This window comes from Osmerus eperlanus, chromosome 19, assembly GCF_963692335.1.
Source record: "Osmerus eperlanus chromosome 19, fOsmEpe2.1, whole genome shotgun sequence".
Classification (NCBI taxonomy): Eukaryota; Metazoa; Chordata; class Actinopteri; order Osmeriformes; family Osmeridae; genus Osmerus; species Osmerus eperlanus.
The window spans coordinates 4,953,822-5,025,910 of record NC_085036.1 but is presented as its reverse complement, the minus strand read 5'-3'; the positions used below and the strand labels follow the sequence as shown (position 1 = coordinate 5,025,910).

At 40.8% G+C, this 72,089-nt stretch overlaps 2 protein-coding genes across 2 annotated transcripts; both read left to right on the top strand.

The window, feature by feature from the left end:
* Positions 1-35,968: 35,968 nt before the first annotated feature.
* Positions 35,969-40,806, top strand: LOC134039293 (piggyBac transposable element-derived protein 4-like). Its single transcript, XM_062485065.1, has 2 exons — positions 35,969-37,942; positions 40,457-40,806. Exons 1-2 carry the CDS (start codon positions 36,499-36,501, stop codon positions 40,774-40,776), a joined length of 1,764 nt encoding a protein of 587 aa, XP_062341049.1. The 5' UTR covers positions 35,969-36,498; the 3' UTR covers positions 40,777-40,806.
* An 18,472-nt stretch (positions 40,807-59,278) lies between these two features.
* sim2 (SIM bHLH transcription factor 2) lies at positions 59,279-71,292 on the top strand. The gene is made up of 11 exons (XM_062486224.1): positions 59,279-59,453; positions 61,877-61,959; positions 62,752-62,841; positions 65,685-65,793; positions 66,245-66,330; positions 67,256-67,455; positions 67,606-67,712; positions 68,480-68,627; positions 68,768-68,933; positions 69,032-69,416; positions 70,472-71,292. The coding sequence occupies exons 1-11, from the start codon at positions 59,279-59,281 to the stop codon at positions 71,290-71,292; spliced, it is 2,370 nt and encodes a 789-aa protein (XP_062342208.1).
* Positions 71,293-72,089: the final 797 nt, after the last annotated feature.

Below are 72,089 nucleotides of genomic sequence, written 5' to 3'. Positions count from 1 at the left end.
TAAATAAATGGTCTTATTGGGTAGTTTTGATAATGATTGTAAAGGAATACATTGGCATTAAATAAAATAAGATCAGTTTGACGTAATTCAATACATAATACATTTATATTGGTTTCACTCAAAAAGACGCATCATGACAGTCAATTTTCCTGCGGTGATTCTAGCATTAAACCATCGCGTAATCAAGACTGTAACAAGTCATTTTAAAACTACAAATTGTATGAAATGATACGTCAAAACATACTTTAAGATGTTTTTGTTTAATTTAGACATTTGTAAGTTGATAAAACAAGGCTTAGAGAGCAGTTTCCCTTACGGAGATACGGCTCCGCCTAGCTAATTGCTATGCAAATTCCTCTCCCGGCACCATTTTTAAAGCCCATGATTCAACGGTAGGGGGAGCTTCGCTACTTACTGTGCTCTTGTTGACAGCAGAAGTCCAACTGATGTCAATTTGATTTGGCTGGAAGCTATGGAAGCAAATCGTTACCAAAATTCAAATGCAAATGCATTTCCAGAAATGCATTTGCATTTTAAGAATGTGGCTGCATTATTTGACTCATAAATGAAATTAGTAATCAATCATCCTATTTGCATTTTAATTTTCTTCTTCAAGAGTGCTCAATCTTTCACTTAATTAAAATGAAAAAGAAATAGACATTTGAGATTTAATTTTCAAAACATGCCCCAGCAAATAGATACCAAAATTCAATTTGAAATGTAAAATTTGAAAATTAAAATGCATTTCCAGAAATGCATTTTCATTTTAAGAATGTGGCTGCAAAATCCTGACCACAATTCAAATTCAAATGCATTTCCAGAAATGCATTTTCATTTTCAAGAACGTGGCTGCAAAATCATGACCACAATTCAAATTCAAATGCATTTCCAGAAATGCATTTTCATTTTAAGAACGTGGCTGCAAAATCGTGACCACAATTCAAATTCAAATGCATTTCCAGAAATGCATTTTCATTTTAAGAACGTGGCTGTAAAATCGTTACCACAATTCAAATTCAAATGCATTTGCAGAAATGCAAAATGAACGAAAAAGCATTCTGAGCGGCGCAGCAGAGTGACGTCAGTAGCCGCTCTTCTTCAGCTCCCTGCTGACTGAGCTACCCATCTTGTTCGGTAGGGAGCGGTGTGCACATCTGCATTGCAATTACATTGCAAATGTGCCGGGAAATTGATTGAATTGCCGGGTCTTTAGAGGACGCATCACAGACTGAGCAACTTGATGTCAAACAATGACTAAAACAGTGGCAGAGCTACCATTAATGTGTAAATCTGTGACGGCAGAGTATGCAGCCAAGCTCTCTATGACTTGTTCTACTCGGTCACGGGCATCAGACTCAGATATATTATTAGATTATAACTGTTCAGCTAATTCTAACAGTGTTTGCACAATTTGAGGGAGCGCCATGGTCTGTGATGCGTCCTCTAAAGCAGCGGTCCCCAAACTTTTTTGCGCCACGGACCGCTTTCATGTAAGACATATTTTCACGGACCGGCAGAACGGACTGGAAGGAAAGATAGGCCCTGGACAGCTGCGCTGCTAATGCATGTACATTCTGGGTTTGATCCTAGTTAATGACTTCCACACCTAATGCGAGCGCGCGGAGCGCGCGAGAAAAATAGTTTCGCTGATTTGAGCGAAAAATAGTTTTTGGAGTTTTATGTAAAATAAACAGCCGTTTTTTCAATTGACCCATCTTTAAGTTTCTTAGCCTGGTTTTCCATCGTTATATTGTTACTATCTAGCTTTCGATGTGTCAGTCCCACTGTTGTGTGTGACTATAAGCTACGACAGTGACACCCGAAGTGCGTTCCTTATATCCAGTTCAGGCCTATTCCATAATTTTGTTTGATTGCTGTCACGGCAGAAAATCCCGCTTGATGTTGGAAATGGAAGCAGGGTTTTCAGTGCTTTAGTGGCGATCTCAGGATAGCCTTCATCCAAAACACTGATAGAGTTGTTGTCTCAAACAGGCTTCATTGAGTGGTAACGATCACTTGTCATGTGTCAAGAGTAAGAGACGCGCATGATACCGTTCAATAAAGCCCACAAACTTGCTAAAAAATGAGTAAACACACGTCTTTGCAGAGCTTTTTTGCTCAGGGGAAAAGGCCCGCGGAGAAGGAGAGAATCAGGTCATTTTTCAAAATAAAACCTCTTTCAGACTCTGATAATCTGATAATCAATTAAAAGGAAATAATGTTATTAATTCTTTTTTGTGCGGCCCGGTACGAAATGACCCACGGACCGGGCACCGGGAACGCTGCTAAAGACCCGGCAATTCAATCAATTTCTCGGCACATTTGCAATGTAATGCAGATGTGCACACCGCTCCCTACCGAACAAGATGGGTAGCTCGGTCAGCAGGGAGCTGAAGAAGAGCGGCTACTGACGTCACTCTGCTGCGCCGCTCAGAATGCTTTTTCGTTCATTTTGCATTTCTGCAAATGCATTTGAATTTGAATTGTGGTCAGGATTTTACAGCCACGTTCTTAAAATGAAAATGCATTTCTGGAAATGCATTTGAATTTGAATTGTGGTCACGATTTTGCAGCCACGTTCTTAAAATGAAAATGCATTTCTGGAAATGCATTTGAATTTGAATTGTGGTCACGATTTTGCAGCCACGTTCTTGAAAATGAAAATGCATTTCTGGAAATGCATTTGAATTGTGGTCAGGATTTTGCAGCCACATTCTTAAAATGAAAATGCATTTCTGGAAATGCATTTTAATTTTCAAATTTTACATTTCAAATTGAATTTTGGTATCTATTTGCTGGGGCATGTTTTGAAAATTAAATCTCAAATGTCTATTTCTTTTTCATTTTAATTAAGTGAAAGATTGAGCACTCTTGAAGAAGAAAATTAAAATGCAAATAGGATGATTGATTACTAATTTCATTTATGAGTCAAATAATGCAGCCACATTCTTAAAATGCAAATGCATTTCTGGAAATGCATTTGCATTTGAATTTTGGTAACGATTTGCTTCCATAGTAAGCGGGAGAAAATTAACTTTGTAACAGTATCGATTACACATTTTGCCAGGAAGTATTTTTTATTGGCTGGCGTGTTTTATGTGACGTGTACGGAACACCGTGATTAAAAGTTGTGTACGGAACACTGTGAGTCTACAGTACTTACAGTACTTCCTCAGTAAAGTGAACACACTAAGAAACCAAATGCTGCCTGTGAGTGGTGGGCTGTCCAAAGCTATAATAAAAATCATATTATGTGTGGTAAGGATTGTGTGTTTGATTTCAAGCCAATCAGTGTTGATTTTATGGTTAAGTGTGATAAACCTTGTGGGTTTCATATTATTGACGGCAAACTGCTTCAGTTATCAGCTAAATCAATTGCTAAGCCTGTAGTCCATATTTTTAATTTATGTTTTAAGGAATGTGCTTATCCTGATTTGTGGAAAATTACAAAGGTTACTCCTTTGTCAAAAAACAGTAGGGAGCCTTTGACAGGTCCAAATAGTAGGCCTATCAGCATCTTACTTGTCTTGAGTAAACTTTTGGAGGGAATTATATTTAAGTAGATCCAGCAATATCTTGCAGAAAACAACATTAACTCAGATCTACAGCATGCATACAAAGCAGGTTACTCTACACTGCACTGACATGTCTTACTGACGAGTGCTTCAAACAGATTGACATAAAGTCAGTTGTTGGGGTGGTGCTCTTGGATTTCAGCGCAGCCTTTGACATCATAGATCATGAGCTACTACTCAAGAAACTATCGGCGTATGGATTCAAAGATTCTGCTATTGATTTATTGAAGTGTTATTTAGTGAACAAGCAACAATGTGTTATGTGCAATGGCTCCCTTCCAAATATTGAGACACTTCAGTGTGGAATTCCTCAGGGAAGCTGCCTAGGCCCCCTTCTCTATTCCATTTTTGTAAATGAAATTGTAAAAAATGCAGGAATGGGGATTTATGCGTATGACACAACTATGTATGTATCGTCAGAGAGCATTGAACATGTTAATGAGGTGCTTCAACTAGAATTAAAGCTGGTTTCTGAATGGATCATGGAAAATAAGCTGAAGCCAGAAGTTGAATGTCTTAAAAACTAAATGCATGGTAATAGGTTCTATATATGCTCTCAGGACAGATCAGAAATTAAGCCTCTCTTTAAAGGGTGCTACTATGGAACAGGTTAAAGAAGTCAAACTGTTGGGTGTCATTATTGACGAAACACTGTCATGGTCCACTCAGATTAATAATACAATGGTGAGAATGATTAATGGTATCTATGCCATTAGAAGGAGTGCTCATCTGCTAACTAACACAACAATTAGACTAGTCACACAATCTCTAGTTCTTTCAAATCTGGACTACTGTTATCTGGTCTAGTGCATCAAAGGAAAAACTTACTAAACTTCAGCTTACATTTACATTTAGTCATTTATCAGACGCTCTTATCCAGAGCGACTTACAGTAAATACAGGGACATTCTCCCCGAGGCAAGTAGGGTGAAGTGCCATGCCCAAGAACACAGCTTGCTCAGAACAGAGCAGCAAGACTAGCACTTCACTGCTCTGTCAGGAGTAGCGTGGATGCTATGCATGCCAGGCTGTCATGGATGAGGGTGAATGAAAGACTGGCATGCATCCTTATTCTGTTTTTAAATAATGTGTATCCCTCACAGAAACCCGTCAGTTTGTCATTACAGCTATCACATGGAAATGAGAGAAATGGTTATAATACTAGACAGGCACTAAGTGGTCACTTTACTTTTCCTTTACCCAGAACCAATGCACTAAAGAAAACAGTAATGAACAGAGCTATTGCATACTGAATGTGCTCCGCTCATATTTGACTCTAACAAGAAATAAATGTGATTTCAAAAGGAAACTTAAGGCAGCAATGATCAGAAAGGAAATTAGAGTAGATTAGGTTATTATTAGGGTTCCTCCCGTAGGAGGGAATTTGGCCCAATGATACACCAGGTCACTCACTACTCCCAGACCGCTAATGGCCCATGTACGCCCATAGGTGGCACTATAAGCCACGCCCAAAGTCTACGTGATTTCCCCAGCGCCCCATTATTCCAAAATGCCTGAAAATTGGTATACATGCCTTATTTCTCATGGGGAACAAAAAGCCTCAAGAACCCATAAGGCCCGCCATGATAGATTTTGCTGTACTGTCCAAATTTGGTACAACCTTCAAAACCCTTCTCCTCATGAACCATATATCCAATTGACTTGAAATTTGTTACAGATTTGTAGAATACATGTCTTTCTATAGGGTGAAATTGAATAAGGAATGCAATACAAAATGGCTGAAATAAGTGTATTTATGTAAATGTACACATTGCCACAATATCTTTGTGTTAATAAATCAAATATAATTTTGACTGATGGTTTTTCAAACCTTTGTGCCTTCAAGATGACATCATTCTGAAGTACCATACGCAATTTCACCTTGATATGTCAATATATGATTGAATTCAATTGAATTGCTCCACAGCGCGCATGCTCCAAATTCTGAGACTCATCCTGCCCCTTGACACTAGGGTGACCACCTGTCGCGCTTTGCATTGTGTCGCACAGCATTTTCACCCCTTGTCCCGCACGTCCCATATTGAAAATGCTGTGCGATACAGCGCAAAGCGGGACAGGTGGTCACCCTACTTGACACACGCGCGAGCTTGGCAAGACGCACACACATCCTTTCTGGAAATTGTGTGCTGACCCACCCTCTGTTTTTAGCTCCTGTTTCATTTTGCTTCCAATCGCAGCTCGCCGTTACGAATATAAATTATTTTTCGGCGGCCATTGTTGTTTTCAACTGAAATCGCCTGATAGTGTTGGAGGCGTATTTTTACACATTTTAAGCTAGAATCAATGATTGCTTTCGTGAAAGTACACTACTCTTGAATTATGGTGAAGGTTTTAGCACTTTTAGACCTTTAGATCGTGAGTCTGAAGTGACGGAAAACCGAACTCAAAAAGTAGCTACTGTAGCTCTAGCTTTTTTCCTCTGTGTTTTTAATTAGTGAGTAATTTTGCATCTCAGCGAATTGTTCATCAAAAAGGTCGAGGAGGGCAACCTTTAGGAGAAAAAGCAATTCCCCACAGACCTGTCGGCTCAGAATTTTGATTTGGGGCGTGAAAGTCTTTGTAATAAGCCTATGCGCCAGGGAGACCGCATAGGCTTACGGTGCGTTTACACTGCAGCGACGCGATGCGAGCGACAACATGTTTTCCATTCATTTTCAATGGAGCCAGGCGAATCGCTTGCGTGGTGCATTGTGGGTAGCGACGTGACGCGATCGAGTTGAGATTTTCTTTATGCAAATGAGGAGCGATTTTCGCTAGCGATGGCCAATGGCAGTGTTTTCTTGTTTCTTGTAACGTAGCAACCATGGTAAACATTTCTAGCTTTCAGTTTTTAAAATGGAGGAGAAACTAATCGCCTGTGTGGCTGCATATCCAGTCCTGTACGATACGTCTCTGTATTTGTACAAAGACATTAATAAAAAGAATGAGGCCAGGCGCAGGTTCGCCGACGTTGTCGGTGCTCCTGGTGTTTTTTTTGTACTTTGTACTCTCGAACAAAGTTACGTTCCAGGGAGTTCCAACCGGGCTACTACTATAAGCCCGGCTGGAACTCCCTGGTCTTATCGACAGATTAGCAGAGACTTTGAGTACTATAATAAAACGTTTTTACACATGTCAACGTGTATGTCTATTAAACAGTATTTTGTATATGTAACCAATAAACAGAATTTACTCGGGTTGTGATAGCAGTTTACTATCAATCCAGTTTTATTTAACATTTGCTGAACTGAAATGCGTCTTACTTGATCACAATGTAGGTCAGGAACATCATAAAACAGTAAACCTTAAAATCACATGGAAATGTGATTATATCAATTAGAAAAAAAAAAAATATATATATTTCCCCTTTTTAGGCAGTTAACCAAATACTTAAATGTCTGAACAACACCCTGTTATTTAGTACAAAAATACCTGAAGGAATGTTACTCGTCTTCTTTAATTAAATGTCTCTTTCTCAGTCCATGAAAACAAAATGGATACCGAACGGTCTTCTTATAGAACATAGAACAAATCTTGAAGTGTCCTTATATTGTCTTTAGCAACAAAAAAATTAACAAAATAAAGTAACGTGCTGGCCAGCAATAATATTATAGAGCTCTATATGTGTGTGGTGGTTTAGTAGTTTTGCCTGCAATCCTCAGGATATTCAGAAGATGACGACGGCTCTTCACGAGCTCACGAGCCACAGGAAAGCACTCAGGAAACAGCGGCAGCGTCTCGTCAATGTTCATTCACTCGGCGGAGTTCCTTGTGTGGAAGGGTGCGCCTAGGCACAACAACCAGTTCGAAAAGTTGCGGGTCAGTCAACTAAATGACACACAGAGATGTGATTTCCCAACAATACATATCATTTATTATATATTAAGTGGAAAAGGGAACAATATTAAAAGATGCACTGTTATCAGTTAAAAGAGCCGGGGCTAAACATCCATGGTCTGAGTTAGTTTCCGCGCCAAAAGAAAATACATGCAAACACGTTAATTGGAGAATCCAACCCCCCCAAAAAAATCACACCATAAGAAAAAAACAGAAATTTCACACAAATAAAACCACAAAAATAATCAAACTTGGGTGCAACTACACAGCAAATGTTAAGGGCGGAAAAACTCCGTAAGACCAAAGAGGTCCTCCCGATGTAGACCAGGGATAACCCCTCAAAGTTGGTCAGTGCATCACATCAATGGAAAAAAACAAAACACAAATCAAATCAAATACACGCTACTCAGGACAGCCCCGGTATCGGTCCCCAGCTAGTCCAGCTAGACTAGTCAGAACTAGCCTCGTCCCCCCACGATAATAGGCCAGTAGTAAAATTGACGGAGCAGGGAACAAACGCAGCAAATCAGCAGCCGACGTTTCTGCAAATGAAGCGAATAAGTTACCCCATGGCACTACTATATAATGGACCTACCCGCCAGCAGCGGTAACATACCCGCAGAGCAGTCCACCCTCCTTCACCCGGTCCCAGATAAGTTTGGAAATGGATGGAGATCCAAGTCAAGTCTCTGACGACTTCAACAGCCCAACACGTTTTACACTGTTGTAAAATGGTCACGCTTCACACCTGGCTGTTTAAATGGGCTTGGCTGATATGGGCGGGGCTACCAATTACGGCTAGAATGATATGGTTGGAGCTAGTAATTAAAATAGCTCCCTCTATCACAATTTACCCCTAGATTTTCAATCATCGTCCCGATGATTCAACCTAAAGCCATGGTCTAAAATGGCCATCGATGGTCTGGCCAGGACAGGAGGGTCGCAGGTCCTCCAATCCTGGAGATGAGCTAATGGTACGAATGATCATATGTCTTGGCAGGTGGTGTAGATTTGAATGCTGTCCTGCACTAGCCCTGGTGGTCCGTTGTTGCATTACAGCCTGATTAAGTGACGGGTCTCCCACAGGTACTGGGCCCCCTATGTTCGTAGTACTAGGCCTATCTGTCCTCACCCGGGATATATCTATAGAACTACCAGACAGGTCATGTCTTGACCTCATGGGAAGGGGGGATTCTGCCTCACGAGGGCCAGTGTCGGACATACATATAGGATGTACAGATGGTTGTAACAAATCATACTGTGGGTCCATGACAGTAGAGGGTTCTGCTCTGGCAGGACCAAATCCAGGTTTTACGATTACTAGTGCTGAGATATCTTCGAACTCCCTTTCAAGACCCAACTCTCCCAACCCTGGGTCTGGCAGAGCCTTTTGTGAAATTGGATTGGGGACCAGTTTTAACTGGGACCTGTGTACGTGCTTCACTACGATGGGTGTAGACGGGTTAGTTATGGTATATACCCTACCATCACCACTAGGAGTCTTGAGAACCTTATAAGCAATGGTGGACCAATGATTTTGGATCTTATGGCGACCACGGACTGTGTGGTCATGCATGTACACCAAACTACCTTCGCTCATCCCTAACAGACTGATCATACTTCGCCTTGCGGAGTTCAGCCGCCCTAGCCAGCCTAGCTCCCATAATACCTGTTGGTGTCCTACCACCCAATCCACCACCTGACCGCCCCTGGGCTCATCCACCCTTGCCAACAAAAAGTCCACAGGAAGCCTCGGCACCTGCCCAAACATCAAAAAATGCGGAGCTTCTCCGGTAACAGTATGACACGTGGTGTTGTATGCAAAAACTACTTGGGCAAGGTGCTGCGTCCAGGATCTCTTTTGTTCCGGAGGCAACGTTCGGAGGAGATCATGAAGCGTCCGGTTAAAACGTTCACATTGGCCGTTCCCCTGTGGATGGTACGGGGTTGTGGGAGTCTTTTGTACCCCATAAATTTGGCAAAGCTGAGCTATTAAGGCACTCTCAAAGTTCCGTCCCTGATCTGAATGGATTCGGGCTGGCACCCCAAACCTATAAAACCACTCATGAACCAAGATGTTGGCAACAGTGGTAGCTTTTTGATCACGAGTGGGCACAACCTGGGTATACTTTGAGAATACATCCGTCATAACCAGGATATTCTCCTGACCATCACTAGACTGCTCTAAAATGGTGAAATCAATAGCCAGGATTTGGTTTGGGTTTGAAGCCAGCAGATGTGCCATAGGGGCACGAGCAGGAGGCCGAGTAGACTTGGCAATCACACACTGGCTACAATTCTGGCAGCGCCGCTCGATGTCAACACTCATTCCGGGCCAAAAGCCTCGCCTACGAATCAGTTCGTAGGTCCGATCCCTGCCTGGATGACCCTGGTCATTGTGCAACTGCTGAAAAACCACCTCCTGCAAGGCCTCTGGGAGTACTAGCTGATCTACTTCCTCCCCATCCCCTGGCAACTTAATGTGGCGATAAAGCACCCCCTCTTCCAGGGAAAGTCTTCCCCACTGACGTAATAATTCTAAGCATGCTTTAGGCATTGTCTGGCATTCCATTTTAGTAGGGTAACGCTGTTGTGAGAAGAACCGGAGAACCTTACCAATGACTGGATCCCTTTCCTGCAGCTGGCCAAGGTCTACCTTAGTGGTGGAAGGGAACACTGCAACCGTGTGCTGCGTTGCTTCAACTAGTCTGAAACTTTCTAAATGCTCAACAAGGGCTGCTGGCAAAGCCGACCCCTCGTCTCGCTCTAAGCTCGGGACTGTGGTATATTGCCTGGACAGAGAGTCAGCATTACCATTAGCGCGGCCTGGACGGTAGCGGATCTCAAAATCGAACACTGCCAATTGTGAAGCCCAACGTTGCGCCAAGTTCACTGAGTTCAAGTAACTCAGTGGATTGTTATCAGTGTAGACAATACATTTCTGCCCCAACAGGTAGTCTCTGAATTTATCAGTTAGTGCCCATTTTAATCCCAGCAGTTCTAACTTCATGGAACTATAATTTTGCATGTTTCTCTCGGTGGGCCTAAGGCCTCGACTAGCATATGCCACTGGCCTGCGTTTACCATCACTCTTGGCTGAGTACTGCCCCAACCCCATATGGCTCGCATCGACTTCGAGCACAAACGGCCTGGAAAAATCAGCATAGGCCAAAACAGGTGCGGTCACCAGCCTCTCTTTCAACAGATGGAAATTCCGTTCACATTCTTCACCCCAACCATGTTCAAGTGGCTCCCTAGAACCTCGCTTTCTCTTGGTCCCGCATGTTTTGGCTACAAGATGATGTAATGGGGCAGCGAGCCTAGCAAAGCCCTCAACAAAGCGCCTATAATAGCTTGCAAATCGTAAAAAGGATCGCAGCTCTGTGACATTGGTAGGACGCCTCCACTCAGATACTGCACTGATTTTGGCTGGATCTGTGGATATCCCATCCTTGGACACAACGTGCCCCAAATAGCTCACCTGCTGTTTTAAGAAGCAACACTTTTCAAGTTTAGCTTTAAGGCCCTCTTGTTGCAGTCGAGTGAGCACCATTTCCAGTCTCTCCACCTGTTGGTCAATAGTGGACGAAAAGACAATAATATCATCCAAATACAGCAGTAATGTTTGGAACCGCTGGTCACCAAACATACGCTCCATAAGACGTTGAAATGTACCTGGGGCATTGCATAAGCCAAAGGGCATACGATTGAATTCAAACAATCCAAACGGAGTACAAACGCAGTCTTGTTCTTATCTCCCTCTGCTACCGGAACCTGGTTATACCCACTTGCGAGGTCCAACGTGGAAAACCACTTGGCCCCACACAGGGCATCCAGTGACTCCTCGATGCGTGGTAGAGGGAAAGCATCCTTCCTGGTCTTACTATTTAAGTGCCGATAATCAACACACAAACGGATCTGGCCATCCTTCTTCCTCACAATCACTATGGGAGAAGCATAAGGGCTACTGCCCTCCCTTATTACCTGTCTCTGCATGAGCTGGTGGATATGTTGTTTCACAGCCTCGTAATCTGTAGGAGGTATGCGGCGATACCGCTGGCGTATGGGTACATTGTCCAATAAAGGAATCTCATGGGTTATGAGCCTTGTACAGCCCAAATCACCCTCTTCCGCTGAAAACACAGACTTATGTTTGTACAACAACATCCTCACCTGGGCCTGCTCAGGGAGTGAAAGCTGGGACAAGTCTATGTCTGCGATCATCTTCCCTACCCGATCAACACCCACTATCTGGGAGGAGCAAACCGCTTGAGCGCCAACCTGTTCTTCAGCTGGCATTGCAACAACCCCATCTGGCCATTCTACTGCCTGGACTGGACATAATGTCCCAACCACGACATGTGGTTGTACCAGTGCATCTTGCTCCCCCACATTAACTATGGATACATGGGCAACACCCTTGACCACAGGGACCAGTGACACTGAGGCCAGTAGACCTGCCGGTAGCAAACTCTGCTCCTTTAGTGGCTCAAACAACATCATAGAGTTAGCCCCAACTAATAAAGACCAGGTTACGGCTACAAAACGCAAGGAATCAGCAGGAACCCGCACTGCTGTCCTATTTCCAACCTTTGCTTGTCTTTCCACAACCCCGGTGGCCTCATCCCCCACCTGTTGGCAATATTGTAGGGCACCTTGCCATGCGGGAGTGGCCTGTACACTTTGAAGATCAAATAATTTGCTACCATGTTGGTGGAAAAGATCCTGGTAGCATTCCTGAATGACATTCATCCCCAACAACCCAGGAAGTCTACTGTCTGAGGCCTGGTTAGGCAGATCCTTGACAATCAACACCCCTTTATTACAGATTGTTTTTCCAAGGACAAAAAAATCTAACTCTAGATATCCCACATATGGAATTTCTAGTCCGTTGGCAGCACGGAGTGTTAACCATCCACAACTATGCAACTTTTCCTTGCCCCATGGCGCAAAATGTTGTCTAAAGAAACTCTCAGAAAGAGTAGTCACCATAGACCCAGTGTCTAATAAACATGGAACCTCAACCCCACCCATAATAATAGAAACAAAAGGGCAATTGCCTAATAATTTCAAAACAGCCTGGGTACTACTATTTTCTGAGGCCTGTGAGCCAAGCAATACCCCTCCTGAAGTGTGGCTCCTTAATTCAGGGGGGGAAAGTTTTCCGCCTGCCTACTCTGATCCTGTGACTGCCGTGGTATTGTTGTTCCTTGTTCTACTGACCGGTTGTACGCTCTTGTACAATCCCGCGCTATATGACCTGGTTGGTGGCAACGCCTACAGATAATTGGGTTATTAGGCCAGGGTCGACCGAGTGCCGGGTGTGACCGCAACTGTTGTAAACCCTGGGTAAGTTTATTAAGCTGCTCTTGTTGAACTTTGAGCATTTCTTTCAGTTCAGCCAATTCAATATTTTTAGCTGTTGGGGTGGAGGCCACCGTACCACCACCATGTACCTGATATTGGGTGGCAAAGGATGCTGGGACAGAATAGCTCCTTGCTCTCTGGTCAACTGAACTCATTCCCTCGTCCACCCACCTGATAGCCTTCCTCCGTACTTCCAGGAACGTGGACGTAGGACCGAGTCGCGTAAAACGCTTAAGTTCTCGGCGTAAGCCATGGTCAAACACATGCTCCACAAACTGGTCTCGCAGTAAGTCACCAGAGTTTGTCATACCGCCGGGGGCATGTTGTATGATTTGCTCCATCAGTGCTAGAAGGGCATGTGAGAAGTCTTGTAAGGACTCTCCTTCTCCTCTCTCCTTCTCCTTGTTTACAGGAGAAGAACTTCTCTTGAAGAGAAATATATGATCGAGAACACCCATACAATTCTGTTAAAATAGCAAAGACCTTGGTTGGGTCTTCTCGCTCACCCTGGGGTCGAAACCGAATTTCCCTCCTTGCAGAACCCCCTAGGTGATCTAGGATAAACAGGGCCTCCTCTACAGGTAATAGACGCCGGACCCTGAAACTGGCCTTAATATCCTCCATCCATTCAAAGATATCTTCTTCTTCCCCACCCCTAAAAGTAGCACAGCGCCTTTCTCTAGGGAGGTAAACTAGATGCTCTGCAGCTGCACTAGTACCTGCCTCTGGGTTGAGAGGAGTGTGGAGGCTCCTGCTACTGGTGGCCTGGGAGCCCCCAACGGTGCCAACCTGTTGCTGTAATTGTTCATTCTCAGTGTTCAATGTCTGTACCCGCCTACGCAACTCCTCTAATTCAGTTTCCATGGTAAACAATGAAAAGAATGTTCACTTTCGAATTAGGTCACATCTGCCCAAGACCACAGGTCTTACCAAGACCACAGGTCTTACCCAGTCTTGTCAGCTGCCGCTTTGCTGCTTAGAACAGAACACCTACTCACACAATACAGATTCACTCAAGACTTATTGCACAAAAAAAAAATTACAGAGTAAATAATATACAAATAAACTCAGAACCCCTCTACAAAGTTAGGGAAAAACACATCTCTTTACAAACCCTACTCGCAGCGCCAAATGAAAATACATGCAAACACGTTAATTGGAGAATCCAACCCCAAAAAAATCACACCATGAGAAAAAAACAGAAATTTCACACAAATAAAACCACAAAAATAATCAAACTTGGGTGCAACTACACAGCAAATGTTAAGGGCGGAGAAACTCCGTAAGACCAAAGAGGTCCTCTCGATGTAGACCAGGGATAACCCCTCAAAGTTGGTCAGTGCATCACATCAATGGAAAAAAACAAAACACAAATCAAATCAAATACACGCTACTCAGGGCAGCCCCGGTATCGGTCCCCAGCTAGACTAGTCAGAACTAGCCTCGTCCCCCCACGATAATAGGCCAGTAGTAAAATTGACGGAGCAGGGAACAAACGCAGCAAATCAGCAGCCGACGTTTCTGCAAATGAAGCGAATAAGTTACCCCATGGCACTACTATATAATGGACCTACCCGCCAGCAGCGGTAACATACCCGCAGAGCAGTCCATCCTCCTTCACCCGGTCCCAGATAAGTTTGGAAATGGATGGAGATCCAAGTCAAGTCTCTGACGACTTCAACAGCCCAACACGTTTTACACTGTTGTAAAATGGTCACGCTTCACACCTGGCTGTTTAAATGGGCTTGGCTGATATGGGCGGGGCTACCAATTACGGCTAGAATGATATGGTTGGAGCTAGTAATTAAAATAGCTCCCTCTATCACACTTGCAAACGGTCTTCTTGTGGATAAACGTTGCCGACGGACTTCCGGATATTATCCAAAGAAAACCGAGTACTTTGTACGGTAAATATTTCACTTAAAAATACTTTTAACAAGTTAAACTCCAAAATTAAACAGCAGGAGAATCACAGCTGGACCACACGTTGCTTGCAGGCATTGAAGAGATCTACCCGCGAAAAACTTCGTCTCCAAGGTAACAATAACACACACCGTAAAACAGCAGTCGTAAAGCTGCCGCAACATAAAGTGGTCGTAACCCTTAAAGAGACACACACCAAAAACAGTGATAATACAGAAAAGCAGCTGACTGAAAATATATCTGGGTTACATATACAAGTTGTATTTTGATCGATGTTGCGAGTACGTAAACCCAAGTCTGCACACTTGGCCATGACAACTACAACAGTGACTTTAGAGAACTACAATTCTACATTAATCTGTTTGATACGCCCCCGCGCGTGGTGAACTGTGGGAAGGCGAGCGATGGCAAGCGATTCGCGTCGCTGCAGTGTAAACGCACTGTTAGGCGGCAGCCATGTTTTGGTTGCGTCATGTTCATAAGTTCACCATTTTACAGTTAGGTCTACACGAAAAAGGTCGAGGAGGGCAGCCTGTAGGAGATGTGGGAATTGTGCTTTTAGCCAGATGCTCCGATTATTTTTGTGATTTGTGGACTTGCAATTGGAGTGATACTGCGTCCCGGGGGAACATTGACGTTAGCCTCAGAGTCAGGCTCGGCTCGCCCACTGGCAGTATGTAAACAATTTTGTATTTCACTCAATTCTACTCCAAAAACGTCAGGGAGGACTGCTTTTTGTAGACAAGGGCCTGCTAAAGATAGCCAGTATATCTGATTTTTCAAGGCGAGCCTGTTTCATTTGTCATATGCCCTGAGAAAGCAACCTACGTTAGCCAGGCTAGTTTTGCCAATTTCAGCAAGTCAGGCTATTTAATATGGAGGACTAAAAGTGCCACAATGAATTAAATAAATACACCATTAAATAAATACACCATTAAATAATTACTTAAATGTGTCATGAATTAATTAAAATAGACATTAAATACATGAATGTGTTCTTAAATGTGTCATGAATTAATTAAAATACCAATTCATTTAATGTAAAATACATATATAATTATTTCACTATTTAAGTATTTCATGCTACATTTCATGCTACATTTCATGCTACATTTCACAACGAGTTGTGTTGCAGTGCTTCATTAATTGTGTTATCTGTCAAACTCGCCCATCAAAGTCAGTGGGTGGGGCTAGCGCGAATCTAGTCTGATCCATTGCGTTGGTCTGAAGTAGAGTGGCTGGATAGAGACGATGGAGGATCTTCATGAACTTTATAGGGAGTTGGTGAGAGACATTTTAGACTTAGCTGACGACGTGAAGCAGGACCTGCTGACCCAGAACATGTAGCGAGTAAAGCAGAGGAACTTCTTGAAGTTTGGAGTTATTTCCGCACTTTCTGACCAAGATAGTGACCACAGTGACTGCAAATTTAGACTCTGGTACCAGGGTGCATCAGCATCTTCCTCCATCAAATTTGCTGCTTCTCTCAGCAGCTCCGGGCAAGTTTTAGACATTTGGTCCTGCACCTCGCACGCTGTCTCAACATGGGGGCTAGCAGGACCGAGTCTTCCCCTCGATTAATATTAGCCGTAGCATTGCAAAGTGCGGAAATAACTCCAACTAGAGAGGGTACAATTTCTGGGGAAATTGTAGGGTGTGCTCGCTTGCGTCGGTTGCAGGTGGGTCCGTCCCCTTAAGTTTTTCCCATCTAGTGATATTTTCAAGCATTTAGCCTACTCAAGAACCCCCTTTGTAACAAGCTACTGTAACAACGTTGTCACCGGCAGTATTTCCGATGGAATCGCGATTCAAACAGTACCATCTGCTAACTGAAAATATGCCCCCAAAAACGTAAATAAGCTTTACATCTATTTAGGGAGAAATGGCTAATTCAAAAGAAGGCTAGCCAAACTTGACTGAGTGAGGGGATTGTTTTTAAGCGCCGGAAATGAGAATGTGTCTTTTGACATAAAGTTTAGGCTGTGGCACTGAAGCCAGCGACGCACCACACAAGCTTGAGTTTAAATACATTCTTTAATGTGACATTACTTACTGTACATGCAAGTCTTGATTTGCTTAAATGTACATGTAAGCTGCTAGTAGTAGTACACCACGGCACGATACAATACTCGCTGTGCAACTGAACATCAATCCATGCGTCGTTGCTAACGTGGTGACGTAGCTAGCACTGATTACCCCTTCGTTGACTAAAGGAACTTTTTGCCACAAAAACGTTGTAACCTCTTAAACCGTGCAACGGAACGTAAATAAAAATACAAGCAACGCAATCGAGACCAAGACATCATTTTGACACAGGCGTTGTCTATGTAGTCCAAATATTGACTGATCCTTAGGGGGGCAAAAATAAACAATAATATATATGTGAGAGAACAATGGTTGTGCTCGCCGAAGGCGTGAGCACACCCAATAACTTCAAGAAGTTCCTCTGCTTTACTCGCTACATGCTCTGGGTCAGCAGGTCCTGCTTCCACATCGTCAGCTAAGTCTAAAATGTCTCTCACCAACTCCCTAGAAAGTTCATGAAGATCCTCCATCGTCTCTATCCAGGCACTCTACTTCAGACCAACGCAATGGATCAGACTAGATTCGCGCTAGCCCCACCCACTGACGTTGATGGGCGAGTTTGACAGATAACACAATTAATGAAGCACTGCAACACAACTCGTTGTGAAATGTAGCATGAAATGTAGCATGAAATGTAGCATGAAATGTAGCATGAAATACTTAAATAGTGAAATAATTATATATGTATTTTACATTAAATGCATTGGTATTTTAATTAATTCATGACACATTTAAGAACACATTTATGTGTTTAATGTCTATTTTAATTAATTCATGACACATTTAAGTAATTATTTAATGGTGTATTTATGTATTTAACCCTCGTGCTGCCTTCGGGTCACATGACCCAAAGGTTCATAACGAACCATCGTTGTGTTTACCCAATTTTACCCAATACAAAAACAAATAAAAATAATTTTCTTTTAACCTTCGCAATGTGGGGGGTCTGAGACAGCCCAACGGTTAAAAGAAAATGCTTCACTTTGTTTTTGTATGCGGTAAAGTTGTCGCAATACGACGGTGGGTCACAATGACTGATGGGTCAGAATGACCCGAAGATAACACAAGGGTTAATACATTTAAGTGCCGTTAATAAAAACTGTTAACAACTTATTGCACAACTTTAAAACAACATTGTGTAACCTATGGAGGACTAAAAGTGCCACAATGAATTAAATAAATACACCATTAACCCTTGTGTTATCTTCGGGTCATTCTGACCCATCAGTCATTGTGACCCACCGTCGTATTGCGACAACTTTACCGCATACCAAAACAAAGTGAATCATTTTCTTTTAACCGTTGGGCTGTCTCAGACCCCCCACATTGCGATGGTTAAAAGAAAATTATTTTTATTGGTTTTTGTATTGGGTAAAATTGGGTAAACACAACGATGGTTCGTTATGAACCTTTGGGTCATGTGACCCGAAGGCAGCACGAGGGTTAACATATGAATACCAGAATATGGTTGACTGTGTCATGTTCACATACTCTGTATGTACAAATACATTTTTATAAATGCAGTGACACTGAGCCCAAGACACAGCTCCCTAAATTGACAAAAATAATGTTGTATCGTAACACCATATTCATGTTAAACAACAGACATCTTACTTCTCAGTAGGTGCTCATAAAGCTTCCTCATCTTGGAAAGGATTTCCAACACCTTCTGCTGGCTCAACATGATGGATCATGTCCCCAATGATCTGGTTCTTTCGATCTTGATGGGCCAGAAAAAGGATGGGCTTGCACCCCAAAGCATTTAGTTTTAAAACCTGCAAAAAAAACAATGGGGAAAATATATGCAGTCACAATCTGGTTTGACAAATTTGCATTACAGGAGATGATGGCACAGTAGGCTATATGACAGGTGTATAAGCCAAGTTAACAGCCCCAACGCAAGAGCTATAACATAACTTATTTGACAACTAATGATACATTAGGCTAATTGTTTACTTAGCTTTGCACATGTCAAAGGCTAAGAATTGTATCTGACATGTGTTCTCAGGAATTAACAGATCATGAACAAACATGTTTGATGCAATCCTAAAATAGTTGTTTTCAAACCTAAAGGCATATATTTTTTTAAAGCTTTACTTCAATGCAATCAGCGATTATTTTCATTATTGAACAATGATTTCATTTAGTGATTTGTCAAGCACATTCATTAGTTACCACTCTTCCATTGTGATTATTTGAAACATCTCTTTGTTTTACATCCTTGCAAACATGTTACCTTTGGGATTTAGATTTTTGTCAAACAAAACAAGCAATTTATCAACTTCAAGTAAGGCTTTGAGAAATCGTGATGGGCATTTGGTCACAATCTTTCAATGTATAATCGTCTCAATGATAGAAATCATGGATGGTGAAACAGCAGTGGGTAGTTTCACTTGCAGAAGAAGTTTGATTTTTTTTTTCCTTTGACAGGTTAATGTAGTAAATGTGGATGTTTTCAGCTTTTGAATTCTATTCTAAAATTAAGTTGAACTTTTTCAGGTAAGTCTTTTGCAAAAATGCCCTTACTTGCATATGTTAAGACACATGCAGACACATACAATACTACCCAGAACAACTACAGTCTGTTCTGCTGGCCACTAAATAAGTTTGTCCTGACCATCTGTCAATTTTTTTACTGTTTGAAGAGATTGATGTGCATTGTGGCAAACCTGGAGCTTGAGGACTATTTCCTTCTATTGAGAAATAACCTTTGATTAAGTATTTTGTTTTTTTTAGCTAATGGGGAGTCAGGTGGCTAAGCGGTTAGGGAATCGGGCTAAAAATTAGAAGGTTGCCGGTTCGATTCCTTCCCATGCAGATGACGTTGTGTCCTTGGGCAAGGCACTTCACCCTACTTGCCTCGGGGGACTGTCCCTGTACTTACTGTAAGTCGCTCTGGATAAGGGCGTCTGCTAAATGACTAAATGTAAATGTAAATAAATGCCTTTCTTAGGCTAAACCTGACCTTGGTTGTGCAGTTATCTTGAGGTCATACAAGGTCAAAACCAGAGTGAGCTCCCTGGTTACCACAGCATCTACATGGATTACCAGTAAACACGTTAATTAATTAACGTAACAAATACGTATTGTCTTGTCAGATAGCCAGCATTGCATCCATAAAGAAAACCCTTTGTAAGAAGTTGATTCTAACGATTGTCCCTAAAATCGAGACACAGCTCACGCACAGAGATTCCTGTCTTAAAAAAGTAATCAGAAGAAGAGTTGCAGTTTATTTATAGTTTGATCATTTATTTTGTTGTAATTATTTTATCTATTTTGTTTTAGAGTTTAGAGAGATGTGAAGTTTCATAACTTTTGACTGCTACTGTATACCTGCCTTGGTATCTTTGACGTAATGATGTACACGTGAACACAGACAACTGTGCTTATAATATACAGTTAGGTCCATAAATATTTGGACATTGACACAATTTTCATCATTTTGGCTCTGTATACCACCACAATGGATTTGAAATGAAACAACAGCTTTAAGTGCAGACTTTCAGCTTTAATTTCAGGGTATTTACATCCAAATCAGGTGAACGTTATGGCGTGGGCATGTATGGCTGCCAATGGAACTGGTTCCCTTGTATTTATCGATGATGTGACTGCTGACAAAAGCAGTAGGATGAATTCTGAAGTGTTTCTGGCAATATTATCTGCTCAGATTCAGCCAACTGCTTCAGAACTCATAGGACGGCGCTTCACAGTGCAGATGGACAATGACCCGAAGCATACTGCGAAAGCAACCAAAGAGTTTTTTAAGGCAAAGAAGTGGAATGTTCTGCAATGGCCAAGTCAATCACCTGACCTAAATCCAATTGAGCATGCATAGTAGGATGAATTCTGAAGTGTTTCTGGCAATATTATCTGCTCAGATTCAGCCAAATGCTTCAGAACTCATAGGACGGCGCTTCACAGTGCAGATGGACAATGACCCGAAGCATACTGCGAAAGCAACCAAAGAGTTTTTTAAGGCAAAGAAGTGGAATGTTCTGCAATGGCCAAGTCAATCACCTGACCTAAATCCAATTGAGCATGCATTTCACTTGCTAAAGACAAAACTGAAGGGAAAATGCCCCAAGAACAAGCAGGAACTGAAGACAGTTGCAGTAGAGGCCTGGCAGAGCATCACCAGGGACGAAACCCAGCGTCTGGTGATGTCTATGGGTTCCAGACTTCAGGCTGTCATTGACTGCAAAGGATTTGCAACCAAGTATTAAAAGTGACAATGAGATTTATGATTATGTTAGTTTGTCCAATTATTTTTGGTCCCTTTAAAGGGGGGGGGGCACATATAAAATGTGTTGTAATTCCTACACCGTTCACCTGATTTGGATGTAAATACCCTGAAATTAAAGCTGAAAGTCTGCACTTAAAGCACATCTTGATTGTTTCATTTCAAATCCATTGTGGTGGTATACAGAGCCAAAATGATGAAAATTGTGTCAATGTCCAAATATTTATGGACCTAACTGTAATTGTCTGTTAAGTCAACCTCTAGTTAAATTTGAATAATGAAAACTTACAGACAGCTGGGCAGAGTTCAGTACCCTGCTGGAATTTCGTTTTTTTTTTGTTGAAGATGCCCAATTACTATTTATCAGTTTTTCAGATTTTTGCTGGAAGTCCTGCTTGATCTGCAGGCAGCATAGGCATGCACTGCAGGTCTTCCTGTTTGCATGGTTTGGAGCCTGGCAGGTCTATTTCTTTTAAGTGATTAGAATATCAATTTCTAGGCAACGAAATAACCCAATAATGTGTCATTTTGTGTGTGCATAAAATTCACATAGCCAGTTGTGTAATTGTATTTGTAAAATGCATTAAGTTGAGTATACATTATACATAATTTATATTCATTTGGTTGACATTTTGTAGTGGACCTCATTTGAGAGGTCCGCTTTCACTTAGTGTATCACATGATACATTTGGAAGTAGCCATGTAAGAAGCGGGGTCATCATCAGAAAACAAGTATTTTCTGGGTGATTCAAAAGGGTGTCTCCTCACCCCGCTGCTTCAAAGGGCTATACCAACATTCGTTAGCCGAAATGGGTGATAAAAACCCTCGGAACCTAATAGTAGCTTTAGTAGGCCTCTACTAACCCATACACATGGGATATATGTCTTATAATAAATGCATATTGTCAATAACTCAAAAGGCTAACAGTCAAATTGGGTGAAATATTACAGCATTGTAATATGGGACAGCATGCATGCATGTAGATGTTTTTTTGTATTATTATTAGTCCTTTAAGCCAGGTAATGGGAACTTTAGAAAATGAATTGTTTAGACTACTGCAATAATAAATAAAAACCTGGCCCAGACTCTCTCAAAACGATGAGAAAGATGAGATGTTTGGCTCTTAAAAGAGCCGTTGGGTTATGTATGGGAGGTCAAAGGTTGGTTGAGGTGAAGGGACAAGGTAAGTGTACTGGAGCTGCAAAGAAAGATAAAGACAAGTGATTACAATTAAGTGTGTTGCATGGTTATAACTAACCTAAAGATCAGACCTTAAGATGTTCTTCACTGATTCGATTGATTTAAAATCTATTAGTCCCATTACTGATTTGCGAGTAAGATACAATAGTATTGGATAGGAAGGTAAATCCTAGCCTGGATCTGCAATTCGAGATTGCCTACTATTGTATATTCCAGGAGGAGATTAGCCCGCTCAAAGAAGCTAGAAAGGGAAAACTGACAAGCTAGCTAGACTAGCTACCACTAGCTAATATCCCATTTGTATTGTAAATAAAATACATAAATGCGAATAATCTTAACATTGTCAAACACTCACTGTCCCTTTTAATATTAAAGATAAAACATGCACGTTCCTCAAAACACAATTTTGCATGCCAGAATCAGAGCAAGAAATTTGTGTTAACTTACCAGGAGAGGGATGAAAACGCACTGAAGAATTATCGCGGTAAAATTCACAGGGCAGCCTCTGGGGGTTGTTCCAATACGAATGCGTTGATCCTTTCTCATGTCCTTGTCCTACCTTTTTTAATACTTCGCTAATTAAGTGCATTTCCCCATAACTATTAATTATATACTTACTACAACTAATCTCTCTCCGGTGCTGTACAGTGCATGCACAAAGCGCAAGATTAAAACAGAAAATTGTATAATTATAATAAACTAGTAAGACTGGGAGTCAGGTGGCTGAGCGGTGAGGGAATCGGGCTAGTAATCCGAAAGGTTGCCAGTTTGATTTCCAGTCATGCCAACTGACGTTGTGTCCTTGGGCAAGGCACTTCACCCTACTTGCCTCGGGGGAATGTCCCTGTACTTACTGTAAATCGCTCTGGATAAGAGCGTCTGCTAAATGACTAAATGTAAATGTAAGACTATTTTCTTCACCTTCCGGTCAGGTTCACGTTCATTTTGAGATACAAATTCTTCATATCAACAGTGTACAAGTATAAATAAATACAAGGAAATTCTATTTAATAAATACATAAATCATAGATCGTCTAGCCACGGTGACTGAAGATTTTCCGCTACAAATTCGAAACTTTTTTCATTTTTTTTCAGAATCGATGCAGAATTTCTAAAAACTGGATGGACATAACATTAACCCATCTTATTGGTGAATTATCAATGATACTTTCGTGTTTTGGGGTTGAACAATATTTAAGGATATAATAAAATTCTTCCGTATACAACTGCATCCTTCTTTTATCCAATGGGAATTATGCTCAAAGCGTCCAATATTGCCGCGAATGGGTTTACATTGGAGTCAGTTGAAACCCCAGTACGTCTCATACTGACGCGAAAGGGTCCAATGGGAATGATGCTCAAAGCGTCCAATATTGCCGCGAATGGGTTTACATTGGAGTCAGTTGAAACCCCAGTACGTCTCATACTGACGCGAAAGGGTACCCTGTGCGTCCGCATCCGACGCCTAGGGCCGTGACAAAGCGTCGGTATTTGACGACTTGGGAATGAGAACGGGTTGCATAATCATACAGTATGATCAAATATTGGGAGGGGGGGCGTGTTATAACGTTAATATTCATAAACTGGTTTCCACAAAGAACTAATTTCAGGCACAAACTTCTGAAATGTTATGACCATGTTAAGAGTAAAAAAACAATTGTTCACTTTTTAGACATTACTTTTGTGATTAGTAATTCATTGGTTATTCTTTCTTAATTGGTCATAGTTCACAAGTAGTTCTCAATGAGGATATATTTATTTAGTAATAATCAAATACCTACCAAGGAACTACCTTTGTACAACATTCGCTATTACTTACTGCTTACTTAATATTGGTTACATATTAGTTAATAGTATTACATTCAGTGTTAATGTAGAACTACCTATTACTTCCTGCATAGCTACTCATTAACAACGGACCATTATTCTAAAGTGTTACCGCATTTTCTACTCATACAATCTCAACAGTTGGTGTGTAGCAGAGAGGATAGAGAGACTGACTTGTGACCTTATGCTCATGAGTTCAAATCCCCATTCAGCCTATTGTTGTTGGCCAAACATTAAGTAGTTTTGCTCTCTTGTTGTCCAACTCTTCATCTTCAACAGTGTACATGTTTATAATATTTTGCCATTTTGCGGAGGAACCCGCATCGCTGCTTGTAGCTATATTTTTAGGTATTTTCGGACAGACAAAAATGTTTTGTTTTTAATTGTTTGTTTTTGCTTTTTATTTTATTAGTTTACTTTTACTGTAAATGTCGTTTTTGTTCACCAACATTGATCATGCTGTACTGCATTTTATGATTTATATAGTAATGTTTTTTTGCCTGGACCCCAGGAAAAATAGTCTCCACTACGGTGTAGACTAATGGGGATCCTTAATAAACAATAAACTATAAATGGCAGTGCTGTGGAGTCTGTGAAAAGCACTGCAATATATATATTTATTTATTTTTTACTCTGTAAATTCAATGTCTGCACTATGCACTTCATATGCACAATAACATATAGTATTCATGCTGCTATTTGAGCACTTTACTCATATGTTGTTCTTATCATATATGTTGTTTTTATCCTGTTGTCGGTTTACACCTTTGTCAAAAGTTATAAATGTTGTATGACTTGCACATTTGGAGTATGGGGAAATGAAATTTTTATCGTCTGTGTAACTACTTGTTGCATGGTCTGATTGACAATAAAGTTGACTTTGACTTTGAAAGAGGAGGCAAAGAAAATACACACTCATGGTTGTTAGATTTTTTTCTTCTAAAAAGCCTTTTAAAATGTCAATGACATCATACAATCAGCATTCATTAGCAGAATGCTAGCGTGTTATGGGCAATAACGACTCACCCTGTAAGAAATCGAAAGGACATAAGTACTCGTTCATTCAACTTTCAACCTAAAATCCATGTTGAACTTGCAAAAACTACAATCAAATCTAAGATTTCTCAACGACAATCAGGCAAAAGAGACAAATTTAGCCGTCTAGCTTCATAGACTCCCATTCATTTTGTACTCATTGCCTTATGCCGGCGATCACCCCCAGTGGAACTCTGGTGGAACTGCAATCAAATTCGGTACAATGGGGCTTAATTGGGAGTGGACAGGCTCTCCGAAGACGGGCTCAGATTTCGCCAATGCTCACATCCGGATCAAACAGTACCATTTAAAGGGGTGATTGACTGTTTTTTTGGGGTATTTCACACTGTTCCTTAAGGTCTCCGAATAGGGTATGTAACATTGGTTGGGCTGAAAATGGCCCGGGTGCTGTTCTATGCCCCCTGATGCTTCCAGTGAATTTGTCCTGGGAAAAAACACTAGGTTTTGTCTACAACGAGTGAAGCTGCAGAGCAAAGATGCAACACGGCCAACAGCACTGACTTGAAATAAAAACGTACAAATAAATCTATTGTGTCTAAACAACACTGTTTTCAACAGATTGACTAGATATCATTTGAAATGATTACGTTAGTTGTTTCCACTTCTGTTGAAGCAAACAGGATCGACTTAGGTGGGTAACGGTAGCACTACAGCTTAGCAAACAAACTATTTGATTTAACTCAGCTTCAGTTATTTGTAGCTGCTGAAAAATAGATCTGGACAAACATGCATCTTGAATTGTAGATTTACATGACAACACAGGTTATTTATTTGAATGAAACACAGTCAGGGACATGAAATAACGTTAGCCCCATTGCCAGTAAAGCTAGCAAAAGTTAGCATTGCTAATAACTGTTAGCGGCAACATCATACTACAGCTTGCGGCTGTGATGAACATAAGGTCGAAACAGCACCTCTTTTCAGCAGCTTCATAGCAAATCCTGCTTTACATTGTCCCAGGTTTTCAAAACTGTCAATGTGTAATTGAGGGTCGAACTGCACAGGGATCTTCTCATAGACAAACATCACAGCCCGTCGAGTGTTTGATTCCTTGGGAAGACTCTGAAAATTGTCAGCATTCCCTGTAAAGGGCTGGAACATTGCATTTACGACCATAGTCCATTTTCAATATCCTTGAAAAACGTTCTTCTTTGTAATTCCGTGAAAGTACACAGAGCAGCACGCAGCAAATTTGGGGGCGTGACAAAGGTACAGACCAGAGGTGGGGCTTTTTCAAAACCTACCGTTTTACAGCTACATTTTTTAATTGTGAGATTTGCATAGGAAAGACGTGTCAATGGACTTTGGGGTTCACTGTATGTTCATTTTACCCACTGAACTGTCGTTATTCAACTGTGACACGGTAAATTCGGTTCTGCAATCAATGACCCCTTTAACGAAAAAAAAAATTGCCTTTATTGACAGACTGCAATAGCTTACTATTGTTGAAGAAAGTGTTTTAGTCCGCCTCTTCACTCACGGAAAGACTAAGTTTAGTTGAGTTTTGGTTGTATTATCAATCTGCAGATTGGAGAGAGAGTTCAGTGCACTGGTTCGTGCAAGTTTTAATGCAAAAACAATTACATTTGCGACCATGCAGTAGGTCAACGATAAAGTAAGCAAACAGCGCTTGATCGGCCATGACTGATGTCAAAGCGAGAAGCAGGAATGTCCGACTTTACAGAGCCGTTTTTAAAGGGGTCATTAACTGATTTTATAGGGTATTTCACACTGTTCTTTAAGGTCTCTGAATAGGGTATGTAACATTGCTTTGGCTGAAAATGGCCCGGGTGCTGTTCTATGCGCCCTGATGCACCCTATGAAACAGCCCTCTTATAAAACGAGAGGTTTTCTCCCTTTTATGGTATGCTCATGAATATATAGATGAGCTGCGCACTGATTGGTTGGTTTACAACGAGCGAAGCTGCAGAGCAATGATGCAACATAGCCAAACATGCATTGTGAATTGTAGATTTACATGACAACACGGGTTCGAATGAAACACAGTCAGGAAAATGAAATAAAGTTTGCCCCATTGCCAATAAGCTAAATCATCACGCATTCTACCTATGCTAGAGATACAGGAGACGTTAGCATTGCTAATAACTGTTAGCGACTAAAATCATAGCCTACTTATAGCTTGCAGTTGTGATGAACATACGGTCGGAACAGCACCTTTCTTGATCGACACCGCTATTTCTCAGCAACAGCAGCTTAGCAAATCCTGCTTTAAATTGTCCAAGGTTTTCAAAACTGTCTGGTGAAATGATTCGGGTAAATGAATAATTGAGTGTCGAACTTCACAGGGATCTTCTTATAGACAAACATCAGCCTTGCCCGTCAAGTGTTTGGTTCCTTGGGAAGACTATGAAAAGTGTCAGCATTCCCTGTACAGCCTGGAACACTGCATTTACGACAGTGGTTCATTTTCAATATCCTTGAAAAACTTCCAAACTTTCTTATTTGTAATTCCCGTGGAAGTACACAGAGCAGTGCGCAGCTAAACTAGTGTCTGAGATCTACATTTTGGGGCGTGACAAAGGTACAGACCAGTATGGGGGGTGACAAGTTCCCTCGCAAGACCGAACAGCATACAATGTAGACAAGCTTTGCCCACAATGTGCGTGTCATCTCAGCTTTTTCATCATTAGTTCCCAATGGGGGTGATGGCGGCAACGTGGCGACGTAGTACGTGAGGAAACTTTGATAGTGGTGACGTTATGGGGGGTGACAAGTGCCCTTGCACGCCCAAACAGCATACAATGTATACTAGCTTTGCCCACAATGTGCGTGTCGTCTCAGCCTTTTTATCATTGGTTCCCAACGGGGGTGATGGCGGCGACGTAGTACGTGAGGGAACTTTGATAGCGGCGACGTAGCGCCGACGCTAGCTTTGTAAACATTGCATTTGAGTGCGTGTGACGTGTAGCCCGTCTGCTATGTCTGCCACCGCTACACCAAGCGTCTGCAATCACTGCCACCGCTACGCCAAGCGTCTGCAATCACTGCCACCGCTACGCCAAGCGTCTGCAATCTCTGCCACCGCTACGCCAAGCATCTGCAATCTCTGCCACCGCTACGCCAAGTGTGTAGGCTAAGTGGCTAGCTAACTATCAATGGGAGAAAAAAATGAAAGTACATGATCAAGTGTGGCTATTTCAGCTAGCCATTTGAATTTGTATGTGTCAGGCAATTGTTCTTTCATGTAGCCGGCGTCGCTATTTTAGTATGCAGGATGGGTTTACAAAAGGAGAAGCAAAACCGATCACTGAGTTTGATTGGCCTCCTATACTTGCTAAGGTGCGTTCAGTGAGCTAGGTTTATTGGGTGTGCTTTGCCTTTGGCAAGGGCACAACCTTTGTTCTCTCACATATATATTATTATTATTTATTTTCCCACCCCTAAATCTTCGTCAATATTTGGACTAAATAGACAACCTAGGTGTCAAAAGTTTCGTCTTGGTAGCGATTGAGTTGCTTGTATTTTTATTTACTTTCCGTTGCATGGTTTAGGCTCAAGTTAAGTTTTTGTGGCGAAAAGTGAAGCTAACGGTGGCTAATTTGCTAGCCACAGTCACTGACGTTACTAACGTCACTACGTCACTAACGTCACAAAAACACGCGTGACTACCTGTAGCAGAACATTCCTTTCGCATCTGTTAACTCGGGGGATAGCTAGGCTAACTATAGCTTTACTGCAAGGCAGCTGCAGAAACGCCACAAGCAAAGAGGCCAGGGTGATAACTATTTACTCATTTTACTTTGTGATGTGAAACACAATTGTGAAATGTAATGTACATTATTAGCTGATATTATTAAGGAAGTAGGCCCACATCTACTTTCGGAGAGAGGTAGACGGTAGTCTACTATTTCACTGAAGCATTAGCATGAAATTAGCCTCTGTTGCCCGGGCAACACATACTACAGTGGTCTATGATGCATCTGTTTTCAATCGTTAAAATAAACATTCCTCACAAATACATTTTCGTTGTAGGATTTATTATAACATTACATTACAAGTAAACGATTTGTTGGTGAAATTATCATTACCTGTGGTTTCAAACCAGTGTTGCTCATTGCAACGCTGTAGCCTACGCGAGACACACTACAAAAACATCTAACTTACACAGCTGTTTAGGAAGTCAAACGGCGACAGAACATGTTCGGCACTCCCCTTACTTAAATCAAAAGTCTTTCAATAGGTGAAACTATCTGACTACTAACCTGAACTTCATTGCCACAGCCTAAACTTTGTCAATCTGTTCATGAAAATAATTAATTTCAGCCTAAACCGTACAACGGAACGTTTAATCGAATTCAACCAACGCAATCGCTACCAAGACGAACACAGCAGTATATGGAAGCAAATTGTTACCAAAATTCAAATGAAAATGCATTTCCAGAAATGCATTTGCATTTTAAGAATGTGGCTGCATTATTTGACTCATAAATGAAATTAGTAATCAATCATCCTATTTGCATTTTAATTTTCTTCTTCAAGAGTGCTCAATCTTTCACTTAATTAAAATGAAAAAGAAATAGACATTTGAGATTTAATTTTCAAAACATGCCCCAGCAAATAGATACCAAAATTCAATTTGAAATGTAAAATTTGAAAATTCAAATGCATTTCCAGAAATGCATTTTCAAGAACCTGGCTGCAAAATCGTGACCACAATTCAAATTCAAATGCATTTTCAGAAATGCATTTTCAAGAACCTGGCTGCAAAATCGTGACCACAATTCAAATTCAAATGCATTTCCAGAAATGCATTTTCATTTTATGAACGTGGCTGCAAAATCGTGACCACAATTCAAATTCAAATGCATTTGCAGAAATGCAAAATGAACGAAAAAGCATTCTGAGCGGCGCAGCAGAGTGACGTCAGTAGCCGCTCTTCTTCAGCTCCCTGCTGACCGAGCTATCCATCTTGTTCGGTAGGGGGCGGTGTGCACATCTGCATTGCATTACATTGCAAATGTGCCGGGAAATTGATTGAATTGCCGGGTCTTTAGAGCAGCGTTCCCCAACCGGTGCCCACCGGTCCGCGGACCGGTACCGGTCCGTGAGTCATTTCGTACCGGGCCGCACAAAAAATAATTAATAACATTATTTCCTTTTAATTGATTATCAGAGTCTGAAAGAGGTTTTATTCTGAAAAATGACCTGATTCTCTCCTTCTCCGCGGGCCTTTTCCCCTGAGCAAAAAAGCTCTGCAAAGACGTGTGTTTACTCATGTTTTAGCAAGTTTGTGCGCTTTATTGAACGGTATCATGCGCGTCTCTTACTCTTGACACATGACAAGTGATAGTTACCACTCAATGAAGCCTGTTTCAGACAACAACTCTATCGGTGTTTTGGATGAAGGCTATCCTGAGATCGCCACTAAAGCACTGAAAACTCTGCTTCCATTTCCAACATCAAGCGGGATTTTCTGCCGTGACAGCAATCAAACAACATTTTGGAATAGGCCTGAACTGGATATAAGGAACGCACTTCGGGTGTCACTGTCGTAGCTTATAGTCACACACAACAGTGGGACTGACACATCGAAAGCTAGCTAGTAACAATATAACGATGGAAAACCAGGCTAAGAAACTTAAAGATGGGTCAATTGAAAAAACGGCTGTTTATTTTACATAAAACTCCAAAAACTATTTTTCGCTTAAATCAGCTAAACTAGGTGTGGAAGTCACTAACTAGGATCACATCAAACCCAGAATGTACATGCATTAGCAGCGCAGCTGTCCAGGGCCTATCTTTCCTCCCAGTCCGTTCTGCCGGTCCGTGAAAATATGTCTTACATGAAAGCGGTCCGTGACGAAAAAAAGGTTGGGGACCGCTGCTTTAGAGGACGCATCACAGACCATGGCGCTCCCTCAAATTGTGCAAACACTGTTAGAATTAGCTGAACAGGTAGAATCTAATAATATATCTGAGTCTGATGCCCGTGACCGAGTAGAACAAGTCATGGAGAGCTTGGCTGCATACTCTGCCGTCACAGATTTACACATTAATAGTAGCTCTGCCACTGTTTTATTCATTGTTTGACATCAAGTTGCTCAGTCTGTGATGCGTCCTCTAAAGACCCGGCAATTAAATCAATTTCTCGGCACATTTGCAATGTAATGCAATGCAGATGTGCACACCGCTCCCTACCGAACAAGATGGGTAGCTCGGTCAGCAGGGAGCTGAAGAAGAGCGGCTACTGACGTCACTCTGCTGCGCCGCTCAGAATGCTTTTTCGTTCATTTTGCATTTCTGCAAATGCATTTGAATTTGAATTGTGGTCACGATTTTACAGCCACGTTCTTAAAATGAAAATGCATTTCTGGAAATGCATTTGAATTTGAATTGTGGTCACGATTTTGCAGCCACGTTCTTAAAATGAAAATGCATTTCTGGAAATGCATTTGAATTTGAATTGTGGTCACGATTTTGCAGCCACGTTCTTAAAATGAAAATGCATTTCTGGAAATGCATTTTAATTTTCTAATTTTACATTTAAAATTGAATTTTGGTATCTATTTGCTGGGGCATGTTTTGAAAATTAAATCTCAAATGTCTATTTCTTTTTCATTTTAATTAAGTGAAAGATTGAGCACTCTTGAATAAGAAAATTAAAATGCAAATAGGATGATTGATTACTAATTTCATTTATGAGTCAAATAATGCAGCCACATTCTTAAAATGCAAATGCATTTCTGGAAATGCATTTTCATTTGAATTTTGGTAACAATTTGCTTCCATAGCAGTAGTCTAGTACTGTACTGTAGTAGTAGAATTTACCGGGGCAGCTTCTCCGCACAGGGCTATATCGCATTTTGCGTTGTTACTGACAATGATCGCTACTGTACCAGTGAGCTTTTTATGAATGAGCGATTTTCCACTAAATAAATGTCAAGCTTATTTACGTTTTTGGGGGCATATTTTCAGTTAGCAGATGGTACTGTTTGAATCGCGATTCCATCTTCTACTGCCGGTAACGTTGTAGAATAATCTTTAAAGGGGGTTCTTTATTAATGAATGAATGCAATATGAGTAGGCTAAATGCCTGAAAATATCTCGAGAAGGGAAAACTTAAAAGGACGTTTAAGTCATAGAGATTAGGTACATTTTTACACCGGTCTGCCAAATTTATTCGTTTTGATTCAGCTATGAGGCTGCCTCTTGCAGGGGAAATGAGAAGACATCATATTTCATTCTACACTTCACTCGTATTTTGAGTTGTAAATGAGCAGCAAAAAAAATGCTTTTAAATCTATGTAATCTTTATAAATAATAAGTAGGCCCTATGCATTTTTATGTAAAATATACAGAAATATCAGTTGTAAAAATGTCATTAAAAAACTGACCCCTGTGCAACTGACGCAAGCAAGCACACCCTACAATTTCCCCAGAAATTGTACCCTCTCTAGTTTGCATATAAAATACCTTTGTTATTGGTTGCTATGAATGTAGCGTTTGTTTCTGTATTGATTTTGTTACATTGTCATTATGTAGGACTACTGATTATCTTACTATTTCGATAATAAACAATGTTTTTGCATTTAAAGTTACTTGTCCTTGTGCCTGCTTTCAATTGTTGGACAATATAATTTGCTGAACTCCTAAGTCATTCTATCAAGAGAGAGCCTTTTTATGTGTATCTGACAGTTACAAAGTAAAAACGAATGGGTGAAACTTCTTGGTTAGTTACAACTTTTAATTGACAAAATTGACAACAGATGTTAAGAAACTTGACTTTAATTGAAGGATCGCCTCACATGGTCACTTCTGGTTCACTTCCGGTCTCACTAGATGATAATACCGGCATGGCATAATGGTTAGCCAGAGCCATAGAAAAAGAGCTTCATTGGCTGCTGGTATGCCCCTCTCAATTTCCTCACAGTCTAAACCTTCAATAGCCTCTCTTCCCTCACTTTCCCTTCTCTGACTTCCCTCAGTATCTGAAATGATGACATGGCATTGTTAGTGTCATGGGGTGGGGAGGGTGTGCAATTATAAATGTTAGATTCATTGAAGGTTCACATTGTTCATACCAAAGTTCATCATGTGACAGTAGGTGTGGTCACTGGCCACTGAATGAACATGTACTGGAGGCTTTTTGGTGGTTCTCTCACTAGGACCCTTCCTCCTCTTGGGCTCAGGACGATACAGAAATATGCTGGGAACAGCATCAGCCTTCAATTTCAGTTGGCCTTTTTTTGTTTTTGTGAATTGGTCTCCCTCAAAATGTGCCTGCGATGATATTGGAACAATGGCTTGAGTTTAATTTCCACATGCATTCCAGACTCACCCCATAATTGTCAATCCCAATTTCATTATAGTTATGTACATATTACAGTAAACACTTTGGTCCTTGATCCACAAGTGAAATGTATAAAGACAACTTAAACTCACACCACACAGTTTTCTATTATTGAACTTCCTTGCGATGGTCATGTGCCTTCTGCAAACTTGGGCCATCCATTTTTTTCTCCTGTTTGTCTCTTTTGGAAAACCATACATCCGGATCCCTTTCTCAGACCGATTGGAGCATCCAAATGCTGCACAGCCAACCATAATCTCCTTGTCTTCAAGGATCAAATGAAGTGCAGGAGCTCATTAATTGGACATTTTATACTGCATTTTAACCACTATAATGATTGTCGTGTGTGTGTGTGCCTAGTCTGAGGTTTGTGAACAGCAGACATTTAGATCACCGGATCACTACAAACAAAAGGAGTGGAAGAACAACACTGGACATATTGTACAATAAAATGTTTTATTGAATGCAGTTGGTTGCCTTGTATATTCTGTTCTATTTACCAAACTCCTTTCTTGTCTTAAATTGAGCAGTTGCTGGTGATAATGGTTAGATTCAACTTGCATCAAGTACTACAAATATAAGTGTTGTTAATGTGGTAAATTGTAAGTGGGCTGATGAATAAAAAAAAAACGTTTAACAAGTCCCATTACTTCAACAGTCGAAAGTTAAACTTTAAGTGGAACAATATAGTCCTCATTAGGTTACTGTTTGGTACTGTATATACAGTATGGTACAGTACAGTTGGTACAGTATGGTAGCTAGCATAGCCATTTCTAGCTTTGCTTCACAATATTGCTTTATGTATTATAAGTTAATGTAATACATAAATGTTAATAAAGTATCAGACATACATGATACAACACACCAGTAACCAATTGACATTATGTGTTAATATACCGAAAATGTCCGTGAATCGCTGTCTGTCCCGCCGAAAACCATTCAAACAGGTTGACAGCAGTGGGTTTTTTGTTTTTATTACAGCGAGCTACCGGAACCACGTGACAAAAAAGTTCTAGCTTTTCACTGGCAGTGAGTGTTCACAATGTTGTATGTCACTCCATTCTACACCAAAAGCGTCAGGGAGGACTGCCTTTTGTAGATACGAGTCTGCTGAAGATAGCCAGAATATCGGATTTCTTTAACCGAGCCTGTTTCATTCGTCATTTGCCTGAGAAAGCGACTTCCGTTGGCCAGCTTAATTGAAAACCATTCAAACAGGTTGACAGCAGTGGGGTTTTTTGGAATTACAGCGAGCTACTTGAACCACGTGATCACGTGTCGGTGAGATCAAAGTGTGTCGCAACTCTCTTTTTCTATGGCTCTGTGTTGAGCTAGCTGCTTATCTACCTAGCTATCCACATAATTGCAGATGCTTGGCGTAGCGGAGGCAGACAATGCAGACGCTTGGCGTAGCGGAGGCAGACATTGCAGACGCTTGGCGTAGCGGTGGCAGTGATTGCAGGCGCTTGGCGTAGCGGTGGCAGTGATTGCAGACGCTTGACGTAGCGGTGGCAGAGATAGCAGACGGGCTACACGTCACACGCTCAAATGCAATGTTTACAAAGCTAGCGTCGCCGCTACGTCGCCGCTATCAAAGTTCCCTCACGTACTACGTCGCCACGTCGCTGCCATCACCCCCATTGGGAACCAATGATAAAAAGGCTGAGACAACACGCACATTGTGGGCAAAGCTAGTATACATTGTATGCTGTTCGGGCGTGCGAGGGCACTTGTCACCCCCCATAAAAAAGGCGTTTTTTACGCGTGGTTGAGACGGGGCCGCCTCAAGCAAGGCGCAAAAGACGCCGACGGTGTTAAGTCGGTGTTAATTACGCGTGGTTGACACACTGGGGTGTCTTAATACTTGCCCACTAGGCCTTCCATAGAGATTGCAGACGCTTGGCGTAGCGGTGGCAGTCATTGTCAGGCGTAGCGACGGTTGCTAGGTTTGTTAACATTGCATGGCACTAATCACCCCCATAGGCGTAGCAACGGTCGCTAGCTTTGTTAACATTACCTGGCACCCATAGACCAGAGCCAAAAAAGGTGGAGCCTTTTTCGAAACCGACCATTTTACAGATAGAATTTTTAATTGTGAGATTTGCATAGGAAAGAGGTGTTAATGGACTTTGAGGTTCACTGTATGTCCATTTTAACCACTGAACTGTCGTTATTCAACTTTGACAAGGTAAACTCGGTTTTGTAGCCAATGACCCTTTAACTCCTCTGCAAGCGGCAACTCTCGCCGGTCGTTTTAACATCTTTGTTTCTTTCTATAGCCTACCATGATTATCAAAATTGTGACCTAGCATTAGGCTGATTCATGCAAGATCCCAGATATAACATATTTTTCTATAACTTTATTTTTAAATGACAAAGGACAGATTTCTGATCCCAGAACCCACAGACAACACGCAGGCTATACCTGGTTTCCCCCACAAATAACATGTTGTATTAGTTGTCTTGTGGATATTTTCCGTCCAAAAATACCGTGCTTATACGACCATGACTACTTCCTGCATCCATGCCTTTTTTTATGCATGCATGCATGCCTTTCTGCTTCCTCCAAGATACGATGACCCTCGTGTGTACATTCTGTCCTATTCGCTGTACCAGAGCCTATATTAGACATTCTCTGGCTGTACAGTTTAAATCCACAATGGATTGTATTGCGCTGATAATGGCGTAGAAAACCAGAACGTCTCGATTAAGCGTCTCGCGTATCTAAACAAACGTCGTGATACCGTCTACATAATAATATCTCCTGTGAATTCTGAGCATATTCTATTGGAAAATCGCATGCAGTTTGACTACAGCTTTTGTTGTTGACTTGCTAAGTAGGTAGGCTAATAGCCTATATTATTTATTGCATTCCTTGTTTTGGCGTTTCAAGTATCGCGTGTACCTTGTCCGTTTTGGTTTAGCTCTATTAGCATATTACACTGTTGTCGCAGTGTAGCCTACTACCTATAGGATTTAGCTAATAGCTAATAGCCTAATACTCACTCTAACGGTGATATTGAAAGATATCACAGAGCTATAGTCACGTGTAATACATCTAGCGAACTAAAGCTAAAATGTCTGTTAACCCTCGAAAAAGAAAGCAACTGACAGACGATGAGATTAAACAAATATTTTTGGATTCTGATAATGAGGGTGATTTTAAGAATGAATCAAGCTGCAGTGAAAGTGATGACGATGGTCTGCCCGACAATCTTGCAGCCATTGTAAAAACTGAGCCTGAGGATGCCTGTGATGTTCCTGATGATGATGGAGGCAGAGAGCCTGTAGCGTCAGGTGGAGTTGAACAGGTGAGCTCCAGAAGCTGGAGACCTGCCAGAAATTTCACCCCCCCTGGACCAGAAGTTGTGTTTGAGAAGCAACATTGCGGGGTGCAAATCCACCCTGAATCTCAAACTGAGGCACAGTGCTTTAAAATGCTTCTAACTGAGGAACTGGTTCAGCATATTGTGAAGGCAACAAATAATTATGCCTTGCAGCTGAAAAAGAACGTGGCTCCAGGAGTGAAGGGGAAACTGGCAAAGTGGCAGCCAACCACTGTCGATGAAATGTACTCTTTCCTGGTGGTAATTCTATTAATGGGCATTGTGAAGAAGTCAGCCCTGAGAGACTACTGGAGCACTGACCCCATGGTCATGACCCCTTTCTTTACGTCTCTGTTCTCCCAGGACCGCTTCCTAGTTCTCCTCCGTTGCCTACATTTTGTAGATGAAGAAATAGAAAATGTCAGCGACCCCCTGTATAAAATCAGGGATGTACAGAGTGGTCTCATCTCTGCCTTTAATAGAGTGTTTGTGCCATACAGAGATCTGTGCATTGATGAATCCCTGATGCTGTGGAAGGGAAGGTTGGCTTTCAAACAATATATACCAAGAAAAAAGCACAGGATCGGGGTGAAGTTTTTTTTGCTGTGTGATGTGCTCACTGGATATGTTCAGGACCTGATTATCTATACGGGTTTGACCAGTGATGTCAAGTATCATGAAGGGCTTGGGATTGCTGGGTCTGTGGTCATGACCTTACTGACTCCACACCTGGGAAAGGGCCATTGCCTATATGTGGACAATTGGTACACCAATCCGACACTTTTCCAGCACCTTCTTTCTCTTGGCACGGGGGCATGTGGGACCGTGCGGGCAAACAGGAAGGGGATGCCAGCCTTCACTAGCAAGATGAGCAAAGGAGATGTGGAGTTCAAAGAAAATGGGAATCAGCTGGCAGTCAAGTGGCATGACAAGAGGGAAGTACACCTTCTTTCCACCATCCACAAATCCACAATGTCACCCACAAAAAAGAGGGATTATACCACAGGGGAGAAGAGGATTAAGCCAACCTGTGTTGTGGAGTATAATAAAAAGATGGGAGCTGTAGACAAGTCTGACATGCTCAATAGTTTTGTGGAGTGTATCAGAAAAACCAACAAGTGGTATAAGAAGATATTTTTCCATCTGATCGACACCGCTGTCCTCAATAGCTACATTGTCCATCGCAAACTGTCAGGTGAGAGAATTAATGTACATTAATAACATCGAATGAACATTTATAACAATAGTATTCACAATATTAACTTTCTCCAAGTAATCTGCCAACGCAAGCTGTCATGAATATTTTTTCCAGCTTGTTCGTTTGGCCAACCAATGTTATCATGACACGCACGCTTTTTATTTCGAGTCTTCGGGTCTAATTTACGGAGCCCCAGACATGACTTCCGAAAAAAAAAAGAATTTGTGCCCACGAAATGCTAATTCGTGCTATTTTGGGGATAACAACGTAGTTTAACTATATTGCGGGCAGTTCTGCTATACCTGTGTGGGGCACATACCCAGAGCAAGCTAAAGGTGCAGTCATGGACAGAGATGATTTGATTGTATTGTATTTTAGGCTGGTGAATGACCGTGGTAAAGTTGGTTTGAAGTTGGATATTCAACAGATATTCGGACGCCCAGTATTGTGTTATTTTAACCGGTGTTAGCACCGCTACGACCGTCCGCTTAGCCAATGCTTTTGGCTGCCTAAACAAAGCGTATGTTTAGGGACCATCAACAAATTACACGTTTCAAAAGTCAATAGCTTCTCAACAACATGAACTAAGAGCGTCAAAATAATGTTAAACTGTTGAAGATGTATGCATTCATGCTGCACAGCCTTTATTTTTTTCATTTTCACCTCAAGTTATTAAAAATGATTTCTTAATTCAAAATAAACCTTCAAACTTCAATAGCTTTTTGGTCATGTGACCTATAATCCTCAAATTCATTTCAGAGTGTTCACTGACTATGCATATATAATATATATATATATATTTTAAAATATATATTCCCCAAGGAGCATGCCCCGGACCCCCCGAGGGGGTTCGGATCCTTGTCACCTTTTTCATCCCTGATGAGTTTGCACCCCTGGTACATATTAACATATAACAAGATACAGCAAAATAATTATATTGTGAAGGCAACAAATAAACAAGCCTTGGAGGTGCAGAACATCTCGGTGCCGGGTGTGAAACTGTACAATAATACACAACATAAAAGTCACAGTTAGGGATGCTCCAATCTGATCGGCGCCGATCCATATCGGCCGATATTCCCATTATCGGTTTTGATCGGCGTTCTCAAAACGGCCAATCAAACATGGCCGATCAGATGACATAAAATCTGCGAGAACTACTATCAGAAATGTTTCAATAAAACGTTAGATAGGCATTTCAGGCCGCCAATGGTAAGAAATGATTCTTTAACCTTTAGATGCGTGAGTTCTAAATATTTCCGACGCTTCCACCAGAGTTTGTTTTCCAAAACGGAAGCTAGCTAGCTTTAATTAGCTTCAGTTACCTAGCATAATACTCGTAGCAATGCTACTATCTGCTAGTGTTACTTGTTAGCCTCTAATTGTACATTTTGAAGCCATACTATAGCGTTTGTCATAGTTTTTGCCTATCTGAAAATAGTCGGTTGGAATTTTCAGAATCACACGTGCGACGTTACTCTGTGAGACCCTCATTCGAACGAAAACAGTCACGGACAGCCACTTCTTTTTGGAAGGCCAATAAAGACCTATTTCCTGCTCTCGCACAATCAGAACGAGTCTTCCTCTCCGCACCTTGTACAAGTGTAGATAGCGAGCGACTTTTCAGTACAGCAGGACATATTTTAGATGAGAAGAGGAACAGGTTGACTCCTAAAAATGCTGATATGCTTATATTTATCAAGGCAAATCTTCCAGTGATGCTGCTTAATCAGAAGTAAGGTTTGAAAACTCTAGTATGCCCCCTCTCCGAGTGAGTGCGTGCGTGAAGTGAGTGAAGTGAGAGAGTGAGTAAAGGATGTGAGAGTGAGTGAGTGAGACACTACAGATAGATATACATGTTGTTTTTTTGTTTAATTGCTGACTTCCTGTGCACCTTTTATCTTTATTCTGTCTGTTATCTCCTCCTAAATGCAGACAAATTGATTTGAAACTGACTGACTTGAAACATATTGAATATTTGGCTATAGCCTGTTTATGTTACAGTTAAGTTTGTATTATTTTTCCACAGGAAAGCTACTGTATAAGCTCCAAGTTCTCTTGAGAGCCTCTAGAGAGTGGAATGTTGCACATGTGATTCTATTGTTGTGATTTTTATTTAAAGATTTATATTTGTATTATTATTTTAATATTTATTATTTACACATTTTATAGTAAGCGAGAGAGCTTCTACACTGGAATGTTGCACGTTCCCTGCAATAGAACGGATGGTTGTCAATTCATGATACTCTCTCGTCTCGTAATTTAAATACTTAAAATACAATACCAATGTTGTTAAGAATATTTAATTTCATAAATAATGCTACACAATGAATAGAATGCTTCAATCGACACCGTGATCGGTGATCGGTATTATCGGATCGGCAGATACTGATTTCAGTGATCGGTGATCGGCACCAAAAAAACGGATCGGAGCATCTCTAGTCACAGTGTTGTACAGCCACACTTCTCATTGACCTGCTTCACTCACTCTATCTACTCGTTGATCCATAGGGAAGGTGATCCCTTACAGGGACTTCAGGATTCAACTGATGAAAGAGCTGCTGATGGATCACCACGTAGCTCGTTGTCGTTCTGTTGGAGGCCGGCCTAGTATTGACACTCCCCTTCGACTTAAAGCCAGGCACTTCCCATCCGAGATCCCTCAAACAGCTAACCAGGGCAGGAAGACGAGACGCCAGTGCAAAGTCTGCCAGACAAGCACACGCCGAAAACAGCAAAGGCATGTTACAAAGTACCAGTGTGAGCCGTGCAAGACAGCCCTGTGTGCTTTTCCATGTTTCGAAGAGTACCATACTTTGAAACATTTTTAAGCAATCTGTTGTTTAACCCTCGTGCTGCCTTCGGGTCACATGACCCAAAGGTTCACAACGAACCATCGTTGTGTTTACCCAATTTCACCCAATACAAAAACAAATAAAAATAATTTTCTTTTAACCATTGCAATGTGGGGGGTCTGAGACAGCCCGACAGTTAAAAGAAAATGCTTCACTTTGTTTTTGTATGAGGTAAATTTGTCGCAATACGACAGTGGGTCACAATGACTGATGGGTCAGAATGACCCGAAGATAACACAAGGGTTAAAGATCCTGTAAAGTGGAATTAAAAACGAGTTTCAAGTTCACCACACCACAGAATAATGTGTTATTAACTACCCATCCAAATTCGAATGAAAAAAAAACACAGACAAGTATGTTAAATTAGGCTTTGAAATCGTAAGAAAATCATCAGTCTTCTCTGTTCGAGACTGGGGGGGCGTGTCGCCTGAAGGAGCTGAAGCTCGGCCCCCTCACTGGAAGGCGCCGCCTCTCTCAAGTAAGCTACCTACGACCCAGATAATGGGTCGTAGGTAGCTTACTTATAATAGAGCCAAACAAAACAGTATAGAATTAGAATGTATTTGTTCAATGAGTGAAACATACAGATGCATATAAATGAAATATTCCCCTGAGCTGTAACACAGGAGTAAACATTTACAGCAGAGACAGCAGACAGTGAGCTCTCCAACTACTTCTAGCACATTAGCTACCATTTCACCAAAATACCATCATTCTACACCGAGTAGCCTAATATCAAGTTAGCGGTTTGCACTAATTATAGCAGAGATACCTCTCGAAAAGTTATCTAGTATAATTATAACAAACACACAGAACTGAGTGATGAACTGCTGGCGGCGGTGGATGGTCCAGGTGCGACCGGAGGATGAACGGCCGGGGGGGCGATGCTCGGTACGGCTCCGCAAGAGAAGCCGTGTGTTGGTGAACCCCGTCTGTCTCTGGTCCATGTTAAAACTGTCCGCCGTGAAATGATCAGTGGCGCAGAGGCGGCTGTTGGAGTTTATCCAAAGCTTTCCATGAGCGTGGCTCTTCACAAAATCTATCCACCTATTTTTCCTTTCATTATCAACAGGGAACTTAAATGGTGTTGCAGCGCAGCTGGAGTTCTTGCATCCAGGGAAGATGCAGTTGCGGGTCGTGGGAGACATCCTGAAGCTAGCTAGCTAGCTGATGTAAACTACAATAACAGTACAGCAGGAGGAGCCATTCAGTGATCTGACGTAGATGGGGCAAAATGACGTAGATAGGGCATTTTTTGGCTCCGTCCATTAAAACCTGATCTGTAAACGGAAGAGAAACTGTTCTTCGGTTTAACTCCACATTTCAGTGCAACAAAGTTTTAGCTTTGCACATGCTTTCAGGAACTCATTTCACACGTATATAATGTACTTTGAAGCAAAACATGGAATTTACTTTACAGGATCTTTAAGATACCAATAGGACGGATAATGTCATCCATCTGTGTTATGGACACTTGTTTCTATATCTGTATTTGTAGTCTGTCCATATAGTCCATATTGTTGTGTGTGTTGTAGTTTTGTCTCCCTCTTGTTTCTCCCTCCCTCTCATTCATACTTTAGGTGTCCCTTTGTAATTGGTTGATCAGCTCCATTCTTCATCATCAGTGCAACTGTCCCCATCCATTCGGATATTCATCTGTCTCCGATTTAAACTTCACCTGTTTTCCGTTTGTCAGTCAACATCTTACCTGTTACTCTTTTTTTGTTACCACTAAAGTCGGCTATCCTGTGTGTACTTGTGAATCTTAATTTCTGTCTAGTTTGCTATACTTCTGTCCTTGTGTATATATATTTTCTTTACTACTAATTTAGTCGCATATACTCAGTATAGTACTTTTTGTTTATTCATACAGGGACGAGGGGTAGGTTATCTTCCCATGGCATGTATCGACTGGTCTCTGTTACAGTTTTTCTCAATTGCTAAAACACTAAAACTCATTGGCTTAACAAAGTTCTCAGTTGCCTGAACTCATTTAACTAATTGGGCAGTCTGTTGTCAATACCTTAAACCCTTTCACATGGTAAAACACAATTTGCAGATCTCACTTAGACTTTTCAGCAAAACTCTAAACACATTCTCATTCTCAAAACACATTCTGCACTCTAATGCATCCTGGTAAACACAAATCAAATACAAATAGAGAAAACATGTCATTGACAAAACACAACCACTCAAAATTGATTTCACTTGTTTCAAATGATGTGACACAACCAATATAAGCCAGTTCGGAGAGCAAACAGGTTGTTGAAGGTGGAAAAATATTGCTTGTGATGTCGACGAAGTGCTCTGGCCTGACCCAGCCCAAAGACAAGAAGAAGCACATGGGGTCACATGTTTACTCCTCTGATTTTTGTCCCTTTTAGTATTGTATACTGCATTGGAGGCTGTATACTGTACAATGAACAAATTGTATGGCCCTGAACATTGTGCTTTCCATTTGTTACAGTAACAGTACTGACTGCTCAATAGATTTTGACTGGTTGCAAGTTCATATCAACAAAGAACAAGAGTGAGTTGTGAGTCGTGAGATGCAGGGTACAGTACTGTATATGGGTACAAGGTGGAGAAAGAACAAAATAAATTGCAAAGAGAAAAGCAGAGTAGTAATTTCTGATCAATTTTGAGCTACTATGATAGAACATGTTTTCGTTCATCAAAAGACAATGATGGATAAATATAAAATTTGTTTTGAGATTAAAAATGTACTTCCCCCTGAGAACTACATGTTTTGAACAATGTGTTTTCTATTTTTTGGTGTATTGTTTACTGACTGCCTGATAGTGTATATTATTTTGATCACTTTGTTTATGATTTGAGAGCAGTGTTTGATTTTAAACACAGGTAAATCTGTTTTGAGGCGAAAGTTTGATTTTGAGCACAGGTTAAACAGTTTTGAGGGGAAAGTTTCATTTTGCAAGAGGATTCAGAGGTTTTGTAAATAGTGTTTGAAGAGGTTTTGTGTTTACAGTTTTGAGAAAATGGGTGACTGTTTCAAGAAATGTGTTTTAGCAATTATGAGAAACTGTATCACACCAGGTTAGGAACGAGTGCCACCACATGTATTTAGATTTGTTTGGTTGGGAGGTTGGGGTTTCTTTTCTCTTTGGCGCCGTTCGTAGTTCCCTGGAGTATTGTTGCCAATAATCCTATGCTTTAATTTTTTTAATTAGGTGTTTGTTATGAGTCCCTACACCTAGACAGAGACAAGCTCAATCTGGGGTCTTAACAATTTTTGATTGGATAAAGATTTTTGTTGTAGGTGTGAAGCAGACGAGCATGACAGCTGTCTACAGTTATCCAAATAATATAATCCCATTTCAATTGTATACGTAGACTATTCCTTGAACATGTAACAATAGCATTCATTAAAAACAAATTATTACTTTAAGACTGTCTACCTGACTTTTGTTTTCGTTTTTCCACCAAAAATGTGCTTAAACAAAAAGGGCTTATACTACACAGACTCAATGCGGATAATCAGTATAATTTCTTACAGACATTTGTTGAAATAAAGCATGAGCGACAAAACTGGAAGAAAAAAACCTGAATGTCGGTTTCACCATGTAATTGGACCCACATTTATTAATAGGAACCAGAAAATGATCCTGACAGATATATTCCCCTCACTTACAAACATAGGAAACCGATCTGGTGTAGTTTAATTATCTGTGTATCTGAACCATAATAAATCTTAATGGTGATGGTTGTTTTCTGGGTTTGAGGGAGGGCAACAGGCGCTGTCTGTTTATTGAAAGTGGGTGAGATGGAGGAAATTAGAGTTAGAGGTAGTCCAGCAGAGGGAGGGGAGTGTAAGGTTGAACTAGTGGAATAAACCATTTATTGTTATCTTTACCTGTTGGAAGTCCCATCTGGGCAATAACAGAAAGACCTTCCACCTGGATTTCAGGTCTTTCTGGGAAGTTTTCTGAAAGATAGCAGATGGGTGAGTGAATCAATGTTTATCCTTGCCTAATTTCCATTTTCTTTATTCTATTTCTCTGGGTCAAGTCATTGGAAGTGCTGAAATGTGTCAGGCATGGACTGATGGTGTGGCAGGTGGATATTTGAAAGTTTAAGAGAACAAACTTTGAATAAAGATCAAGATAGCGGCAAACTCCAACTGGAAACTAGAAAAAAAAAACTTTTGTTTCATACTTATCAGAAAATTATAGTGATAAGGTACTCAATCAATATATTTACATTTAGCAGACGCTCTCATCAAGAGCGAATTACAGTAAGTAGAGGGACATTCCCCCCGAGGCAAGTAGGGTGAAGTGCCTTGCCCAAGGACACAACGTCATTTTTCCCAACCAGAATCAAACCGGCAACCTTCTGATTACTAGCCCAATTCCCTAACCGCTCAGCCACCTGACTCCCTTTATATATATATCCAGTGTATCCAGACACCACAATGTTGTAACAAGTTATTTGAGATTTACTTGGACCATTTATTGGACATATTTACAGTAACAGGCAATGCAATTTTCCTGGATGTAAACCTAACTATAGTACAGAGAGTCACAGGATTCAAGTCATTATGGCAGAGCTGTCAGATCTGCACACTTTCTTTTGTCTACCTAAACTTTAAACACTCATTTGTTAATGAAGGCACTTACAAAAATGTGTGTAATTTGATGGGTATGGGTAAAAAGTCAAGCTTTTCTGTCAAAATCATGCAGTAAGCCTGTCAAGTTCAAACTATTTTTTGATTGATTACCTCAGACAAATTAACAGTTTTATGTAGTGTGTGGGTTTGTTTATGTGACTGGGTTTCTAACATGAGGCGTGTGTACGTGCACCAATGTGTGATTGTGCGCACATGCATGTGTGCCAATGCATGTGTGCACATCTGTGTGTGTGTGCACAATTTGGGGTTGCCTTACCCAGTGATGACATCTGTTGAACAACGCACACAAAGCCGGAAGCCATATGTCTGACATCGGGACTAGAGAGAGGTCTAGGGGCCTCCTAACTGACTAAGAAGTATTTGTCCCCAGGGGTCTGGGCCCCAGGATAAAAGAGGCTGCAATATTAAAGATGCAAAGCTACATTTTCCAGAGCAAGTATTCAGTCCTTTTGAGTATTGATAGAAGGTCTGGATTTCATCAGAAGTGTTACCTCAGCTCTCTGCAGAGAATGGTGCACTTGTTGAATAATATACCAGCAACAATTAGCTATTGTTTTCTCCTGGAATCAGTCATCTGGTGTGTGTGTGTGTGTGTGTGTGTGTGTGTGTGTGTGTGTGTGTGTGTGTGTGTGTGTGTGTGTGTGTGTGTGTGTGTGTGTGTGTGTGTGTGTGTGTGTGTGTGTGTGTGTGGTAAAAGATAATGAAAGCGTTCTTTCATTTTAGGGATCGGTATTTTCATTTTTTCTTATTTCTTTCTGGTAATTCCATGAGAGGAACAATTTCTTCAGCTCTTATTGCCCTTGTCTTCTGTCCATGGAGTCATTTGAACGCAGCGTGTGTGTGTTTTAGTAGACTGTTGTCTGTGAAAACACACTGCCTGTCTGCAAGGTTAAGTAAGGCTAATTAGGCAGGGCTTCGCACAGGGAATGGGTCAGAGGCAGAGGCATGGTTCTGGATTCACACAGGATTTCCAGGCCTGAGCCCTAAATGTGTTCCACATGGCAGGGGGAGCAATGGTGCTCATAGGGGCAGACCAGTAAAAGTACTGCTACCTATTCGAGGAATATTAAGGCCTAAGGTGAGAGTGTTTGAGTGTGTCTGTGTGTGAACAAGAGAGAGTGAGAAGCATTAACAGACTGAATTTCCCCCCTTCTGCTCTTCCACCTCTGGGTGAAAGGAGAGTTGCACCCATCGACACCCCACACAAGCCAGCTGGCCGACCAAATCAAACCCAACCCTAACTACAAGCTGCAACCGTGACTCAACACACACATGGAAGCACCAATAATGTGAAACAGGTGGAGAACCTGACCAGCCATACATTCACAGTCTTTCCCCCTTTTTCTCCAGAATTAATGACTTCAATTAATTACCTTCTCTAAAGTTGAAATAAGCCAAGAGACCATCTATTGCTCACCTGTATGTTGCATAACGGCAACATTCACTCAAAACCACTAGGCCCCTAAATGAACAGTTTAAATGTTCAAAAACAAACCATGACCATTTGTGTGGCTGCATAAACAGACAGACCGGCTCTTTAACACTAAGGACCTGGAAAAAATGACACTGTCTATTAGAAACCCATTAGGATTAATAGATGGATAAAAGCAAGGCTAACGGGACTTGTGATTAACCACTTTGACTAGTCATGTTTTGCTTATTCTACAACAGCCATGTGCTGGCAAGTCTGCTGGAGAGCAAAAGCAACATGTCGAATGCCAGAACGACAAAACCATTAAGGACTCATAAGGCTTTTACGAAGAGTAAAGTGATTCTTAATGTGATGGGACCCTAAGGTGAGACACTGTACACAACTTGCTGCAGTTGGTGCTTGGATAAAAAAAAGAAAAACATAAGTTTATTCATGTAGTAGCAGATGTAAAGGCCTTTTTGGGGGGAAAGACTGTATTGGTCTTCCCACTAGAGGGCAGCATTAAATTATTTCTGCAAATGTGTATTTTCTTGGGTTTAATGGTCTTTTTACATGTCAGAAGTTTGCTGACCAGTCACAGATTGAACCATTATTAATCACACTGGAGCCTAATCTAATTTGAGTTTTAATCCGTAGGCTGTGACAGATTATTTTAATTTAAGAGGCAAATCCTCTGAAGTGAACCTACTAACTATGAATATGATTCACTTTCTCATTGGTCCTCCTGCTAGCATGTACTGTAAATATTCTACCAAGCAGAACATTTTCTACTGCTTGTTTGTCTTGTGTCCAATTACAACTCGTACCAGACCCACAAATAAAACCATGCATATATGCAATGTGAAACTGTATTCACACATATAACCCTTTTCACCTTTTGATGGTTATAAGTTCTCTTCCGGTTACTTTTTGACAAAAATGCTTTACGTCTAGGAGATTTGATCAAAGTGCAAAAGGTATTGAGTAAAATAAGATACTTTACAGGGCTGAGTTTAAGAGAGTTTAGCATAAATTAGCTCAGCCCTAAAAGTAGTAATTGATAATAATATGTCACACTTTTGTACATACTAGCAGATACTGACGTACACAAAGACAAAAACGCAAAATTGATTTATTAAAAACTGTACTACATCGAATATATCTAGAAATCTATTCTTTTAGACATTTTCCCTCTGGACTAACTCTCCTTTTTCCTAATTAATGTGTGAAGTTCTGACAGTATCTGACAGTAAAGGTACACTGTATCTGGCTGTACAGGGCTTGAATACATATCTTTGGTAGGAAAGGTTTTCAATTGTTTCATGATATGCCTTTTTCTCTCCGAAGAGAAGACAGACTCTCGTGGATGATCACCCAGATACAGCAACCATGAGAGACAACATCCTTCAATCCCCCAATGTGACCACACTTCTGGGCCAACTGCACATTACATGCAACTGCACATGTGTCTTTTCCTAAGAGGTCATGTAAAAGGGCTGTGCAGGTGTGCAAGGACTGATTAGAACACTATTTAGCCAGCATACATTTAGGCCAATATAGCTGACTAAACAAAATGATTTACGACTAAAAAACTCTAAACAAAACAAGGATGTCAAATACACAAATAGCACATAATATAAAGAAGAGCACATTTTTAGTAAGTGACAAACTTCATAAAACTCTGGACTAACTCTCCTTTTTCCTAATTAATGTGTGAAGTTCTGACAGTATAGGTACACTGTATCTGGCTGTACAGGGCTTGAATACATATCTTTGGTAGGAAAGGTTTTCAATTGTTTCATGATATGCCTTTTTCTCTCCGAAGAGAAGACAGACTCTCGTGGATGATCACCCAGATACAGCAACCATGAGAGACAACATCCTTCAATCCCCCAATGTGACCACACTTCTGGGCCAACTGCACATTACATGCAACTGCACATGTGTCTTTTCCTAAGAGGTCATGTAAAAGGGCTGTGCAGGTGTGCAAGGACTGATTAGAACACTATTTAGCCAGCATACATTTAGGCCAATATACAGTTAGGTCCATAAATAATTGGACATTGACACAATTTTCATCATTTTGGCTCTGTATACCACCACAATGGATTTGAAATGAAACAATCAAGATGTGCTTTAAGTGCAGACTTTCAGCTTTAATTTCAGGGTATTTACATCCAAATCAGGTGAACGGTGTAGGAATTACAACACATTTTATATGTGCCCCCCCCTTTTTAAGGGACCAAAAATAATTGGACAAACTAACATAATCATAAATCTAATTGTCACTTTTGATACTTGGTTGCAAATCCTTTGCAGTCAATGACAGCCTGAAGTCTGGAACCCATAGACATCACCAGACGCTGGGTTTCGTCCCTGGTGATGCGCTGCCAGGCCTCTACTGCAACTGTCTTCAGTTCCTGCTTGTTCTTGGGGCATTTTCCCTTCAGTTTTGTCTTTAGCAAGTGAAATGCATGCTCAATTGGATTTAGGTCAGGTGATTGACTTGGCCATTGCAGAACATTCCACTTCTTTGCCTTAAAAAACTCTTTGGTTGCTTTCGCAGTATGCTTCGGGTCATTGTCCATCTGCACTGTGAAGCGCCGTCCTATGAGTTCTGAAGCATTTGGCTGAATCTGAGCAGATAATATTGCCAGAAACACTTCAGAATTCATCCTACTGCTTTTGTCAGCAGTCACATCATCGATAAATACAAGGGAACCAGTTCCATTGGCAGCCATACATGCCCACGCCATAACACTACCTCCACCATGCTTCACTGATGAGGTGGTATGCTTTGGATCATGAGCAGTTCCTTCCCTTCTCCATACTCTTCTCTTCCCATCATTCTGGTACAAGTTGATCTTGGTCTCATCTGTCCATAGGATGTTGTTCCAGAACTGTACAGGCTCTTTTAGATGTTTTTTGGCAAACTCTAATCTGGTCTTCCTGTTTTTGAGACTCACCAATGGTTTACATCTTGTGGTGAACCCTCTGTATTTACTCTGGTGAAGTCTTCTCTTAATTTTTGACTTTGCCACAGATACGCCTACCTCCTGGAGAGTGTTCTAGATCTGGCCAACTGTTGTGAAGGGGTTTTTCTTCACCAGGGAAAGAATTCTTCTGTCATCCACCACAGTTGTTTTCCGTGGTCTTCCGGGTCTTTTGGTGTTGCTGAGCTCACCAGTGTGTTCTTTCTTTTTAAGAATGTACCAAACAGTTGATTTGGCCACACCTAATGTTTTTGCTATCTCTCTGATAGGTTTGTTTTGATTTTTCAGCCTAACGATGGCTTGCTTCACTGATGGTGACAGCTCTTTGGACTTCATATTGAGAGTTGACAGCAACAGATTCCAAACACAAATACCATACTTGAAATGAACTCTAGACCTTTTATCTGCTCCTTGTCAATGAAATAACCAACTCCCATGAGGGAATAACATACACCTGGCCATAGAACAGCTGAGCAGCCAATTGTCCAATTACTTTTGGTCCCTTAAAAAGGGGGGGGCCACATTTCAAATGTGTTGTAATTCCTACACCGTTCACCTGATTTGGATGTAAATACCCTGAAATTAAAGCTGAAAGTCTGCACTTAAAGCACATCTTGATTGTTTCATTTCAAATCCTTTGTGGTGGTATACAGAGCCAAAATGATGAAAATTGTGTCAATGTCCAAATATTTATGGACCTAACTGTAGGTGACTAAACAAAATGATTTTACGACTAAAAAACTCTAAACAAAACAAGGATGTCAAATACACAAATAGCACATAATATAAAGAAGAGCACATTTTTAGTAAGTGACAAAATTCATAAAACTTAAGTTGGTTAATTATGTGCCAAAGTTCATATTAAAAAGCTATCTTCTAATTTTAAGGGACAGGCTACTAGGTCTGCGTACTACAATGTAAAAACTCAGTGAATGCTTTTCATTAAAAAATGATACTAACATTTTAACAGAGTTCAACAGGTTTCTTTGCTGCTATTGTATAATTCTATAGACACAACTTTCTAATTAAAACGGCAATACACTTTTCATGCTCGTAAAAAAAACACTGGTCGTAACCTGGAATGAAAAGGTGCAAACGTTTACCCCCAAAAATACAAGTCAGCAAACATCTCAAGTGATCTAAATCATGCTCATCTAGGCCTATCAATGACTGAAAATAAATTCAAATAACGAAAGCATTTGATCTGGATACGTCCATATGCATGCCTTTGCATTACTGAGGCGCGTAGAGCCTTTTACCGTGAAAAGACGTGATTATCACCCGTCCAATATTGATGTTTGCATGACATTTTAGTTTTCTGTGCACTTTAATATGTTGTGAGCTCCATTATGAAGGAATTTCCCTTGATCGGACTGCAGCTATGTTTCCTTCAGTTTTAATACAGGAACTTGGTGAGCACAGGGTGTGTGTGTGGTTTTAAAACAGCAACCTGGAGAGCACAGTGTGTGTGTGTGTGTGGTTTTAATACAGCAACTTGGTAAGCACAGGGTGTGTGTGTGGTTTTAATGCAGCAACCTGGTGAACACAGGGTGTGTGTGTGTGTGGTTTTAATTCAGCAACTTGGTGAGCACAGTGTGTGTTTGTGTGTGTGTATAATTATGGTTGTTTTATATTAGTGGAAATTCATTTATTCATTTATTTATTTACTAACCTTTGCTTTATATTGAACCCTCTGCATTATTCTTGAAGAAGTGGGGGTCAGATGGCTGAGCGGTTAGGGAATCGGGCTACCTATCAGAAGGTTGCCGGTTCGATTCCCAGCTGTGCAAAATGACGTTGTGTCCTTGGGCAAGGCACTTCACCCACTTGCCTCAGGGGGAATGTCCCTGCACTTACTGTAAGTCGCTCTGGATAAGAGCGTCTGCTAAATGTAAATGTAAGAAGTCTATTATGTTTACCCTATTGCTGTCAAAGAACCAAGTCAATTAAATCAGTTGCCAAATATACAAGTTCAAGACTAAATCAAAGTATTGATTATATATATGTAAGGTGCAGGTGTCTGATACACTCAAGCTGAGCCTCTCAGATGACTGGACAATTGTAAATCGGGCATTATAAATGTTTCTTTCAACCTGAAAGAAAGGGCAAACATCTCGATAAGACTAACCTAATAGGCCAACATTGTTTTACTTTGAGCTCCCTTGTGTTGACATCTTCACTTGGCCCAGTCTCTTGGACTTGACTGACCCACAACTTGGAAACTAACCCTATTTTAAGATCTCCAAAAAGCACTATGCAATGTATTAAACAGACACTAAAACTATAAATGAGATGGCCCTCAAGACAAATGTAGGAAACGTGTATGACCATATTTACTGTTTACATGTTACTAGACTTTCAGGATCATTCTGCTTCATGCTTCTTCTTCAAGTTCAGTTTCAAGACAAATAACCTCTAGGATTCTTTCTGAATGGACCTAGTCCATTGGTGGGGAGAGTAAGTGAAGTTGTTTTCTCGGCTGGTGCAGTTTTCCACTGGCATATGTACTCCGACGCTATTATTGTGCGACTGCTAAATGTCAGAAGCACAATTGAGGGAGCAGGGAATTACCAAAACTCCTCAAAAACAATATTTGTCAAAAGTGAACTTAAAACAGTTCGTTAAAGACGAGGAATTGAAACAGAATTTGTCTTTAGAGGTAGTCCTAAGCTCCTTTAGCTACCGCTGTACAGATGTGAGAACGTGTTTATGGATTTGTGTTAGTGTTGTCTGCAACTGTGATGCTCTCTTGAGACCTTTCGTCACTGTACACATCTCAAATGTTGCTAGTAGAAACACATCCTGGTGTGGCCCTTGTGTCCAATGATTTAATGGGAATGAGGAAACTATAGTTTATTTAATAATAAATAATAATAATTCTCATATATATCTCATAAATCTCATGACTAGACATTGGACAGTTGACATTCTATCTCTCTGGACAACCATGTTTTTGGGGTTAGTTATACTACTACACAATACTATGGTGCATTTTTAGAAGGCCTTCATTAATTCTTGAAAATTAAATTATAATATATTATATTTATATACAATAACACTTAACCAAGTCTAAACAGCATGATATATTTTGACTTGTGTGGTTGACATGACATGAGTGATGCTAAATTCTAGACAAAACAGGAGATACCCACAATGCCTAGCTCTATATATATCATTAGTGCTCATCATTAGTCCAAGCTCAGATGCTGAACTTCATTATTTATTTCGGCCAGGGAGTATAACCTGAAATCTATCATATCTATTGTGTCACCTAACCTGTTGCACTGCAGCAAAATGATTGGTCTGTAAGTCAAGCAAGCTGTCACAGCAACCCCTTTACTTAGCAAAGGAGTTGTAGTTTCAAAAGATAATTTAGATTTGGGCTTTGGTTACATTATCAACTGTAGTTCATCCCACCCCTTGCTGTAGTAGTTATCATACACCTAAATTATGAAATCAACCACAGTCAGTTGATTGAACCTTTCTCCATTAGGCAAAGGCTTCAATAAATGAATACAGTCTGCCCTATTCAAGTCTAAATCTGCATGATTCTAAAACAATTACCTTGAGAGATCACAACAATCCTCTACATTAATAACTCCAGTGCTCAGCCTCAATGGTGCATATGGACTAGGATAATAATAAGCAAAAGTTTATAAGAGGAGTCAGATCTTTGGACGTTCATTTGGGAATCAAACCCAGTCATTAATCATTACTTTACTTGACGTCTTTTTTATTTTTCAAAGAAATTGCTGAAAAGTAAACATACTTCTTTGATCCAACTATCTAACTAGGCATATGTTAGCTTAGCTGAACCAGTACTTGTTTTGCCCAAAACTTTAAGTGACGTTGCTGTGGTCAACACAAAGTACAAAATATTGTACACCATTTTTACTTTTACAAACATGCAAAGCAACCACATGCTGTGCTGTAAATAGCTCACTTACAATTCACCCTCAAACACTCACTCCTGTGAAATTCGCTAACAATGACTGTTTAAAATGTTTGAGCTTGGTAGTTACACTTCGTAAGTGCCTTTATTCCTTTAACCAACTGCAACAGTTTCCAGAGAAATTACTATGCCCAGAACTCAATGATCTATGAAACAAGTCTTTAGAGTGCATATTTTCCTAAATTTGATTTGGCTTTAGTTACTGAGGATAAACGACCCTTTAGCCTATTGCATTACACTCAACCCATGCAGCCTAGAAGCTTTTGAGAGAGGGACTGGCAATAAAGCAACATACTAATTCCTTTGAGGATTTACCTCCACTTTGGATCCTCATCGCTCATCCTACCTCAGCTGTTTATTTTCATGCAGTACATATTTTCATGATATATTTTTCATGTTATTCACCCACGAGAATAAATTAAATATCAAACAAATGTGTTCCAACTCAATTAATCTAAATGCCAACAAGACAAACATCAGCAACAAAGACACTGAAAAACACTCACATTCAAAACAATACAAACTCTGTTGAAATAGATTGCATTTTCATAAATAGCTTTCCATGGTCAGGTATTTCAAACTATATAGTAATGCATTTCTGTACTTTACAAACTTGAATGTGTCCAAACTTTACTGCTGCTAAAACACATCTGGTCAAAATGCTAAGTTCTACGAATCCTTGTATAAGCTATCTATGTATCATTGTGGCACAGCACTAAATAATACTCTCCTCTAGCTACCATTTTGGATTTGAGTGGTAGTAGAGCATAGCATGTATTTGAATGTTCGTCCTTTTTCCCGACACAAGATCCAGCTTCATTTTATCAGGTTGCTCTCAGTGTGAGGTGGGTTTTAAGTCCAGAGGCCACTGGGAACATACTGACATGGGCAAGAGCAGCACACCTGGAAGTGTGAAAGTTCAATGAGTATAAAGTGTAAATTGTGTGTAAATTGACCACATAGAGGTTAACAAGGGGTTAAGCTATTCCTTGCCTCCGTTCACTTTCTCTTTATCTCTGTCTGTCTGTCTCTCTACATATATACAGTATATGAACATGCAAACACTCAAAACCCCAACCAAAAATAATGGTTGAATTTTAATTGAATGTTCTCCATTTAAACACACCCCAGCTGGTCCATTATTTGGGTCATTTGTTGTATTTGACAAACCTCAATCTACCCAGGTAGTCCCAGACAGTAAACCACCATTCATGTGTTCTAAGGGCATCCACACTTGCCTGGCCACAGATTGATGTCTTGTACGAGGCAAGAAATAGGTGTGCAGTTGAGGAGGTGGGAGTATGTGTGTGGGAGTACTCACAGTCAATCAGGCTTTGGCCTGAAGGGAATAGAAGTCCTCATACATAATTTTCCATATCGGACTGGAGCTGTGTTAATCCATCAACGGTGACAGCTATGCAGAAAGCGATAGCCCAAGTATCACAGCCAACGCTTCTGGAATGTAAAGAAATTAGCTGATGAGGACCATTTTTAAAAGGCCACTGTTCACAAGAAACAATTATCTGTTTTGTGTATTAGACACCACACGGGGTGATAATCAAGTCCAACAAGTTCAGGTAGGAAAAGATGAAAAGTCGTGCTGTTTTCATTTGAAAATGCATGCTCAGTGCAAAGTTAGGTCTTTGCATATGGGACCCCTACTGTTTGTACACTGGCCATCTGTGAAAGAGGTAAGATCCCATTGGTAGGGGAATGAGACGGTGGGGGTATGCTTGTGTCCATAACTACACACAAACACACACATACATCCTGCACAAACACAAACTATCTTTATGTACAACCCCAATTCCCCAAAAGTTGGGTCATTCACAATATATCATTGAAAACATATCAAATGTTTAAACTTAGGAAATGTAAAATCTTAAGGCAAAAAAATTGTAATTTGGCATTTGGGCAATAAAAGGCTGGAAAAGGTAAGTGTTACAAAAAATAAACAGCTAGAGGAACATTTTGCAACTAACTAGGTTAATTGAAAACAGGTCAGTAATATGATTTGGTATAAAAAGAGTATCTTACACAGGCAGTCTCTCAGAAGTAAAGATGGGCAGAGGTTCACCAATCTGTGAAAATCTGCATCTACATATTGTGGAGCCATTTCAAAATAATGTTCCTCAACGTAAAATTGCAAAGACTTTGAATATCTCATCAGCTACAATATAATACAATTATTCTGATAATCTGTAGAAATCTCTGTGTGTAAGGTACAAGGAGGAAAATAAATACTGCATGCCTGTGATCTTCAGGAACTCAGGCAGCACTGCATAAAAAACAGGCATGATTCGGTAAAGGAAATCATTGCATGGGCTCAGAAACACCTCCAGAACTCATTGTCTGTGAACACAGTTTGCCCGGCCATCCACAAATGCAGGTTAAAGCTCTGTCATGCAAAGATGAAGCCATATGTGAACATAATCCAGAAACACTGCCATCTTCTTTGGGCTAAAGCTAATTAAAAATCGACTGAGGCAAAGTGGGAAAACTGTTCTGTGATCAGACAAATTGAAAGGAGAAATTATTTTTGGAAACCATGGATTCTGCGTCCTCCGGACTAAAGAGGAGGGGGACCATCTGGCTTGTTATCAGTGCTCACTTCAAAAGTGTGCATTTTTTATGGTATGAGGATGCATTACTGCATATAGAATGGTCATCTTGCACATCTGGAAAGGCACCATCAATACTGAAAGGTATATACAGGTTTTAGAGCAACATTTGCTTCCATCCAGACAATGTCTTTTTCAGGGAAGGCTTTGCATATTTCAGCAAGACAATGCTAAACCACATACTGCATCTGTAACAGCATGGCCCCGTAGTAGAAGAGTCCATGTACTGAACTGGCCTGCCTGCAGTCCAGACCTTTCACCAGTTAAAAACATTTGGTGGATCATGAAACAAAAAATATGACAAAGACCCAGGACCGTTGAGCAGCAAGAATCCTGTATCAGACACGAAAGGGACAACATTCCTCTCCCACAACTCCAGCAACTGGTCTCCTCAGTTCCCAGACAGATACAGACTGTTGTTAAAAGAAGAGGGGCTGCTACACAGTGGTGAACATAACATTTTTTAGATGTGTTGCTGCAATCAAATTCAAAATTACCTTATTTTTTCCTTAAAATTTTACATTTCATCAGTTTAAACATTTGATATGTTTTCTATGTTCTGTTGTGAATAACACATGGGTTTATGAGATTTGCAAATCATTGTATTCTGTTTTTTATTTTATTTTACACAAGGTCCCAACTGTTTTGGATTTGGGGTTGTAAACTAACAGTTCCTGTTATCGAATTATAACTTATTACAAAAGTATGTATGTCTGGGATACTCAATGAAATAATTAAGGTAAACTTTTGACCAGTGATAGAGCCCTTCATGGTATTTGATTTGATTAGTTGCAGTATTTAGAAGTTATATGTGGATATTGTATATATTAGTAGAACTAGACTAAAAGACTATATGCTTGTATGTAGGCCTATTCATAAACATAAACTTGGTGGGTTTTACTTTAATGATATTTAAGTTTTATTGTCAAAAGTCTTCAAATTATTTCAGTTTAATACCTCACAGCATTTTTATTTAAACAAAGACCTATAAGCGAAAATAAAAATATGAAATACAATTACAAAGTTGCTGACAGGATAATGCAATTGAATTGTTTAACATAATTGTATATTTGTTACATTAATCATTTATGTGTTCATTATTATAATTTGTTTTTAATGTATAAAACAAAGGTTTATCTCATAACGCATTTGTACATGCAACTTCGTACGATCATTCAGCAAAGAATCATTGAAGATCTTACTGCTATATGTTTACTTAATTTGAAATAAATGGTATTACTATTCTCTTAAATATTTTTATGTATACATTTGGGATATGATCACAGTATTTTCCAACTAGGTTTCTGTTTTTATTTTTGCATGTGGGATAAAAAACAGAACCATGAAAACGAATGATGCATGTGTGATAATGAATGACTACGGAATTCATTAATCATTTCTTAAATTAAAATAATTTTAACAGACCCAGGCTAGTTTGACTTAACAGTAAAAAAAAAAAAGTTATTCATCATTTTTCACTGATGTATTTTTTTGTGCCACGACCGTACATTTATCATCAAACAGACACTCAACACAACATTAAACAGTCAGACTCCGTCTATACTGATGCTTCTTGAAAACGCGCTATACCTTCGTACGCTGAAACAGTGGACACTCCGTGACGTAACAGTTTGGAATTTTGCAGTCTCTTCCGCGCACCGCCGACCTTTCAGTCTTGCTTTGGTTCAGCATAAGGAATGAACGGATAGCCTGTTGTAGGATGTCGATAGCACTATCTTCGGGGTTTAGGCTGCTTAACTCTAACAAAGCGAACTTAAAGATGAAAGCATGAAGAATAGGTAACGGTAGTGTATTGTAGGCTATATCCCTACTTCAAGTGAAATGCATGGTGCTGGCTATAGAACAACAAACGTTGAAATGAAGAACTCTTCATATATCCATGAAACTGAAGTGGACGTTGCATTGGAAGGACACAGGCCTATTCAGAAATATCATCTTAACTGCAATGCGTCATTGTGGACATGTTTCTGGTGGTTATGAATGGTTATGAACATGAAAGAAGAGTGAGAAATAGCCTAACACACCAAAAGCAGATACTTCAAATTGCCAAGGTAAATACCCTCTCTACATCATCGACATCTTTATGCAGCATGTTCTCGCTGACTTTTTAAGCATTAAATTAAATTTGTTTCCTGATGGAACATAAACTTTGGGATGCATTTTTTAAACTGTATAGTAACATTACAACGTCCCACGTAATCTGAATTGTTCCACTTGCTAGAGTTAAATTCATAATATAGGCAAAACGTTTTCACACTAATTCTACTATACAAATGAATGTAGGGATGAATTGAGTTAGCTCTTTGTAATGTTTTATGAACCAGGCAAGTGTTTGAAATTAACAACGGTCTTTCCTGTCGAAACGGGGCGTTCATCAGTGGGATGTTTGACAAAGTCGACGTATTCCGGAGTCTGTGCCTTGAACAGTGAGCAACCTGTTATCCCTTCACTTAGGAAGTCAAAGAAGCTGTGCGTTTGGAACGAATAAATAAGTAATTTAAGAAAAACCTGTATCTATCATCTAATTAATTATGTTAATTCAAACAGCATTGACTGACCTTTTTTATTGTTTTAGGTTATAAACGTTTTAATAATATTAACATGGCACAGTTCCCTTCAGTCATCTCAATTTAATGCAAGACTGTTCCGTTAAATATCCTCATATCCGGAATTCACTGAGGACATATTTTCCCTTTTGATTTATTCAGAACACCTGCACAATGCAAACTCCATGGGCATTTTGATTGAAAAAAAACAACGAAAGGCAAAATCTGCAGGGGGAGGAGGAAGGTAAACTGTTATGCAAGAGGATTTACATTTCTTCAGTCAGAGATGAAGGAAAAGTCTAAGAATGCTGCGAAGACTAGACGAGAGAAAGAAAATGGAGAATTTTATGAACTGGCGAAATTATTGCCTCTGCCCTCTGCCATCACCTCACAACTGGATAAGGCTTCAATCATTCGACTTACCACCAGTTACCTGAAGATGAGAGCAGTGTTTCCAGATGGTGAGTCTTAAAACCTCTTAGCCGAGTTAATTGTTTTTTGGTATGAAAAGTTGGACCTACGAATCGGGAAAAGTGTTTAATGCCGCCTGCATATTTGTACTAGTGGCTATGTTTAGTTTACCCTATTTTAAGTTCGTTATCAGTACGAACTGTGATGATGTGGCACAAGTCCTAATGCAGTTCTAGTGTACTTTTCGTTTACCTATATTCGTGGAGAAGGCAACTTTAGGTGTGTGTTTTTTTAGGCATGTGTAATCATTCATTTAGCCAAGTATGAACTTCTCTGGTTGTTTATATTTCACATGAGTGATGTTTTCGAGCTTGTTTTACACAAGTGCCTTTAGATTATAAATTAAGATAAATTGTCCAATTATGTCCAATAAAACCAACACTTCGACTCGCTGAACCTCATGAAAACAGTATTTTCCTTCCCTGAATTGGCCTGTCATCACTCATAAGTCACATGAACCTTGCGCACGGACTTGCAGGACCCTGTTATGTTAGACCAAGCATTATTGTCCCATTTAAGTAGTTGTAGACCTTCCTTGGAAAAATATAAAATCCTTTGACATCACTCATCCTTTACAATGTCAACCTGCACCAAAGCCTATATTTCATCAAAAACATTAAACGCAAGGGATTGCTTTAAATCATGCCGATATTGTAGGCCTATTCATCAATTGTCATTTGATAGGACACACTTTAAGAAACGTATCAAATAATAACTTAGATTGCATTCCGTTAACTATGCTATTTAACAAATACTTATGTAAATACAAAATAGAATTCAAATTCATTATTCAGGCTCCATTAGAACTCCATTTAAATCACCAAACAAAACCGTCTTGGTTGGAACAGCCACGCCTTTCAATATGTCCTATAAAAATACATTTAAAATATCCGGAAGTTTAGTTGACAAATGATCATAACTCGAATAAAATCCTTCGGACTCCCTGCGGCATAACGCTTTGAAAATATCTTAAATTCAAGAGTGTAGTAGCCTAACATTATGAAAGTAGTCTTTTCTACGTTTACACTGCTGTTTTGTTGAACGCATTTGAATAAATCACTTGAACGTGTAGCCCACCTCAGACTTGTACTGAAAGTTTGTCTCTTTTTTTTGCTGGCCTGTGGCCCCTAGGTCATGAATCCTTCATTTCATATTTGTCTACAATCACAAACTGTAGGCCCGAACAATAATTTCAACTCAAACGTAATGCTATCCCGCTAAATGTGAAACATTGAAGCAAACTGGGAGATTATTTAGTTTAAGTTACGATTATAAATAAATAAATAAATACATTGTAAACTGCGGTGTCATTACGCGAAGGCGAAGTTGATTAAAATTGGAATCCATCAAGTCCTACAGCAATCGGACTATTTTGTGAAATAACTGTACAGATCCAAACATTAAGTAGTCACCCAGTGTTTATGAGAACTTATAACAACTCTTGCATGCTTTTGATAAGCACAAAGATAGAGACTTTTCAGACTGGAAATAGGAAAATATGTGAACAACTCTAAACCGACCAAGTATTTTATTGTCTTATGTGAGCTAGCATAGCGTACCATACGTCGACTGAACTCATGCACTAAATATATATATATATAAAAGAAATAAACAATTATTCCAATTGACCTTTTGACTTTTTCTCGAAAATTGACAGCATGCCTTGTTGATATTTGGTAAACAGTTACGAAGTTAAAATGCCTTTTAATTAAAATGTTAAACTTATTGTAAAATGGTAGCCTAATACAAAAACGACAAGATAATATACAAACAAAATAAAAAGCTTTCATTGCTTCTACAATGAGGATTTCCTTTAAAAATACCGAACAGCTTGACACACTGTGGGTTAGCCTACATCTCTAGACAAAGGCTGCAGATTTTTATCAACTTGACTTTTTATGATTTGCTCCCTTTTACTACATATAATTACATAAGTGTTAAGTATTTTACAGTTTGAGGACCTTTTCTAATTCCATTGATATTTTTGATTCAAAACTATTTTTTCAGATGTTAAGTATAGTTAGTGATCTAATTTGTTGAACTAGATCTTCAACGATCAAAGTGAAATCTCAAGGGACACATCTTGAGTGAATCTCCCCTTAAATATTGGCCTGTAGCCATCTGTGTGTTTAACACTAAAATAGAATTGTATACAACAGTATATTTGTGAGCTGTAATCACATTCATTTATGGGAACTCAAAGAGTAATGGCAGTGGCTGTCAGAAAGAGTGGGGACACAATTTTAGAAAAATGTACGAGGCTGTTAATGTTTTATCAACTTGTATTTTCTTTGATGCTGGGTGAGTGGTTTAGAAACACACTCTTTGTCACGGTCAGTGCTTACATTTTAAGGTAACAAAAGTATTTTCACAGATAAACTAGATTGTCCTGTGTGTGTGTGCTGCTTCACAGGTCTCGGGGAGGCTTGGGGTCAACCATCAAGACTCAGCCCTCTAGATAGCATGGCTAAAGAGCTGGGATCCCATCTGTTACAGGTTAGACAATGGCAAATCAAATCACACCCCAAAATATTGACAACCCTTTTGTCATGTTTTCCCAAATTAGCAATATAATTTGGACCGCTGTGTAATTGTGTGTTGAAACAAAATTGACACCCAAAATTAAACTCCAGCTTTTGTTCAATTTCTGTATAAATTAATTGTGTACTTCACAAACTCAGGCTTAAAGGCAAGGAATGCCTAATACATGCAGTAATTTTACATACTTGTCACAAACTGGAACTTTTCCTCAATAGAACACATTTAAAAATGACAGATTTATCTGTAATCTTACAACTCATGGGTGTCAGATGGCTCAGCGGTTAGGGAATCGGGCTATTTATCAAAATGTTGCTGGTTCGATTCTAGCCCGTGCCAAATGACGTTGTGTTCTTGGGCAAGGCACTTCACCCTACTTGCCTCGGGGGGAATGTCCCTGTACTTACTGACCTACTGTGGATAAGAGTGTCTGCTAAATGTAAATGTAAACTCATGCACATAGTATTGTTGGACAGAACATAATTTATAAAAAATATATGTTAATAAGTTAAAACATAATGAAAATCATGTGTAGGCTTTGCCCAAAATTTGTAATGTATTTCTTTTTTTATTTGGACCCAAATGGATATAAATTAAAATAAATATGCTTTTCATAAAGACTCAACATTTGACTAGACATCAGAGAAATGATACATTCTCATTTTTTGGGCATCACAAAGCAAATTTCATTTAGTAAAAAGACAGTTTTTTTCCCCATTATCTAACAACTGTCACATCTCTCTTTGCCAGACTCTAGACGGCTTTGTATTTGTTGTTGCCTCTGATGGGAAAATCATGTATATCTCTGAGACCGCGTCGGTCCACCTTGGCCTGTCCCAGGTAAGAACATCCTTCATCCACAATCATCCATCCTGGTTCTTCGACAGTTGGTGCATAAGATGTCAACTGCATGTCTCCCTGCCTCCCTCCTCCGATGCAACCAAGGTCACTTAAGGGACACTTGCCTTCGAATATGCCTGTTCAAACATTTATTTGGCAATCAGTAAAAAAATAATAAAAAGAGGCTGCCGATTGCTAAGTAAAGGTTGACTAAGTTCAGCTCACACAGATAAGTGAGAGGGCATTGGGTGGTCACCAAGCATTATCTTTCTGTCTATTCAAGGTGTTGTTGAAGGTCTTTGTGTGAGAGCACTTCATTTCATAATTTGGGACTTGCAAAAGGATCAAGATAATCCTGATGTGAATGTAGAGTTGGTGTAGGACAGTGAAATCGGTATCTTAACTCGTGCTAATATTGAAGCTAAGATTAACTTGACAGGTTGCCCTCACTGGGTAGTATGATAAAACTGAGCACTGATAGTTATTACAGAAAGTCTAGCTGAAATTTGGAGTTTCAGTACATTCACTGTATCTGTACAGTGTGTGTGTGTGTACTGTCCGTGTGTAAGTACATACACTGGTTCCGCCGCCTATGAGGGTATGTGAGTGTGTCCCACATCCTTACAGACTCTTTCCAACACCACAGCTAGACCAGTGAACAGTGTGCAAAATTAGAATCCTTGCAGGCCTCTGCATATTGGGTCCAGACAGCCTAGGAAGCGTCTCTGCATGGCCGCCACTGATCTGAGTGGCTGGATGAAGTGCGATAGTGGCTCTGGAGGGGTGTTCACTGCCTGCTGAATTCTCTTCATCAGTTGCGTTGTTAGACCTCCCCCTTCTGCAAACTCCCCCTCTCCAAGCATGCCTCTCCCCTCCTCTCCATAGCTAGGGAGAGGTGCTCGGCCTGTCTAGCCCTGTTGCTGCACGTGCACTCACACAGAATCATCTCATTATTCCCATGCAGAGCCTGAGAATGTCAAGCCGCATGGAGCCGGCTGCCTCACTCCAAAATAGGCAGACATTGTAGCTGCAATTTGAGTCAACCCTCTGGGATGCATAGTTGGACAAATCCTGTCCATTGATAAACAAGATAAACTGATCTTGTGAGTTAAATGAGTGGATATTACAAATCCTGTTTATCAGTCAAATTTTCAGCAGTAAAGGATAGTGGGAAGTGCATTCAATGACATTGCTGGTCTGGCAGTCCTAAATCTAAAAGTCTAAAAGTGTATGAACTTATGTCTGTAGAATCCAAATCCTTTTGTCCTTTCACTAGTATGTGTGGTATCACGGAAGATAGTGGTATATTTGTGAGCTGTAATCACATTCATTCATGGGAATTCAATGAGTGGCTGTAAAATCATGTCAGACGGAATGGGAACACCATTTTTGAAAAATGTACGAGGCTGTCAATGTTTTGTCAACTTGTATTTTCTTTCATGCTGGGGTGAGTGGTTTAGAAACACACTCTTTGTCACGGTCAGTGCTTACATTTTAAGGTAACAAAAGTATTTTGACAGATAAACCAGATTAAACCTTTTGTCCTTTCACTAGTCCCTACTCTATCTAGTTTTATATTCAGAACATACCAGTTCTTAAAGTCATCAAAGCCGCTCATGCAAGGTTAAAGGCTGGTGTAGTAAGAAGCAGTGAAGTGGATGGCCAGTAGAAATGCTGATGCGTTTAAAAGCTCACCTGACAGACACACTGCCGGCTGCTCTCCCCTCAGGAAGTGTATGGTGGTTGTGGTGGGGGTGGCGGTGGTGTGAGCAGGCTGAGTAACAGCAATCAGTCTGTCCATGAACAACTTCACCAGCCACCACTTGGAGTGCCTGGCTCCCTCATGCTCCCCAAACTGCCGATCACTGCTTCCGTTGTGTTAAACATCTGTGTGTGCCAAGGTTTATTCAAATGCTCTCTGTCTGCTTTTGTTGACATCTAAATATGTGTTTGAATGCCGTGTTGTACTGCATGTGTGAACGTTAAAGAGAAAGAAAGAGGGCTAAGGTCGCTGTCATTCTAACATTAACTTTGAGACAGTTGCAACATTGAAGTCAGTGAGCGTCACCCATTACCACACGGCCTGTTCATTCAACACCAACATTTTTTTCCCTCCAAATGAAAACTAAAACTAGATGAAACTAAATAAAAAGTACACATAACCATTCAAGGACTGGCACAAAACGTAACAAAAACAAGACATTCAAAATTCCTACCAACTCAGTTCACTTGCTACTCTTGAATATCAATGCTCTTTTCACATTTTCTCTCTCGCAAGCCAACATTCTGCCCCTATACGCTTTCTACAACTACAAAGCCTGGATTACTCCAGCCTAACTCCATACTGTGAAGAAACCAATTTGTCATTGAAGTGGCAAGCAGTGACCCACTCCCTGACTTAAGACGCCCCCCAAATTTGGGAGGTAAAATAGATCAAAGACGAGCATGGCTGTAGTCCTGCCTTCACATGGAAATGATCCGCTCTTGCCTAAATTAACCTCATTGCCTCTTCTGACATTGCTTCATCTGAAGGTGCCATGAATGAATGTGCAGATCGATGTCAGGGGCTTGTGATATATCCAGATACATGCACACACAAATGCACACATCCTACAAAAGACATTTGTCTGTGAGGATGTAATCTACTGAAACGAAAGTGTCAAATTATCAAAAGAAACCCTTGTGTGTGTGTGTGTGTGTGCATGTTTGTATGCTCAAGTCAGCCCAAATAATTTAATTTGCGTTGCTTATCCTTTTCTATTGGGGTTATTTTGAAACATGAAAGGATGTACCCTTACAGTACTGACATGACGATTTTATTTGTGTGTGTGCATGTTTCTCAGGTGGAGTTGACAGGAAACAGTATATTTGAGTACATTCACCCGTCAGACCATGATGAGATGACTGCAGTCCTCAGCGCCCACCAACCTGTCCCCCATCACTTTCTTCAAGGTATCCTAACACTGCACTCTCTCTTTATATTGCTTTCTTCCTTTTCTCTTTTCTTCTCAAAGCAGCTACACTCCCAGACAGAGCTCTTCAGAACAGCCAGACAGTCAGTCTCTCTGCTCATAACAGTGGACTACAGACAGGTTTTCTTAAGCCCTGCTGGGTAACACCTTCTTATGTGAAATCAGCAGACGAGTGGAGCACTTCCTTCTAGGAGAGTTTAATAAAACCCTGGGATCAACCTGATACACACAGGAACATACTAAGGCACTAACACACATTCAAACACAAACACATTCTCTCTTTCTCCCTCACACACACAGTTTTTTTTTGGGGATGTCTGTGGGACATCCGCATACACATACGTGTATGAAATGTAGCACATGGTCTTTGCATGTGTTTTTGTCTTTATGTATGGTTGTGTCTTTCAGTCATGTGTTTGTCTGTGTTACAGAATACGAAATGGAGCGTTCCTTTTTCCTCAGGATGAAGTGTGTTCTGGCCAAGCGTAATGCAGGACTGACGTGTGGTGGATATAAGGTTTGTAGAATTGAAAAATTCAATACTGTACATACACACGCATAAACACATGCACTGGATATACATTATTATTTTCATCGGTCTCTTCAAGGGTACCTGCTTTCAGTCCCCACAGAATTACATCTACTTGAAGAAGCTTGTTATTATATCCTTCGACACATATTCAACCTCTCTTGTATTCTTCATAGTATGCTCTCCATGCAACCCTCCACCCCTCCCTCACAACTATTATGACCCAGCAGGCAGGATATTGTTTATGTTATAATAAGTTGAGGATAAATTCCACATGTAAACTCAGAGAGCTCTTCAAAACATCCAGGGCGCATGGCTCAGGCTGATTAGGTGACAGGAAGTGCAGAAGGTAAACTGTGCCTTCAGTATCAAGGTGTGGGGCTGTATGAAGGAAGTGGGGGGTCGAGTGGGGAAAGAGAGGGAAGAAGACTTAGAGAAGGATCGGATCCCAGGTAGACACCCATTATCTTTTAATGCATTTACAGATTCACTGGTAAAACACTAGCCAGAGGAACTGACCACTTTAGTTTTTAATCAATCAGAGATTTTTTTTCAAGTTCAACTTTATTGTCATGTGTATTATAAATACAACAAAATACTTGCGCGCTGGCTCTCCCTGCCTTAACACAATGGACACATCACTACAACACTGCATACCTAGACTATGTTCAGTACCCAACATACTCATCTGTTTACTTATATACACAATAAACAGTACACAAACAGTAACGTGAAATGCATTTGCATGCATCAGCTGCTCATCACCCTGACTGCCTGTGGAGAGAGACACTGTTCTGGTCGGGCGCTGTGTGATTTTAAGCTTCATTAACATTTTCTTGGATGAGATGAGTGAAAAGATAAACAATCAGAGATGGTTTGGGAGTATTCTCATCCTTCCTCCCCTCCTCTGCAGGTGATCCACTGTAGCGGCTACCTGAAGATCCGACAGTACTTGATGGATGTGGCGATGTACGACTCCTGCTACCAGATCGTGGGGCTGGTGGCGGTGGGCCACTCCCTTCCCCCCAGCGGCATCACAGAGATCAAGCTCCACAGCAACATGTTCATGTTCCGGGCCAGCCTGGACCTCAAACTCATCTTCCTGGATTCCAGGTAGGGGAACAGTTCCGGGACCTGACCTGGGTCCTACACCCACTGTAGATTTATACCTCTTAACACCCATATCATCCCATTACTTTCATTGAATCTAAACTTTCTGTTTGACTAGTTCGACAGTGTTTGACCTGACCGCGTGTTTTGCAGGGTGGCTGAGCTGACAGGGTACGAACCCCAGGACTTGATAGAGAAGACTCTCTACCATCACGTCCACGGCTGTGACGTGTTTCATCTGCGCTACGCTCACCATCTACGTGAGTGTCTTCCTCCATGGAAACGTTCAACAACTGTCCTGTGATCATTCTGGTCACATAATAACAGAAACGCTTTCCAGGGTGCAAATTAAGCCCAATTTAGAGAAAAGAGGTTTTCTCTGTAAATAATTTATTTTGGCATGGTCTTGTGTAGTAGTAGGGTAACTGAGAAACAGTCTCATAGATTTGCCGTCTTTCCAGCTATTGGGTGTTTTTCTCTGAATACTCTAGCTCATCTTTTCTGGAAAACAAAAGCAGATTTTCAAGGATCATTTACTTTGCAGTGAGTCCTATTTGATTTGATCACCTTTCTGTGATTTTTCTTTTTTTTAAAGACCCTATGTACCAATACAAATTCAGGTTTGACATTCTGCTGACAAGCTTGGTAACTGATGATGAGAAACATGTGTCAGGATAATCCTTCATTTGATAAAGTCTGGTCTGACATTGGCCAGACCTTTAATAAAATGGCCTAAATGGCTTTATTATTTCACATATTAGATATTACACATTTCCTCCGTACAGTGAATCAATTTGAGGATGTGCCAATCATTCATTCAGAATTTTGTTTCCTTTATGTGTGTGTGTGTGTTATTAAGTATTCATGGAGCAAGATATTCATGAGTAACTTAGTCATGGAATATAATTTCCATTCACAGCGTTGCACAATGTTTACTGTGTATGCACTTCTCTCTCCCTGCCCTTTTTCATGGCAAAGAGCAGAACCAAATTTCTCTTTTCTTTTCATCTCTCATCCTTTTCTGCAGTGCTTGTGAAAGGGCAGGTCACCACTAAGTACTACCGTATGCTGTCCAAGCATGGGGGCTGGGTGTGGGTGCAGAGCTACGCCACCATCGTCCACAACAGCCGCTCGTCGCGTCCGCACTGCATCGTGAGCGTTAACTACGTCCTGACGTGAGTCGGCACTTCTCACCTCTCACCGATTTAAAGGTGGTTTGTCTCCGAACGACCTGTGAAAGTGGTGCGTGTATGCTTGAGCATGAACCTGTACATGCGGGGATACTAATCAGCACGTCTCTGTGCTGTGTCCACAGGGAGATAGAATACAAGGAGCTGCAGATGTCTCAGGAGCAGAGCAGAGCCACAAAGCCGTCTCTCTCCTACAAGGCTGGCCTGGCCTCCTCTCAGGACTCACGCAAACAGCTCAAGACCAAAGCAGTCAAGATCAAAACCAAAGTCAAGATGGTGCCCTACCCTCAGGTATTAGGCTTTACCCAGTTCTACACAGTACCGTACATACATTCAAGGTTTTAGACTCACCCATTTATCCTAAATCAATTTAAAAACTAAATCTCCAGCCCAACAGCTCATACCACACAGACAAGCTGGACTGCTCCCCTCAAGGTGGAGGGTGGAAAGAAAGCCCTCCCTACTCCCTAACCCCCTGCCAGGAGCAAAGTCCTGCCCCCGAGTCTGGGGAGGTCCCCTGTGGAGCCCCGTATGGCCTGTCCTTACCCTACTCCTACGGACACCTGCACCACGAGCCCCAGAGGAGGATACGAACGACCGCCACCTCGCCTTCACCCTCGCCCTCACCCAGCCAGGCTGCGCATCAGCTGCTCAGCTCGCTGCATGCCCGCGCGGGGGGTGAGGGCCACTGGAGTGGCCAATCCAAGACAAGTCACAGCCTCCGCCTGAGTCCATCCTCTGCTGTGTCCTGCACAGCCAGCGCAGTTTACCCAGGTAAACAGGGACTCTTGGAACCAAATGAACTGAATTGAATGGTACTTTGTCAATCAATCAGTCCTATTTATTTAGATAGCAGATCTAAAAATGTTCTTTAATTTAAAAAACAATAAAAACTAAACTAAATGTCAACCAATGGGGCTGTACAGTGGAAACAGAGCACGACAGAGCACTGCACTACAACTCGAATACACATTATATAGCACACGACCTGACAGGACAACAATGGCAATGCCTTCTAAAGACTCAGAAGCCAAGGAAACTGGTCTTAAGCAGGATTTAAATGTATGTAGGGGAAGACCAGATGTATGTAGAGTAAATCGAAATACTTTGGTGCTGATTAGGGGATGAGATGCAGGTGTGACCATTACACAGGAGGGATGGAGTAGGAGAACCGGAGCCTGGAGTCAACACCTGAGTCAACACAAGAACAAACAGAAAATCCGTCCCGGATCAGGCCGGAGACGTAACACCAGTATGGGGGAAAATCAGATATTTGTTTAGGACAGCAGTACTAAGTATTGTATTGACAGTAATTAGATCAAACTTTTAGTGAAAATAAGAAACTTATTTTGTATGCTATAAAGAATATCCTGAAAGCAACGACTTCAGTACAGTTGCAAAACCACCCAAAATACACTTATCCCACTTCACCTCAGGTCAAATATATCATTTTAGAACAAGCTAAATGGATTGAATGTAGAAGACTGATGTCTGTTGTATCACTCATGTTCCTGCTCCCCTGATGTCACTGACTCACTGTCAATGTAGCCTTTTAGCCGCAATTCTGGCATTTAAGCATCAATTCCAGCCATGCCTTTTGGCTTGAACCTCAACTAAGCGTTTAAATAGTTGAGCATGACTTTAAACATTTGAGCATGACTGCTAAAACTTGTGTTCTGGAATATATCTCAACCTTGAGTTCTTGCATGAGCTTGTTTTAAAATGTTAGCTTCAATCTCAAACTTTACATTCTGAATTTGAAACAAAACAAAACCTTCTAGTGAAGGTTTTTAGCATGGCTCTCAATGTAATGTGTCCTTACTCCACAGTGGGCGCCCCATCAGCAACGTCAATGGTGATGTCTAGCAGGAGGTACCCTGGCGAGACACACCAGGACAACTTCTCCAGCTGCCCCACATCACGTCCTAGCAGCAGGTTTAAAGAAGAGCCTTACGAACACCACACACTCTGCCAGAGCAAGGCTTCCACCGAGGCCCATCCCCTGGTGCAGCCCCAGCCACAGGTCATAAAAGAGGACACCAAGCTACCGTTCAGCCGAGACCCTCTCCACAAAGCCTCCAGAGGTGGTGGTTGTTCCATGGGGGAGAAGCCGCTGTCTTGCCCCCTGCTGAGTGGCTCTGTGGTGGGGAAGGGAAGCTGCGAGCATCCCCGGTCTCTCCACGGCTTGGGACAGCCCTTTCCTATGCAGGTGGTGCTGGAGCAGAGGAGGAGACTGTGTATGATGGAGGCACCTTATGCCAACACTGCCGGTGGACTCCCAGATCATTTGGACTGCAACGGGGAGAGGGGGACCCCCAAGCTCCAGGAGCCTGAGGTGGGGGAGGAGGACAGACGGATGTGGATGGGGGTTGGGATGGGGGTGGGTGTGGGCGTTGGAGTTGGCCTTCCAGCCCAGGCGCCTTACGTGTCGTTGAACCTTCACCATGTCCTGGCCAAACACAGCCCCTTTCAGGCCCCGCCTTACACCGCTGCACTTAGTCACTTGACAGACAGCTACGGTTACCGCGCTGAAGAGATGGTCTCGTACGGCTACAAGGGCCAAAGCCCCGCCTCTAGCTCATCTCCTGAGACACACAGGGAGATCCCGCATTACATTGGCACATCCGTCATCATTACCAATGAGAGGTGACACGGCCCCTGGGTCAAAGGTCAAGGACTGCCAAACATTCATGCTCAGACCTACATCTGTGGGTCACTGTGACTGTCAGGTATAGGAAAGGTCACAATGACAGAACTTTACTAGAAGTATCAGTGGCTTCAATATCAGTGACTTTCTCGATGTGCTAATCTTGACATCTCCTGAATTTTCAAATGGATCTGTATCGAGAGGTGTTTTGTACACTGAATAACCAATGCCAGACTCCTATCAAGGATTAGCAAGTAATTTCAGGTTTCTTGAATAATATGATATATTTTTGCATACAGTTTAGCTATTAGTGTATGTAATGCATTGTGACACTCTAGTTTAAAGCCATTTCTTTTGATAAAATGTCACGCACCTTTCCTCCATACAGGGTCAATTCTGACATGTAATACTGTACACACTTTAAATGATAAATTACATTTTGAAAGGAATTATGCAATGATGTTGATTATAGATTTGTGTTATGGGACATCCTACACAGATTTCATGTTAGCATTCAACACTGTTTATAATGAACTTTGGATTTTTGTTGAAAATGAAGCTGTATTTCCATTGACACGAATGCTTAAGACAATGCAAGAGATTTAGTCAAATGTTAGATTGAAGGTAGCATGTAGTGATTCTACACTTATTCTCAAGCCTGTTCAAAGTGCAATCCCCAATGCCAATTGCATTTGAGAAATTAGTCCCAAGGCGCTTTATGCTTCTCTTCAAATGAAATTAAAATATATTACATTTAGAAACGTCATTAACAAGCGACAAGTGCTTTTCTTATTTGGATT

Coding starts and splice junctions, on each gene's coding strand:
- sim2 (XM_062486224.1), top strand. CDS start 59,279: ATGAAGGAAAAGTCTAAGAATGCTGCGAAGACTAGACGAGAGAAAGAA. Junction 66,331..67,255: donor TGACGTGTGGTGGATATAAG/GTTTGTAGAATT, acceptor CCTCCTCTGCAG/GTGATCCACTGTAGCGGCTA. Junction 68,628..68,767: donor AGCGTTAACTACGTCCTGAC/GTGAGTCGGCAC, acceptor CTGTGTCCACAG/GGAGATAGAATACAAGGAGC.
- LOC134039293 (XM_062485065.1), top strand. CDS start 36,499: ATGTCTGTTAACCCTCGAAAAAGAAAGCAACTGACAGACGATGAGATT. Junction 37,943..40,456: donor TGTCCATCGCAAACTGTCAG/GTGAGAGAATTA, acceptor GTTGATCCATAG/GGAAGGTGATCCCTTACAGG.